The sequence below is a fragment of the Balaenoptera physalus genome, assembly GCF_965194825.1.
Source record: "Balaenoptera physalus genome assembly, contig: HAP1_SCAFFOLD_386, whole genome shotgun sequence".
NCBI classification, from domain to species: domain Eukaryota; kingdom Metazoa; phylum Chordata; class Mammalia; order Artiodactyla; family Balaenopteridae; genus Balaenoptera; species Balaenoptera physalus.
The window spans coordinates 487,659-559,747 of NW_028126299.1; the positions used below are offsets into that span (position 1 = coordinate 487,659).

Here is a 72,089-nt window from a genome sequence, read left to right on the forward strand (position 1 = left end):
AGCCATGGAGCATTGTGATGACAAGTGTCATGGGACATTTTGATGACATTGGCATGGAGCATTATGATGACAAGAGTTCTGGAGCACTTTGATGACAAGGGCATGGAGCATTGTGATCACAGGGCCCATGGGGCATTGTGATGAAAAGAGCCATGGAGCATTGAGATGACAGGCGTCTTGAGGTATGGTGATGACAGTGGTCATGGAGCATTGTGATGAAAGAGATCATGGAGCAATATGATAACAGGGGCCATGGAGCATTGTGATGACAGGTGTATTGGAGCATTGTGATGAAAATAGTCATGGATCATTGTGATGACATGTGTCCTGGAACACTGTGATGACACAGTTCATCGAGTATTGTGATGACAAGGGTCATAGCGAATTGTGATGACAGGTGTCATTGGGCATTGTGATGACATTGATCATCTAGGAATTGTGATGAAAGGTATCATGGAGCACTGTGATGACTGGGGGCATGAAGCATTGCTATGAAAATTGTCCTGGATTATTGTGATGACAGCAGTCATGGAGAATTGTGATGACAGGGATTATGCAGCATTGTGTTGACAAGGCTATGGACTATTGTGATGACAATGGTCATGGAGCAATTTGATGAAAGTTTTCATGGAACATCTTGATGAAAAGTGCCTGGGAGCATTGTGACGATAAAGGCCATGGAGCATTGTGATGACAAGTGTCACGGAGCATTGTAATGAAAGCTTTCATTATGCACTGTGATGAAAAGGGGGATGGAGTATTTTGATGAAACTGGTCCTGGCGCATTGTGATAACAAAAGCCATGGAGCATTGTGATGACAGGCATCATGGAGCATGGTGAAGAAAGGGGCCATGGGGAATTGTAATGACAATAGAGAAATGTGATGAAAATGGTCAGCAAGCATAGTGATTAAAGTGGTCATTGAGAATTGTGATGAATATTGACATAGAGCATTGTGATGACAAAGGTCATGGAGAACTGTGATGACCAGGGTCATGTAGCTTTGTGATGACACGTCCATGGAACATTGTGATGACAAGAATTCTGGAGCATTGTGATGACAAGGGCCGTGGAGCATTGTGATGCCACGGTCATGGAACATTGTGATGACAAAATTCTGGAACATTGTGAGGAAAAAGGCTTGGAGCATTGTCATTATAGGGGACATGGAGCATTGTGATGACATGGGCAGGGAACACTGTGATGACAGTTGTTATGGAGCAATGTGATGACAAGTGTCATGGAGCATTGTGATGAGAGGAGCCTTGGAGAATTGTGATGACAGGCGTCATGAGGCATTGAGATGGCAGTGGTCATGGAGCATTATGATGAAAGGTGTTATGGAGCACTGTGATTACAGGGGCCATGGAGCATTGTGAATACAAAGGCCATGGGGCATTGAGATGACAGTGGTCATGGAGCATTGTGATGAAAGTGGTAATGGATCATTGTGATGACAAGTGTCCTGGGACCCTGTGATGACATGGTTCATGGAGCATTGTGATGACAATAGTCATGGCGAATTGTGATGACAATGTCATGGGGCTTTGTGATGGCACTGGTCATCCAGAAATGTGATTCAAGTTATTATGGAGCACAGTAATGAGAGGGGCCATGGAGCATTGTGATGACAGGTGTCATGGAGCATCGTGATGACAAATGCCATGGAGAATTGTGATGAGAGGTGGCATTGGGCATTGTGATGAAAGGGGTCATGGAGTACTGGGATTAGAGGGGGCATGGAGCATTGTGAAAACTAGTGACATGGTGAATAGTGATGACAGGCTTCATATAGCATTGTGATGACAAGTGCCATTTAGGATTTTGATGTCAGGGTTCATCAGGCATTGTGTTGACGGGGGTCACGTGTCATTGTGATGACAAAGGCCATAGAGCATTGTGATCACAGGGGTCATGGAGCATTGTGATGACATGGGCCATGGAGCATTGTGAAGACAAGATTCATGGAGCATTGTGATGACACTGGCATGAAGCATGGTGATGACAACAGAACTGGAGCATTGTGATGACAAGGGCATGGAGAATTGTGATTACAGGAGACATGGAGCATTGTGATGACATTGGCAGGGATCATTGTGATGACAGGGATCATGGAGCATTGTGATGACAAAAACCAAGGAACATTTTGATGACAAGTGTCATTGAGCATTGTGATGACACGGGAATGGAGCATTATGATGACAAATGTTCTGGAGCATTGTGATGACAAGCGCATGGAGCATTGTGATTACAGGGGACATGGAGCATTGTGATGACAACGGCATGGAGCATTGTGATGACAGTGGTCATTGAGCATTGTGATTACAAAGACCATGAGGCATTGTGATGACAGTGACCGTGGAGCATTGTGATGACAAAGACCAAGGAACATTTTGATGACACGGGAATGGAGCATTATGATGACAAATGTTCTGGAGCATTGTGATGACAAGCGCATGGAGCATTGTGATTACAGGGGCCATGGAGCATTGTGATGACAACGGCATGGAGCATTGTGATGACAGTGGTCATTGAGCATTGTGATTACAAAGACCATGAGGCATTGTGATGACAGGGACCTTGGAGCATTGTGATGACAATGGTCATCAAGCATTGTGATGACAGGGGTCATAGAGCATTGTGATGAGAAAGACCATGGAGCATGGTGATGACAGAGGCCATGGAACATTGTGATGACAAGGCCATGTACCATTGTGATGACAAGGGCAGGGAACCTTGTGGTGACCGGGGTCATGGAGCATTTTGATGACAACTTTCATGGAACATTGTGATGACAGGGGTCATGGAGCATTGTGTTGAAAAGGAACATGGAGCAGTGTGATTACAGGGTCCATGGAACATTGTGAATACATAGGCCATGGAACAATGTGATGACAGGGGTCATGTAGCATTGTGATGACAGGGTCATGGAGCATTGGGATTACAGGGCTTATGGGGCACTGTGATGACAGGGGGCATGGAGCATTGTGATGAAAATTGTCCTGGAGCATTATGATGACAGCAGTCACAGAGGATTGGGATGAAAGGTATCATGCAGCATTGTGATGACAACGGTCATGGATCATTTTGATGACAGGGGTCATGGAACATTGTGATAAGAATGTTCATAAAGCATTTTGATGACAGGGGTCATGAAGCATTGTGTTGACACGGGCATGGAGCATTGTAATGATAGGATATCTGGAGCATTGTGATGAAAAGGGGATGGAGCATTTTGATGACAGGGTCCAAGGAGCATTGTGCTGACAATGGCATGGAGCATTGTGATGAAAAGGGTACTGGAGCACTGTGAGGAAAGGAATCATGGATCATTGTGATGACAGGGGTCATGGAGCTTTGTGATGACAAGGGTCATGGAGCATTGTGATGACACGGTCAAGGAACATTGCGATGACAAGAATTATGGAGCATTGTGATGAAAGGACATGGAGCATTGTGATGAAAGGTGACAAGGAGCATTGTGATGATATGGGCAGAGAACTTTGTGATGACAGGGGTCATGGAGCATTGTGATGAAAAGTGTCATCGAACATTGTACTGACAGGGATCATGGAGCTTTTTGGTAAGAGAGGCCTTGGAGATTTGTGGTGGCAGGCGTCATGGGGCATTGTAATGACAGCGGTCTTGGATCATTGTGATGAAAGGGGTCATGGAGCACTGTGATTACAGGGGCCATGGAGCATTGTGAATACAAAGGCTATGGAGCATTGAGGTGACAGGTTTCATGGAGCATTCTGATGAAAGTGATCATGGATCATTGTGATGACAAGAGTCCTGTAACATTGTGATGACAAGGTTCATGGAGCATTGTGATGACAAGGACCATGGCGAATTGTTATGACATCTGTCATGGGGCATGGTGATGACAGTGGTCATCTAGAATTCTGATGAAAGGTATAATGGAGCACTGTGATGACAGGGGCCATGGAACATTGTGATGACAAAGGCCATGGAGCCTTGTGATGACAAGTGTCATGGGGCATTTTGATGACATTGGCATGGAGCTTTATGATGACAAGAGTTCTGGAGCATTTTGATGAAAAGGGCATGGAGCATTGTGATGAAAGGGGCCATGGAAAATTGTGATGGCATAAGCCATGGAGCATTGTGATGACAAGTGTCTTGGGACATTTTGATGACATTGGCATGGAGCATTATGATGACAAGAGTTCTGGAGCACTTTGATGACAAGGGCATGGAGCATTGTTATCACAGGGCCCATGGGGCATTGTGATGAAAAGAGCCATGGAGCATTGAGATGACAGGCGTCTTGAGGTATGGTGATGACAGTGGTCATGGAGCATTGTGATGAAAGAGATCATGGAGCAATATGATAACAGGGGCCATGGAGCATTGTGATGACAGGTGTATTGGAGCATTGTGATGAAAATAGTCATGGATCATTGTGATGACATGTGTCCTGGAACACTGTGATGACACGGTTCATCGAGTATTGTGATGACAAGGGTCATAGCGAATTGTGATGACAGGTGTCATTGGGCATTGTGATGACATTGATCATCTAGGAATTGTGATGAAAGGTATCATGGAGCACTGTGATGACTGGGGGCATGAAGCATTGTTATGAAAATTGTCCTGGATTATTGTGATGACAGCAGTCATGGAGAATTGTGATGACAGGGATTATGCAGCATTGTGTTGACAAGTCTATGGACTATTGTGATGACAATGGTCATGGAGCAATGTGATGAAAGTTTTCATGGAACATCGTGATGAAAAGTGCCTGGGAGCATTGTGACGATAAAGGCCATGGAGCATTGTGATGACAAGTGTCACGGAGCATTGTAATGAAAGCTTTCATTATGCACTGTGATGACAAGGGGGATGGAGTATTGTGATGAAACTGGTCCTGGCGCATTGTGATAACAAAAGCCATGGAGCATTGTGATGACAGGCATCATGGAGCATGGTGAAGAAAGGGGCCATGGGGAATTGTAATGACAATAGAGAAATGTGATGAAAATGGTCAGCGTGCATAGTGATTAAAGTGGTCATTGAGAATTGTGATGAATAGTGACATAGAGCATTGTGATGACAAAGGTCATGGAGAACTGTGATGACCAGGGTCATGTAGCTTTGTGATGACACGTCCATGGAACACTGTGATGACAAGAATTCTGGAGCATTGTGATGACAAGGGCCGTGGAGCATTGTGATGCCACGGTCATGGAACATTGTGATGACAAAATTCTGGAACATTGTGAGGAAAAAGGCTTGGAGCATTGTGATTATAGGGGACATGGAGCATTGTGATGACATGGGCAGGGAACACTGTGGTGACAGTTGTTATGGAGCAATGTGATGACAAGTGTCATGGAGCATTGTGATGAGAGGAGCCTTGGAGAATTGTGATGACAGGCGTCATGAGGCATTGAGATGGCAGTGGTCATGGAGCATTATGATGAAAGGTGTTATGGAGCACTGTGATTACAGGGGCCATGGAGCATTGTGAATACAAAGGCCATGGGGCATTGAGATGACAGTGGTCATGGAGCATTGTGATGAAAGTGGTAATGGATCATTGTGATGACAAGTGTCCTGGGACCCTGTGATGACATGGTTCATGGAGCATTGTGATGACAATAGTCATGGCGAATTGTGATGACAATGTCATGGGGCATTGTGATGGCACTGGTCATCTAGAAATGTCATTCAAGTTATTATGGAGCACAGTAATGAGAGGGGCCATGCAGCATTGTGATGACAGGAGTCATGGAGCATCGTGATGAAAAATGCCATGGAGAATTGTGATGAGAGGTGGCATTGGGCATTGTGATGAAAGGGGTCATGGAGTACTGGGATTAGAGGGGGCATGGAGCATTGTGAAAACAAGTGACATGGTGAATACTGATGACAGGCTTCATATAGCATTGTGATGCCAAGTGCCTTTTAGCATTTTGATGTCAGGGTTCATCAGGCATTGTGTTGACGGGGGTCACGTGTCATTGTGATGACAAAGGCCATAGAGCATTGTGATCACAGGGGTCATGGAGCATTGTGATGACATGGGCCATGGAGCATTGTGAAGACAAGATTCATGGAGCATTGTGATGACACTGGCATGAAGCATGGTGATGACAACAGAACTGGAGCATTGTGATGACAAGGGCATGGAGCATTGTGATTACAGGAGACATGGAGCATTGTGATGACATTGGCAGGGATCATTGTGATGACAGGGATCATGGAGCATTGTGATGACAAAGACCAAGGAACATTTTGATGACAAGTGTCATTGAGCAATGTGATGACATGGGAATGGAGCATTATGATGACAAATGTTCTGGAGCATTGTGATGACAAGCGCATGGAGCATTGTGATTACAGGGGCCATGGAGCATTGTGATGACAACGGAATCGAGCATTGTGATGAAAGTGGTCATTGAGCATTGTGATTACAAAGACCATGAGGCCTTGTGATGACAGGGACCTTGGAGCATTGTGATGACAATGGTCATCAAGCATTGTGATGACAGGGGTCATAGAGCATTGTGATGAGAAAGACCATGGAGCATGGTGATGACAGAGGCCATGGAACATCGTGATGACAAGGCCATGTACCATTGTGATGACAAGGGCAGGGAACCTTGTGGTGACCGGGGTCATGGAGCATTTTGATGACAACTTTCATGGAACATTGTGATGACAGGGGTCATGGAGCATTGTGTTGAAAAGGAACATGGAGCAGTGTGATTACAGGGTCCATGGAACATTGTGAATACATAGGCCATGGAACAATGTGATGACAGGGGTCATGTAGCATTGTGATGACAGGGTCATGCAGCATTGTGATGACAACGGTCATGGATCATTTTGATGACAGGGGTCATGGAACATTGTGATAAGAATGTTCATAAAGCATTTTGATGACAGGGGTCATGTAGCATTGTGATGACAGGGTCATGGAGCATTGGGATTACAGGGCTTATGGGGCACTGTGATGACAGGGGTCATGGAACATTGTGATAAGAATGTTCATAAAGCATTTTGATGACAGGGGTCATGAAGCATTGTGTTGACACGGGCATGGAGCATTGTAATGATAGGATATCTGGAGCATTGTGATGAAAAGGGGATGGAGCATTTTGATGACAGGGTCCAAGGAGCATTGTGCTGACAATGGCATGGAGCATTGTGATGAAAAGGGTACTGGAGCACTGTGAGGAAAGGAATCATGCATCATTGTGATGACAGGGGTCATGGAGTTTTGTGATGACAAGGGTCATGGAGCATTGTGATGACACGGTCAAGGAACATTGCGATGACAAGAATTATGGAGCATTGTGATGAAAGGACATGGAGCATTGTGATGAAAGGTGACAAGGAGCATTGTGATGATATGGGCAGAGAACTTTGTGATGACAGGGGTCATGGAGCATTGTGATGAAAAGTGTCATCGAACATTGTACTGACAGGGATCATGGAGCTTTTTGGTAAGAGAGGCCTTGGAGATTTGTGGTGGCAGGCGTCATGGGGCATTGTAATGACAGCGGTCTTGGATCATTGTGATGAAAGGGGTCATGGAGCACTGTGATTACAGGGGCCATGGAGCATTGTGAATACAAAGGTTATGGAGCATTGAGGGGACAGGTTTCATGGAGCATTGTGATGAAAGTGATCATGGATCATTGTGATGACAAGAGTCCTGGAACCTTGTGATGACAAGGTTCATGGAGCATTGTGATGACAAGGACCATGGCGAATTGTTATGACATCTGTCATGGGGCATGGTGATGACAGTGGTCATCTAGAATTGTGATGAAAGGTATAATGGAGCACTGTGATGACAGGGGCCATGGAACATTGTGATGACAAAGGCCATGGAGCATTGTGATGACAAGTGTCATGGGGCATTTTGATGACATTGGCATGGAGCATTATGATGAAAAGAGTTCTGGAGCACTTTGATGACAAGGGCATGGAGCATTGTGATCACAGGGCCCATGGGGCATTGTGATGAAAAGAGCCATGGAGCATTGAGATGACAGGCATCTTGAGGTATGGTGATGACAGTGGTCATGGAGCATTGTGATGAAAGAGATCATGGAGCAATATGATAACAGGGGCCATGGAGCATTGTGATGACAGGTGTATTGGAGCATTGTGATGAAAATAGTAATGGATCATTGTGATGACATGTGTCCTGGAACACTGTGATGACACGGTTCATCGAGTATTGTGATGACAAGGGTCATAGCGAATTGTGATGACAGGTGTCATTGGGCATTGTGATGACATTGATCATCTAGGAATTGTGATGAAAGGTATCATGGAGCACTGTGATGACTGGGAACATGAAGCATTGTTATGAAAATTGTCCTGGATTCTTGTGATGACAGCAGTCATGGAGAATTGTGATGACAGGGAATATGCAGCATTGTGTTGACAAGGCTATAAACTATTGTGATGACAATGGTCATGGAGCAATGTGTTGAAAGTTTTCATGGAACATCGTGATGAAAAGTGCCTGGGAGCATTGTGACGATAAAGGCCATGGAGCATTGTGATGACAAGTGTCACGGAGCATTGTAATGAAAGCTTTCATTATGCACTGTGATGACAAGGGGGATGGAGTATTGTGATGAAACTGGTCCTGGCGCATTGTGATAACAAAAGCCATGGAGCATTGTGATCACAGGCATCATGGAGCATGGTGAAGAAAGGGGCCATGGGGAATTGTAATGACAATAGAGAAATGTGATGAAAATGGTCAGCGAGCATAGTGATTAAAGTGGTCATTGAGAATTGTGATGAATAGTGACATAGAGCATTGTGATGACAAAGGTCATGGAGAACTGTGATGACCAGGGTCATGTAGCTTTGTGATGACACGTCCATGGAACATTGTGATGACAAGAATTCTGGAGCATTGTGATGACAAGGGCCGTGGAGCATTGTGATGCCACGGTCATGGAACATTGGGATGACAAAATTCTGGAGCATTGTGAGGAAAAAGGCTTGGAGCATTGTGATTATAGGGGACATGGAGCATTGTGATGACATGGGCAGGGAACACTGTGATGACAGTTGTTATGGAGCAATGTGATGACAAGTGTCATGGAGCATTGTGATGAGAGGGTCCTTGGAGAATTGTGATGACAGGCGTCATGAGGCACGGAGATGGCAGTGGTCATTTAGCATTATGATGAAAGGTGTTATGGAGCACTGTGATTACAGGGGCCATGGAGCATTGTGAATACAAAGGCCATGGGGCATTGAGATGACAGTGGTCATGGAGCATTGTGATGAAAGTGGTAATGGATCATTGTGATGACAAGTGTGCTGGGACCCTGTGATGACATGGTTCATGGAGCATTGTGATGACAATGGTCATGGCGAATTGTGATGACAATGTCATGGGGCATTGTGATGGCACTGGTCATCTAGAAATGTGATTCAAGTTATTATGGAGCACAGTAATGAGAGGGTCCATGGAGCATTGTGATGACAGGTGTCATGGAGCATCGTGATGACAAATGCCATGGAGAATTGTGATGAGAGGTGGTATTGGGCATTGTGATGAAAGGGGTCCTGGAGTACTGGGATTACAGGGGCCATGGAGCATTGTGATAACAAGTGACATGCAGAATAGTGATGACAGGGATCATAGAGCATTGTGATGACAAGTGCCATTTAGCATTTTGATGACAGGGGTCATGGAGCATTGTGATGACATGGGCCATGTAGCTTTGTGAACACAAGATTCATGGAGCATTGTGATGACACGGGCATGAAGCATGGTGATGACAACGGAATTGGTGCGTTGTGATGACAAGGGCATGGAGCATTGTGATTACAGGAGACATGGAGCATTTTGATGACATTGGCAGGGATCATTGTGATGACAGGGGTCATAGATCTTTGTGATGACAAGTGTCATGCAATATTGTGCTGACACAGATCATGGAACATTTTGATGAGAGTGGCCTTGGAGCACAGTGATGAGAGATATCATGGGGCATTATGGTCACAGTGGTCAAGGAGCATTGTGATGAAAGTGTTCATGGAGCAACGCGATTATCGGGACAATGGAGCATTGTGAATACAAAGGCCATGGAACATTGAGATAACAGAGTTCATGGAGCATTGTGATGACAAGGGTCTTGGAACCTACTGATGACACCTTTCATACAGCATTGAAATGACAAGGGCCAAGACGAATTGTGATGACACGTGTCATGGGGCATTGGGATGACATGGGTCATCTTGCATTGTGATGACAGTGGTCATGTAGAATTTTGATTAAAGGTATCATGGAGCATTGTGATGACAACGGCATGGAGCATTATGATGACAGTGGTCATTGAGCATTGTGATTAGAAAGACCATGAGGCATTGTGATGACAGGGGCCTTGGAACATTGTGATGACAATGGTCATCAAGCATTGTGATGACAGGGATCATAGAGCATTGTGATGAGAAAGACCATGAGGCATTGTGATGACAGAGGCCATGGAACATTGTGATGACAAGGCCATGTACCTTTGTGATGACAAGGGCAGGGAACCTTGTGGTGACCAGGGTAATGGAGGATTTTGATGACAACTTTCATGGAACATTGTGATGACAGGGGTCATGGAGCATTGTGTTGAAAAGGAACATGGAGCAGTGTGATTACAGGGTCCATGGAGCATTGTGAATACATAGGCCATGGAACAATGTGATGACAGGGGTCATGTAGCATTGTGATGACAGGGTCATGGAGCATTGTGATTACAGGGCTTATGGGGCACTGTGATGACAGGGGGCATGGAGCATTGTGATAAAAATTGTCCTGGAGCATTGTGATGACAGCAGTCACAGAGGATTGGGATGAAAGGTATCAGGCAGCATTGTGTTGACAATGGTCATGGATCATTTTGATGACAGGGGTCATGGAACATTGTGATATGAATGTTCATAAAGCATTTTGATGACAGGGGTCATGGAGCATTGTGTTGACACGGGCATGGAGCATTGTAATGATAGGATATCTGGAGCATTGTGATGAAAATTGGATGGAGCATTTTGATGACAGGGTCCAAGGAGCATTGTGCTGACAATGGCATGGAGCATTTTGATGAAAAGGGTACTGGAGCACTGTGAGGAAAGGAATCATGGATCATTGTGATGACAGGGGTCATGGAGCTTTGTGATGACAAGGGTCATGGAGCATTGTGATGACACGGTCAAGGAACATTGCGATGACAAGAATTCTGGAGCATTGTGATGAAAGGGCATGGAGCATTGTGATTAAAGGTGACAAGGAGCATTGTGATGACATGGGCAGAGAACTTTGTGATGACAGAGGTCATGGAGCATTGTGATGAAAAGGGTCATGGAACATTGTACTGACAGGGATCATGGAACTTTTTGGTAAGAGAGGCCTTGGAGATTTGTGGTGGCAGGCGTCATGGGGCATTGTGATGACAGCGGTCTTGGAGCATTGTGATGAAAGGGGTCATGGAGCACAGTGATTAAAGGGGCCATGGAGCATTGTGAATACAAAGGCTATGGAGCACTGAGATGATAGGTTTCATGGAGCATTGTGATGAACGTGATCATGGATCATTGTGATGACAAGTATCCTGGAACCTTGTGATGACACGGTTCATGGAGCATTGTGATGACAAGGACCATGGCGAATTGTGATGACATCTGTTATGGGGCATTGTGATGTCAGTGGTCATCTAGAATTTTGATGAAAGGTATCATGGAGCACTGTGATGACAAAGGCCATGGAGCATTGTGATGACAAGTGTCATGGGGCATTTTGATGACATTGGCATGGAGCATTATGATGACAATAGCTCTGGAGCATTTTGATAACAAGGGCAAGGAGCATTGTGATTACAGGGGCCATGGAACATTGTGATGGCAAAGGCCATGGAGCATTGAGATGACAACTGTCATGGGACATTTTGATGACATTGGCATGGAGCATTATGATGACAAGAGTTCTGGAGCATTTTGATGACTAGGGCATGGAGCATTGTGATGACAGTGCTCATGGATCATTGTGATGAAAAGGGCAGGGAACATTGTGATGACTGGGTTCATGGAGCATTGTGATGAAAGGGGCCATGGAGCATTGAGAAGACAGGCATCTTGAGGTATGGTGATGACAGTGGTCATGGGGCATTGTGATGAAAGAGATCATGGAGCAACATGATAACAGGGGCCATGGAGCGTTGTGATGAGAGGGGTATTGGATCATTGTGATGAAAATATTCATGGATCATTGTGATGACATGTGTCCTGGAACACTGTGATGACACGGTTCATCGAGTATTGTGATGACAAGGCTCATAGCGAATTGTGATGACAGGTGTCATTGGGCATTGTGATGATATTGATCATCTAAGAATTGTGATGAAAGGTATCATGGAGCACTCTGATGACTGGGGGCCTGAAGCATTGTTATGAAAATTCTCCTGGATTTTTGTGATGACAGCAGTCATGGAGAATTGTGATGACAGGGATTATGCAGCATTGTGTTGACAAGGGTATGGACTATTGTGATGACAATGGTCATGGAGCAATGTGATGAAAGTTTTCATGGAACATCGTGATGAAAAGTGCCTGGGAGCATTGTGAAGATAAAGGCCATGGAGCATTGTGATGACAAGTGTCATGGAGCATTGTAATGAAAGCTTTCATTATGCACTGTGATGACAAGGGGGATGGAGTATTGTGATGAAACTGGTCCTGGAGCATTGTGATAACAAAAGCCATGGAGCATTGTGATGACAGGCATCATGGAGCATTGTGAAGAAAGGGTCCATGGGGAATTGTAATGACAACAGAGAAATGTGATGAAACTGGTCAGCGAGCATAGTGATTAAAGTGGTCATTGAGAATTGTGATGAATAGTGACATAGAGCATTGTGATGACAAAGGTCATGGAGAACTGTGATGACCAGGGTCATGTAGCTTTGTGATGACACGTCCATGGAACATTGTGATGACAAGAATTCTGGAGCATTGTGATGACAAGGGCCATGGAGCATTGTGATGCCAGGGTCAGGGAACATTGTGATGACAAGATTCTGGAGCATTGTGAGGAAAATGGCTTGGAGCATTGTGATTATAGGGGACATGGGGCACTGTGATGACATGGGCAGGGAACACTGTGATGACAGGTCTTATGGAGCAATGTGATGACAAGTGTCATGGAGCATTGTGATGAGAGGGGCCTTGGAGAATTTTGTTGACAGGCGTCATGAGGCATTGAGATGGCAGTGGTCATGGAGCATTATAGTGAAAGGTGTTTTGGAGCACTGTGATTACAGGGGCCATGGAGCATTGTGAATACAAAGGCCATGGAGCATTGAGATGACAGTGGTCATGGAGCATTGTGATGAAAGTTGTAATGGATCATTGTGATGACAAGAGTCCTGGGACCCTGTGATGACATGATTCATGGAGCATTGTGATGACAATGGTCATGGTGAATTGTGATGACAATGTCATGGGGCATTGTGATGGCACTGGTCATCTAGAAATGTGATTCAAGTTATTATGGAGCACAGTAATGAGAGGGCCCATGGAGCATTGTGATGACAAGTGTCATGGAGCATTGTGATGACAGGTGTCATGGAGCATCGTGATGACAAATGCCATGGAGAATTGTGATGAGAGGTGGCATTGGGCATTGTGATGAAAGGGGTCATGGAGTACTGGGATTACAGGGGCCATGGAGCATTGTGATAACAAGTGACATGGAGAGTAGTGATGACAGGAATCATAGAGCATTGTGATGACAAGTGCCATTTAGCATTTTGATGTCAGGGTTCATCAGGCATTGTGTTGATGGGGGTCATGGAGCATTGTGATGACAAAGGCCATAGAGCAGTGTGTTGATAGGGCTCATGGAGCATTGTGATGACATGGGCCATGGAGCATTGTGAAGACAAGATTCATGGAGTATTGTGATGACACGGGCATGAAGCATGGTGATGACAACAGACCTGGAGCATTGTGATGACAAGGGCATGGAGCATTGTGATTACAGGAGACATGGAGCATTGTGATGACATTGGCAAGGATTATTGTGATGACAGGGATCATGGAGCATTGTGATGACAAGCGTCATGCAATATTGTGCTGATACAGATCATGGAGCATTTTGATGCGAGTGGCCTTGGAGCACAGTGATGAGAGACGTCATGAGGCATTATGGTGACAGTGGTCAAGGAGCATTGTGATGAAAGTGTTCATGGAGCAATGCGATTATCGGGACAATGGAGCATTGTGAATACAAAGGCCATGGAACACTGAGATAACAGAGTTCATGGAGCATTGTGATGACAAGGGTCTTGGAACCTACGGATGACACGTTTCATACAGCATTGAGATGACAAGGGCCAAGGCGAATTGTGATGACACGTGTCATGGGGCATTGGGATGACATGGTCATCTTGCATTGTGGTGACAGTGGTCATGTAGAATTTTGATTAAAGGTATCATGGAGCACTGTGATGACAAAGGCCAAGGAACATTTTGATGACAAGTGTCATTGAGCAATGTGAGGACACGGGTATGGAGCATTATGATGTAAAGTGTTCTGGAGTATTGTGATGCAAGGGCATGGAGCATTGTGATTACAGGGGCCATGGAGCATTGTGATGACAACGGCATGGAGCATTGTGATGACAGTGGTCATTGAGCATTGTAATTACAAAGACCATGAGGCATTATGATGACAGGGGCCTTGGAACATTGTGATGACAATGGTCATCAAGCATTGTGATGACAGGGGTCATAGAGCATTGTGATGAGAAAGACCATGGAGCATGGTGATGACAGAGGCCCTGGAACATTGTGATGACAAGGCCATGTACCATTGTGATGACAAGAGCAGGGAACCTTGTGGTGACCGGGGTCATGGAGCATTTTGATGACAACTTTCATGGAACTTTGTGATGGCAGGGGTCATGGAGCATTATGTTAAAAAGGAACATGGAGCAGTGTGATTACAGGGTCCATGGAACATTGTGAATACATAGGCCATGGAAAAATGTGATGGCAGGGGCCATGTAGCATTGTGATGACAGGGTCATGGAGCATTGTGATTACAGGGCTTATGGGGCACTGTGATGACAGGGGGCATGGAGCATTGTGACGAAAATTGTCCTGGAGCATTGTGATGACAGCAGTCACAGAGGATTGGGATGAAAGGTATCAGGCAGCATTGTGATGACAATGGTCATGGATCATTTTGATGACAGGTGTCATGGAACATTGTGATAAGAATGTTCATAAAGCATTTTGATGACAGTGGTCATGGAGCTTTGTGTTGACACGGGCATGGAGCATTGTAATGATAGGATATCTGGAGCATTGTGATGAAAAGTGGATGGAGCATTTTGATGACAGGGTCCAAGGAGCATTGTGCTGACAATGGCATGGAGCATTTTGATGAAAAGGGTACTGGAGCACTGTGAGGAAAGGAATCATGGATCATTGTGATGACAGAGGTCATGGAGCTTTGTGATGACAAGGGTTATGGAGCATTGTGATGACACGGTCAAGGAACATTGCGATGACAAGAATTCTGGAGCATTGTGATGAAAGTGCATGGAACATTGTGATTAAAGGTGACAAGGAGCATTGTGATGACATGGGCAGAGAACTTTGTGATGACAGAGGTCATGGAGCATTGTGATGAAAAGTGTCATGGAACATTGTACTGACAGGGATCATGGAGCTTTTTGGTAAGAGAGGCCTTGGAGATTTGTGGTGGCAGGAGTCATGGGGCATTGTGATGACAGCGGTCTTGGAGCATTGTGATGAAAGGGGTCATGGAGCACTGTGATTACAGGGGCCATGGAGCTTTGTGAATACAAAGGCTATGGAGCATTGAGATGAAGGGGTTCATGGAGCATTGTGATGAAAGTGATCATGGATCATTGTGATGACAAGTGTCCTGGAACCTTGTGATGACACGGTTCATGGAGCATTGTGATGACAAGGACCATGGTGAATTGTGATGACATCTGTTATGGGGCATTGTGATGACAGTGGTCATCTAGAATTGTGATGAAAGGTATCATGGAGCACTGTGATGACAGGGGCCATGGAACATTGTGATGACAAAGGCCATGGAGCATTGTGATGACAAGTGTCATGGGGCATTTTGATGACATTGGCATGGAGCATTATGATGACAAGAGCTCTGGAGCATTTTGATAACAAGGGCAAGGAGCATTGTTATGACAGGGGCCATGGAACATTGTGATGGCAAGGGCCATGGAGCATTGTGATGACAAGTGTCATGGGACATTTTGATGACATTGGCATGGAACATTATGATGACAAGTGTTCTGGAGCATTTTGATAACTAGGGCATAGAGCATTGTGATGACAGTGCCCATGGAGCATTGTGATGAAAAGCGCAGGGAACATTGTGATGACTGGGTTCATGGAGCATTATGATGAAAGGGGCCATGGAGCATTGAGATGACAGGTGTCTTGAGGTATGGTGACGACAGTGGTCATGGGGCATTGTGATGAAAGAGATCATGGAGCAACATGATAACAGGGGCCATGGAGCATTGTGATGAGAGGTGCTTTGGATCATTGTGATGAAAATATTAATGGATCATTGTGATGACATGTGTCCTGGAACACTGTGATGACACGGTTCATCGAGTTTTGTGAAGACAAGGGTCATAGCGAATTGTGATGACAGGTGTCATGGGGCATTGTGATGGCATTGATCATCTAAGAATTGTGATGAAAGGTATCATGGAGCACTCTGATGACTGGGGGCATGAAGCATTGTTATGAAAATTGTCCTGGATAATTGTGATGACAGCAATCATGGAGGATTGTAATGACAGGGATTATGCAGCATTGTGTTGTGAAGGGTATGGACTATTGTGATGACAATGGTCATGGAGCAATGTGATGAAAGTTTTCATGGAACATCGTGATGAAAAGTGCCTGGGAGCATTGTGACGATAAAGGCCATGGAGCATTGTGATGACAAATGTCATGGAGCATTGTAATGAAAGCTTTCATTATGCACTGTGATGACAAGGGGGATGGATTATTGTGATGAAACTGGTCCTGGAGCATTGTGATAACAAAAGCCATGGAGCATTGTGATGACAGGCATCATGGAGCATTGTGAAGAAAGGGGCCATGGTGAATTGTAATGACAATAGAGAAATGTGATGAAACTGGTCAGCGAGCATAGTGATAAAAGTGGTCATTGAGAATTGTGATGAATAGTGACATAGAGCATTGTGATGACAAAGGTCATGGAGAACAGTGATGACCAGGGTCATGTAACATTGTGATGACACCTCCATGGAACATTGTGATGACAAGAATTCTGGAGCATTGTGATGACAAGGGCCATGGAGCATTGTGATGCCAGGGTCATGGAACATTGTGATGACAAGATTCCGAAGCATTGTGAGGAAAATGGCTTGGAGCATTGTGATTATAGGGGACATGGAGCATTGTGATGACATGGGCAGGGAACACTGTGATGATAGGTCTTATGGAGCAATGTGATGACAAGTGTCATGGAGCATTGTGATGAGAGGGACCTTGGAGAATTGTGATGACCGGCGTCATGAGGCATTGAGATGGCAGTGGTCATGGAGCATTATGATGAAAGGTGTTTTGGAGCACTGTGATTACAGGGGCCATGGAGCATTGTGAATACAAAGGCCATGGGGCATTGAGATGACAGTGGTCATGGAGCATTGTGATGAAAGTGGTAATGGATCATTGTGATGACAAATGTCCTGGGACCCTGTGATGACATGGTTCATAGAGCATTGTAATGACAATGGTCATGGCGAATTGTGATGACAATGTCATGGGGCATTGTGATGGCAGTGGTCATCTAGAAATGTGATTAACGTTATTATGGAGCACAGTAATGAGAGGGGCCATGGAGCATTGTGATGACAAGTGTCATGGAGCATTGTGATGACAGGTGTCATGGAGAATCGTGATGACAAATGCCATGGAGAATTGTGATGAAAGGTGGCAGTGGGCATTGTGATGAAAGGGGTGAAGGAGTACTGGGATTACAGGGGCCATGCAGCATTGTGATAACAAGTGACATGGAGAATAGTGATGACAGGCATCATAGAGCATGGTGATGACAAGTGCCATTTAGCATTTTGATGACAGGGGTCATCAGGCATTGTGTTGACGGGGGTCACGGAGCATTGTGATGACAAAGGCCATAGAGCATTGTGATGTCAGGGGTCATGGAGCATTGTGATGACAGGTGTCATGGAGCATCGAGATGACAAATGCCATGGAGAATTGTGATGAAAGGTGGCATTGGGCATTGTGATGAAAGGGGTCATGGAGTACTGGGATTACAGGGGCCATGGAGCATTGTGATAACAAGTGACATGGAGAATAGTGATGACAGGCATCATACAGCATTGTGATCACAAGTGCCATTTAGCATTTTGATGACAGGGGTCATCAGGCATTGTGTTGACAGGGGTCACGGAGCATTGTGATGACAAAGGCCATAGAGCAGTGTGATGACAGGGGTCATGGAGCATTGTGATGACAATATTCATGGAGCATTGTGATGACACGGGCATGAAGTATGGTGATGACAACAGACCTGGAGCATTGTGATGACAAGGGCATGGAGCATTGTGATTACAGGAGACATGGAGCATTGTGATGACATTGGCAGGGATCATTGTGATGACAGGGATCATGGAGCATTGTGATGAGAAATGTCATGCAATATTGTGCTGACACAGATCATGGAGCATTTCGATGAGAGTGACCTTGGAGCACAGTGATGAGAGACGTCATGAGGCATTATTGTGAGAGAGGTCAAGGAGCATTGTGATGAAAGTGTTCATGGAGCAACGCGATTATCGGGACAATGGAGCATTGTGAATACAAAGGCCATGGAACATTGAGATAACAGAGTTCATGGAGGATTGTGATGAAAAGGGTCCTGGAACCTACTGATGACACGTTTCATACAGCATTGAGATGACAAGGGCCAAGGCGAATTGTGATGACATGTGTCATGGGGCCTTGTGATGACATTGGTCATCTTGCATTTTGATGACAGTGGTCATGTAGAGTTTTGATGTATAGTATCATGGAGCATTGTGATGACCAAGGCCAAGGAACATTTTGATGACAAGTGTCATTGAGCAATGTGATGACACGGGAATGAAGCATTACGATGACAAGTCTTCTGGAGCATTGTGATGACAAGGGCTTGGAGCATTGTGATTACAGGGGCCATGGAGCATTGTGATGACAATGGCATGGAGCATTGTGATGACAGTGGTCATTGAGCATTGTGATTACAAAGACCATGAGGCATTGTGATGACAGGGGCCTTGGAGAATTGTGATGACTATTGTCATCAAGAATTGTGATGACAGGGGTCATAGAGCATTGTGATGAGAAAGACAATGGAGCATGGTGATGACAGAGGCCATGGAACATTGTGATGACAAGGCCATGTAACATTGTGATGACAAGGGCAGAGAACCTTGTGGTGACCGGGGTCATGGAGCATTTTGATGACAACTTTCATGGAACATTGTGATGACAGGGGTCATGGAGCATTGTGTTGAAAGGGAACATGGAGCAGTGTGATTACAGGGTCCATGGAGCATTGTGAATACATAGGCCATGGAAAAATGTGATGACAGGGTTCATATAGCATTGTGATGACAGGGTCATGGAGCATTTTGATTACAGGGGTTATGGAGCACTGTCATGAGAGGGGGCATTGAGCATTGTGATGAAAATTGTCCTGGAGCATTATGATGACAGCAGTCACACAGAATTGGGATGAAAGGTATCATGCAGCATTGTGATGTCAACGGTCATGGATCATTTTGATGACAGGGGTCATGGAACATTGTGATAACAAGGTTCATAAAGCATTTTGATGACAGGGGTCATGGAGCATTGCGTTGACAAGGGCTTGGAGCATTGTAATGATAGGATATCTGGAGCATTGTGATGAAAAGGGGATGGAGCATTTTGATGACAGGGTCCAAGGAGCATTGTGCTGACAATGGCATGGAGCATTGTGACAAAAAGGGTACTGGAGCACTGTGAGGAAATGAGTCATGGATCATTGTGATGAGAGAGGTCTTGGAGCTTTGTGATGACAAGTGTCATGGAGCATTGTGATGACACGGTCAAGGAACATTTCCATGACAAGTATTCTGGAGCATTGTGATGAAAGGGCATGGAGCATTGTGATTAAAGGTGACAAGGAGCATTGTGATCATATGGGCAGAGAATTTTGTGATGACAGTGGTCATGGAGCATTGTGATGAAAAGTGTCATGGAACATTGTGCTGACAGGGATCATGCAGCTTTTTGGTAAGAGAGGCCTTGGAGATTCGTGATGGCAGGCGTCATGGGGCATTTTGATGACAGCGATCTTGGAGCATTGTGATGAAAGGGGTCATGGCGCTCTGTAATTACAGGGGTCATGGAGCATTGTGAATACAAAGGCTATGGAGCATTGAGATGACAGGTGTCATGGAGCATTTTGATGAAAGTGATCATGGATCTTTGTGATGACAAGTGTCCTGTAAACTTGTGATGACACAGTTCATGGAGCATTGTGAGGACAGGGACCATGGCGAATTGTGATGACGTCCGTCATGGGGCATTGTGATGACAGTGGTCATCTAGAATTGTGATAAAAGCTATCATGGAGCACTGTGATGACAGGGCACATGGAACATTGTGATGACAAAGGCCATGGAGCATTGTGATGAAAAGTGTCATGGGGCATTTTGATGACGTTCGCATGGAGCATTATGATGACAAGAGTTCTGGAGCAATTTGTTGACAAGGGCATGGAGCATTGTGATGACAGGGCCCATGTAGCATTGTGATGAAAAGGGCAGGGAACATGTTGATGACTGGGTTCATGGAGCATTGTGATGAAAGGGGCCATGGAGCATTGAGATGACAGGCGTCATGAGGCATGGTGATGACAGTGGTCATAGAGCATTGTGAAGAAAGGGATCATGGAGCAGTATGATAACAGGGGCCATGGAGCATTGTGATGACAGGTATATTGGAGAATTGTGATGAAAGTAGTCATGGATCATTGTGATGACATGTGTCCTGGAACACTGTTATGACACGGTTCATCGAGTATTGTGTTGACAAGGGTCATAGCGAATTGTGATGACAGGTGTCATGGGGCATTGTGATGACATTGATCATCTAGGAATTGTGATGGAAGGTATCATGGAGCACTGTGATGACTGGGGGCATGAAGCATTTTTATGAAAATTGTCCCAGATTATTGTGATGACAGCAGTCATGGAGAATTTTGATGACAGGGATTATGCAGCATTGTGTTGACAAGGCTATGGACTATTGTGATGACAATGGTCATGGAGCAATGTGATGAAAGTTTTCATGGAACATCGTGATGAAAAGTGCCTGGGAGCATTGTGACAATAAAGGCCATGGAGCATTGTGATGACAAGTGTCATGGAGCATTGTAATGAAAGCTTTCCTTGTGCACTGTGATGACAAGGGGAATGGAGTATTGTGATGAAACTGGTCCTGGAGCATTGTGATAAAAAAAGCCATGGAGCATTGTGATGACAGGCATCATGGAGCATTGTGAAGAAAGGGGCCATGGTGAATTGTAATGACAATAGAGAAATGTGATGAAACTGGTCAGCGAGCATAGTGATTAAAGTGGTCATTGAGAATTGTGATGAATAGTGACATAGAGCATTGTGATGACAAAGGTCATGGAGAACAGTGATGACCAGGGTCATGTAACTTTGTGATGACACCTCCATGGAACATTGTGATGACAAGAATTCTGGAGCATTGTGATGACAAGGGCCATGGAGCATTGTGATGCCAGGGTCATGGAACATTGTGATGACAAGATTCCGAAGCATTGTGAGGAAAATGGCTTGGAGCATTGTGATTATAGGGGACATGGAGCATTGTGATGACATGGGCAGGGAACACTGTGATGATAGGTCTTATGGAGCAATGTGATGACAAGTGTCATGGAGCATTGTGATGAGAGGGACCTTGGAGAATTGTGATGACCGGCGTCATGAGGCATTGAGATGGCAGTGGTCATGGAGCATTATGATGAAAGGTGTTTTGGAGCACTGTGATTACAGGGGCCATGGAGCATTGTGAATACAAAGGCCATGGGGCATTGAGATGACAGTGGTCATGGAGCATTGTGATGAAAGTGGTAAAGGATCATTGTGATGACAAGTGTCCTGGGACCCTGTGATGACATGGCTCATGGAGCATTGTAATGACAATGGTCATGGCGAATTGTGATGACAATGTCATGGGGCATTGTGATGGCAGTGGTCATCTAGAAATGTGATTAACGTTATTATGGAGCACAGTAATGAGAGGGGCCATGGAGCATTGTGATGACAAGTGTCATGGAGCATTGTGATGACAGGTGTCATGGAGAATCGTGATGACAAATGCCATGGAGAATTGTGATGAAAGGTGGCAGTGGGCATTGTGATGAAAGGGGTCAAGGAGTACTGGGATTACAGGGGCCATGTAGCATTGTGATAACAAGTGACATGGAGAATAGTGATGACAGGCATCATAGAGCATGGTGATGACAAGTGCCATTTAGCATTTTGATGACAGGGGTCATCAGGCATTGTGTTGACGGGGGTCACGGAGCATTGTGATGACAAAGGCCATAGAGCATTGTGATGTCAGGGGTCATGGAGCATTGTGATGACAGGTGTCATGGAGCATCGAGATGACAAATGCCATGGAGAATTGTGATGAGAGGTGGCATTGGGCATTGTGATGAAAGGGGTCATGGAGTACTGGGATTACAGGGGCCATGGAGCATTGTGATAACAAGTGACATGGAGAATAGTGATGACAGGCATCATACAGCATTGTGATCACAAGTGCCATTTAGCATTTTGATGACAGGGGTCATCAGGCATTGTGTTGACAGGGGTCACGGAGCATTGTGATGACAAAGGCCATAGAGCAGTGTGATGACAGGGGTCATGGAGCATTGTGATGACAATATTCATGGAGCATTGTGATGACACGGGCATGAAGTATGGTGATGACAACAGACCTGGAGCATTGTGATGACAAGGGCATGGAGCATTGTGATTACAGGAGACATGGAGCATTGTGATGACATTGGCAGGGATCATTGTGATGACAGGGATCATGGAGCATTGTGATGAGAAATGTCATGCAATATTTTGCTGACACAGATCATGGAGCATTTCGATGAGAGTGGCCTTGGAGCACAGAGATGAGAGACGTCATGAGGCATTATTGTGAGAGAGGTCAAGGAGCATTGTGATGAAAGTGTTCATGGAGCAACGCGATTATCGGGACAATGGAGCATTGTGAATACAAAGGCCATGGAACATTGAGATAACAGAGTTCATGGAGGATTGTGATGAAAAGGGTCCTGGAACCTACTGATGACACGTTTCATACAGCATTGAGATGACAAGGGCCAAGGCGAATTGTGATGACATGTGTCATGGGGCCTTGTGATGACATTGGTCATCTTGCATTTTGATGACAGTGGTCATGTAGAGTTTTGATGTATAGTATCATGGAGCATTGTGATGACCAAGGCCAAGGAACATTTTGATGACAAGTGTCATTGAGCAATGTGATGACACGGGAATGAAGCATTACGATGACAAGTCTTCTGGAGCATTGTGATGACAAGGGCTTGGAGCATTGTGATTACAGGGGCCATGGAGCATTGTGATGACAATGGCATGGAGCATTGTGATGACAGTGGTCATTGAGCATTGTGATTACAAAGACCATGAGGCATTGTGATGACAGGGGCCTTGGAGAATTGTGATGACTATTGTCATCAAGAATTGTGATGACAGGGGTCATAGAGCATTGTGATGAGAAAGACAATGGAGCATGGTGATGACAGAGGCCATGGAACATTGTGATGACAAGGCCATGTACCATTGTGATGACAAGGGCAGAGAACCTTGTGGTGACCGGGGTCATGGAGCATTTTGATGACAACTTTCATGGAACATTGTGATGACAGGGGTCATGGAGCATTGTGTTGAAAGGGAACATGGAGCAGTGTGATTACAGGGTCCATGGAGCATTGTGAATACATAGGCCATGGAAAAATGTGATGACAGGGGTCATATAGCATTGTGATGACAGGGTCATGGAGCATTTTGATTACAGGGGTTATGGAGCACTGTCATGAGAGGGGGCGTTGAGCATTGTGATGAAAAGGGTACTGGAGCACTGTGAGGAAAGGAATCATGGATCATTGTGATGACAGGGGTCATGGAGCTTTGTGATGACAAGGGTCATGGAGCATTGTGATGACACGGTCCAGGAACATTGCGATGACAAGAATTCTGGAGCATTGTGATGAGAGGGCATGGAGCATTGTGATTAAAGGTGACAAGGAGCATTGTGATGATATTGGCAGAGAACTTTGTGATGACAGGGGTCATGGAGCATTGTGATGAAAAGTGTCATGGAACATTGTACTGATAGGGATCATGGAGCTTTTTGGTAAGAGAGGCCTTGGAGATTTGTGGTGGCAGGCGTCATGGGACATTGTGATGACAGCGGTCTTGGAGCATTGTGATGACACGGGTCATGGAGAACTCTGATTACAGGGGCCATGGAACATTGTGAATACAAAGGCTATGGAGGATTGAGATGAAAGGGTTCATGGAGCATTGTGATGAAAGGGATCATGGAGCAATATGATAACAGGGGCCATGGAGCATTGTGATGACAGGTGTATTGGAGCATTGTGATGAAAATAGTCATGGATCATTGTGATGACATGTGTCCTGGAACACTGTGATGACACGGTTCATCGAGTATTGTGATGACAAGGGTCATAGCGAATTGTGATGACAGGTGTTATGGGGCATTGTGATGACATTGATCATCTAGGAATTGTGATGACAGGTATCATGGAGCACTGTGATGACAAAGGCCAAGGAACATTTTGATGACAAGTGTCATTCAGCAATGTGATGACAGGGGAATGGAGCATTGTGATTACAGGGGCCATGGAACATTGTGTTGACAACGGCATGGAGCATTGTGATGACAGTGGTCATTGAGCATTGTGATTACAAAGACCATGAGGCATTGTGATGACAGGGGCCTTGGAGCATTGTGATGAGAATGGTCATCAAGCATTGTGATGACAGGAGTCATAGAGCATTGTGATGAGAAAGACCATGGAGCATGGTGATGACAGAGGCCATATACCATTCTGATGACAAGGCCATGTACCATTGTGATGACAAGGGCAGGGAACCTTGTAGTGACCATGGTCATGGAGCATTTTGATGACAACTTCCATGGAACGTTATGATGACAGGAGTCATGGAGCATTGTGTTGCTAGGGAACATGGAGCAGTGTGATTACAGGGTCCATGGAGCATTGTGAATACATAGGCCATGGAACAATGTGATGACAGGGTCATGGAGCATTGTGATTACAGGTGTTATGGGGCACTGTGATGACAGGGGGCATGGAGCATTGTGATGAAAATTGTCCTGGAGCATTGTGATGACAGCGGTCACAGAGAATTGGGATGAAAGGTATCATGCAGCATTGTGATGAGAATGGTCATGGATCATTTTGATGACAGGGGTCATGGAACATTGTGATAACAAGGTTCATAAAGCATTTTGATGACTGGGGTCATGGAGCATTGTGTTGACACGGGCATGTAGCATTGTAATGATAGGATATCTGGAGCATTGTGATGAAAAGGGGATGGAGCATTTTGATGACAGGGTCCAAGGAGCATTGTGCTGACAATGGCATGGAGCATTGTGATAAAAAGGGTACTGGAGCACTGTGAGGAAATGAGTCATGGATCATTGTGATGAGAGAGGTCTTGGAGCTTTGTGATGACAAGTGTCATGGAGCATTGTGATGACACGGTCAAGGAACATTTCCATGACAAGTATTCTGGAGCATTGTGATGAAAGGGCATGGAGCATTGTGATTAAAGGTGACAAGGAGCATTGTGATCATATGGGCAGAGAATTTTGTGATGACAGGGGTCATGGAGCATTGTGATGAAAAGTGTCATGGAACATTGTGCTGACAGGGATCATGCAGCTTTTTGGTAAGAGAGGCCTTGGAGATTCGTGATGGCAGTCGTCATGGGGCATTTTGATGACAGCGATCTTGGAGCATTGTGATGAAAGGGGTCATGGCGCACTGTAATTACAGGGGTCATGGAGCATTGTGAATACAAAGGCTATGGAGCATTGAGATGACAGTTGTCATGGAGCATTTTGATGAAAGTGATCATGGATCTTTGTGATGACAAGTGTCCTGTAAACTTGTGATGACACGGTTCATGGAGCATTGTGATGACAAGGACCATGGCGAATTGTGATGACGTCCGTCATGGGGCATTGTGATGACAGTTGTCATCTAGAATTGTGATAAAAGCTATCATGGAGCACTGTGATGACAGGGCCCATGGAACATTGTGATGACAAAGGCCATGGAGCATTGTGATGAAAAGTGTCATGGGGCATTTTAATGACGTTCGCATGGAGCATTATGATGACAAGAGTTCTGGAGCAATTTGTTGACAAGGGCATGGAGCTTTGTGATGACAGGGCCCATGTAGCATTGTGATGAAAAGGGCAGGGAACATGTTGATGACTGGGTTCATGGAGCATTGTGATGAAAGGGGCATGGAGCATTGAGATGACAGGCGTCATGAGGCATGGTGATGACAGTGGTCATAGAGCATTGTGAAGAAAGGGATCATGGAGCAGTATGATAACAGGGGCCATGGAGCATTGTGATGACAGGTATATTGGAGAATTGTGATGAAAGTAGTCATGAATCATTGTGATGACATGTGTCCTGGAACACTGTTATGACACGGTTCATCGAGTATTGTGTTGACAAGGGTCATAGCGAATTGTGATGACAGGTGTCATGGGGCATTGTGATGACATTGATCATCTAGGAATTGTGATGGAAGGTATCATGGAGCACTGTGATGACTGGGGGCATGAAGCATTTTTATGAAAATTGTCCCAGATTATTGTGATGACAGCAGTCATGGAGAATTTTGATGACAGGGATTATGCAGCATTGTGTTGACAAGGCTATGGACTATTGTGATGACAATGGTCATGGAACAATGTGATGAAAGTATTCATGGAACATCGTGATGAAAAGTGCCTGGGAGCATTGTGACAATAAAGGCCATGGAGCATTGTGATGACAAGTGTCATGGAGCATTGTAATGAAAGCTTTCCTTGTGCACTGTGATGACAAGGGGGATGGAGTATTGTGATGAAACTGGTCCTGGAGCATTGTGATAAAAAAAGCCATGGAGCATTGTGATGACAGGCATCGTGGAGCATTGTGAAGAAAGGGGCCATGGGAAATTGTAATCACAATAGAGAAATGTGGTGAAAATGGTCAGCGAGCATAGTGATTAAAGTGGTCATTGACAATTGTGATGAAATGCGACATAGAGCATTGTGATGACAAAGGTCATGGAGAACTGTGATGACCAGGGTCATGTAGCATTGTGATGACACAGTCATGGTACATTGTGATGACAAGAATTCTGGAGCATTGTGAGAAAAAAGGCATGGAGCATTGTGATTATAGTGGACATGCAGCATTGTGATGACATGGGCAGGGAACACTCTGATGACAGGTGTTATGGAGCAATGTGATGACAAGTTTCATGGAGCATTGTGATGAGAGGGGCCTTGGAGAATTGTGATGACAGGCGTCATGAGGCATTGAGATGGCAGTTGTCATGGAGCATTATGATGAATGGTGTTATGGAGCACTGTTATTACTGCGGCCATGGAGCATTGTGAATAAAAAGGCCATTGAGCTTTGAGATGACAGTGGTCATGGAGCATTGTGATGAAAGTGGTAATGGATCATTGTGATGACAAGTGTCCTGGGACCCTGTGATGACATGGTTCATGGAGCATTGTGATGACAATGGTCATGGCGAATTGTGATGACAGTGTAATGGGGCATTGTGATGGCAGTGGTCATCTAGAAATGTGATTAAAGTTATTGTGGAGCACAATAATGAGGGGGCCATGGAGCATTGTGATGACAATTGTCATGGGGCATGGTGATGAAACGGACATGGAGCACTATAATGACAGGAGTTCTGGAGCCTTTTCATGAAAAGGGCATGGGGCATTGTGATTACACGGGCCATGGAGCAGTGTGAAGAAAAAGGCTTGCAACACTGTGGTGAGAAGCGTCATCAAGCATTGTGATTACAGGGGTCATAGAGCATTGTGATGAGAAAGACCATGTAGCATGGTGATGACAGAGGCCATGGACCATTGTGATGACAAGGCCATTTACCATTGTGATTACAAGGGTCAGGGAGCATTGTGATGACAAGGGCAGGGAACCTTGTAGTGACCGGGGTTATGGACTATTTTGATGACAACTTTCATGGAACGTTGTGATGACAGGGATCATGGAGCATTGTGTTGAAAGGGAACATGGAGCAGTGTGATTACAGGGTCCACGGAGCATTGTGAATACATAGGCCATGGAAAAATGTGATGACAGGTGTCATGTAGCATTGTGATGACAGGATCATGGAGCATTGTAATGAAAGGTTTCATTTTGCACTGTGATGACAAGGGGGATGGAGTATTGTGATGAAACTGGTCCTGGAGCATAGTGATAACAAAAGCCATGGAGCATTGTGATGACAGGCATCATGGAGCATTGTGAAGAAACGGGACATGGGGAATTGTAATGACAATAGAGAAATGTGATGAAAATGGTCAGCGAGCATAGTGATTAAAGTGGTCATTGAGAATTGTGATGAAAAACGACATAGAGCATTGTGATGACAAAGGTCATGGAGAACTGTGATGACCAGGGTCATGTAGCATTGTGATGCCATGATCGTGGAACATCGTGATGACAAAAATTCTGGAGCTTTGTGAGGAAAAGGGCATAGAGCATTGTGATTATAGGGGACATGGAGCATTGTGATGACACGGGCAGGGAACACTGTGATGACAGGTGTTATGGAGCAATGTGATGACAAGTGTCGTGCAGCATTGTGATGAGAGGGGTCTTGGAGAATTGTGATGTCAGGCGTCATGGGGCATTGAGATGGCAGTTGTCATGGAGCATTATAATGAAAGGTGTTATGGAGCACTGTGATGACAGGGGCCATGGAACATTGTGATGACAAAGGCCATGGAGCATTGTGATGACAAGTGTCATCATGTATTTTGATGACATTGGCATGGAGCATTATGATGACAAGAGTTCTGGAGCATTTTGATGAAAGGGCATGAAGCATTGTGATGAGAGGGGCCATGGAACATTGTGATGACAAAGGTCATGGAGAATTGTGATAACAAGTGTCATTGGGCATTTTGATGACATTGGCGTGGAGCATTATGATGACAAGAGTTCTGTAGAATTTTGATGACAAGGGCATGGAGCATTGTGATGACAGGGCCCATGGAGCATTTTGATGAAAAGGGCAGGGAAAATTGTGATGACTGGGTTCATGGAGCATTGTGATGAACAGGTCCATGGAGCATTGAGGTGACAGGCGTCATGGAGCATTGTGATGAAAGAGATCATGGAGCAATATGATAACAGGGGCCATGGAGCATTGTGATGACAGGTGTATTGGAGCATTGTGATGAATGTATTCATGGATCATCGTGATGGCATGTGTCCTGGAACACTGTGATGACACGGTTCATCGAGTATTGTGATAACAAGGGTCATAACGAATTGTGATGACAGGTGTCATGGGGCATTGTGATGACATTGATCATCTAGGAATTGTGATGAAAGGTATCATGGAGCACTGTGATGACTGTGGGCATGAAACATTGTTATGAAAATTGTCCTGGATTATTGTGATTACAACAGTCATGGAGAATTGTGATGACAGGGTTTATACAGCATTGTGTTGACAAGGGTATGGACTATTGTGATGACAATGGTCATGGAGCAATGTGATGAAAGTTTTCATGGAACATCGTGATGAAAAGTGCCTGGTAGCATTGTGACGATAAAGGCCATGGAGCATTGTGATGACAAGTGTCATGGAGCATTGTAATGAAAGCTTTCATTGTGCACTGTGATGACAAGGGGGAGGGAGTATTGTGATGAAACTGGTCCTGGAGCATTGTGATAACAAAAGCCATGGAGCATTGTGATGACAGGCATCATGGAGCATTGTGAAGAAAGAGGCCAAGGTGAATTGTAATGACTATAGAGAAATGTGATGAAACTGGTCAGCGAGCATAGTGATTAAAGTGGTCATTGAGAATTGTGATGAAAAGCGACATATAGCATTATGATGACAAATGTCATGGAGAACTGTGATGACCAGGGTCATGTAGCATTGTGATGACACGGTCATGGAACATTGTGATGACAAGAATTCTGGAGCATTGTTAGGAAAAAAGCATGGAGCATTGTGATTATAGGGGACATGGAGCATTGTGATGACATGGGGAGGGAACACTGTGATGACAGGTGTTATGGAGCAATGTGATGACAAGTGTCATGGAGCATTGTGATGAGGGGGGCCTTGGAGAATTGTGATGACAAGTGTCATGGGGCATTGAGATGGCAGTGGTCATGGAGCATTATGATGAAAGGTGTTATGGAGCACTGTGATAACAGGGGCCATGGAGAATTGTGAATAGAAACTTCATGGAGCTCTGAGATGACAGTGTTCATGGAGCATTGTAATGAAAGGTTTAATTGTGCACTGTGATGACAAGTGGGATGGTGTTTGTGATGAAACTGGTCGTGGAGCATTGTGATAACAAAAGCCATGGAGCATTGTGATGACAGGCATCATGGAGCATTTTGAAGTAAGCAGCCATGGGGAAATGTAATGACAATAGAGAAATGTGATGAAAATGATCAGCGAGCATAGTGATTAAAGTGGTCATTAAGAATTGGGATGAAAAGCGACATAGAGCATTGTAATGAGAAAGGTCATGGAGAACTGTGATGACCCGGGTCATGTATCATTGTGATGATACGCTCATGGAACATTGTGATGACAAGAATTCTGGAGCATTGTGAGGAAAAAGGCATGGAGCATTGTGATTATAGGGGACATGGAGCATTGTGATGACATGGGCAGGGAACACTGTGATGAAAGGTATTATGGAGCAATGTGATGACAACGGTCATGGATCATTTTGATGACAGGGGTCATGGAGCATTGTGCTGACAATGGCATGGAGCATTGTGAGGAAAAGGGTACTGGAGCACTGTGAGGAAAGTAATCATGGATCATTGTGATGACAGGGGTCATGGAGCTTTGTGATGACAAGGGTTATGGAGCATTGTGATGACACGGTCAAGGAACATTGTGATGACAAGAATTCTGGAGCATTGTGATGAAAGGGCATGGAGCATTGTGATTAAAGGTTACAAGGAGCATTGTGATGACATGGGCAGAGAACTTTGTGATGACAGTGGTCATGGAGCATTGTGATGAAAAGGGTCATGGAACATTGTACTGACAGGGATCATGGAGCTTTTTGGTAAGAGAGTCCTTGGAGATTTGTGGTGGCAGGCGTCATGGGGCATTTTGATGACAGTGGTCATGGAACATTGTGTTGACACGGGCATGGAGCATTGTAATGATAGGATATCTGGAGCATTGTGATGAAAAGGGGATGGAGCATTTTGATGACAGGGTCCAAGGAGCATTGTGCTGACAATGGCATGGAGCATTGTGAGGAAAAGGGTACTGGAGCACTGTGAGGAAAGGAATCATGGATCATTGTGATGACAGGGCTCATGGAGCTTTGTGATGACAAGGGTCAAGGACCATTGTGATGATATGAGCAAAGAACTTTGTGATGACAGTGGTCATGGAGCATTGTGATGAAAAGTGTCATGGAACATTGTGCTGACAGGGATCATGGAGCTTTTTGGTAAGAGAAGCCTTGGAGATTTTTGATGGCAGGCGTCATGGGGCATTGTGATGACAGCGGTCTTGGAGCGTTGTGATGAAAGGTGTCCTGGAGCACTGTGATTACAGGGGCCATGGAGCATTGTGAATACAAAGGCTATGGAGCATTGAAATGACAGGATTCATGGAGCATTGTGATGAAATTAATCATTGATCATTATGATGACAAGTGTCCTGGAACCTTGTGATGACACGGTTCATGGAGCATTGTGATGACAAGGACCATGGCGAATTGTGATGACTTCTGTCATGGGGCATTGTGATGACAGTGGTCATCTAGTATTGTGATGAATGGTATCATGGAGCACTGTGATGACAGGAGCCATGGAACATTGTGATGACAAAGGCCATGGAGCATTGTGATGACAAGTGTCATGGGGCATTTTGATGACATTGGCATGGAGCATTATGATGACAAGAGTTCTGGAGCATTTTGATGACAAGGGCATGGAGCATTGTGATGAAAAGGGCAGGGAACATTGTGATGACTGGGTTCATGGAGCATTGTGATGAAAGGGTCCATGGAGCATTGAGATGACAGGCGTCATGAGGCATGGTGATGACAGTGGTCATGGAGCATTGAGATCAAACGGGTCAGGACCATTACGATGACAGGAGTCATGGAGAATTGTGATGACAGTGGCCATGGGGAATTTGGATGAAAGGCATACTGGAGCATTGTGAAGAAATGTTTCATGGAGCATTGTGATCACAAAGGCCATGGAGCATCGTGATGACAGGGGTCATGGGGCATTGTGCTGAAAGCGGTCATGGAGCATTGCAATGAAAAGCGCTATGGAGCATTGTGATGACAAGGGCCATGGAGCATTGTGAATACAAGGGACATGGAGGCTTGGGATGACAAGGGTCATGGGCCATTGTAAAAACAGGTATCATTGGGCATTGTGATGACAGGGGCATGGAGTATTTTTATGTAATTGGCCATGGAGAATTGTGATGAAAATGATCATGTGGATTTGTAATGACAAGGGCCATGGAGCATTGTGATGAAACAAATCTTGGAGTATTTTGCTGAAACTTGTCATGGAGCATTGCGATGAAAAGCACCAAGAAACATTGTGATGACAAGGGCCATCGAGCATTGTGATAAGTGTCTTTGAGCATTGTGATGACAGGTGTCATGTAGCATCGTGATGACAAATGCCATGGAGAACTGTGATGAGAGGTGACATTGGGCATTGTGATGAAAGGGGTCATGGAGTACTGGGATTACAGGGGCCATGGAGCATTGTGATAACAATTGACATCGAGAATAGTGATGACAGGCGTCATAGAGCATTGTAATGACAAGTGCCATTTAGCATTTTGATGAAAGGGGTCATCAGGCATTGTGTTCACACGGGGTCACGTGTCATTGTGATGACAAAGGCCATAGAGCATTGTGATGACATGGGTCATGGAGCATTGTGATGACATGGGCCACGGAGCATTGTGAAGACAAGTTTCATGGAGCATTGTGATGACACGGGCATGAAGCATGGTGATGACAACAGACCTGGAGCATTGTGATGACAAGGGCATGGAGCATTGTGATTACAGGAGACATGGAGCATTGTGATGACATTGGCATGGTTCATTTTGATGACAGGGATCATGGAGCATTGTGATGACAAGTGTCATGCAATATTGTGTTGACACAGATCATGGAGCATTTTGATGAGAATGGCCTTGGAGCACAGTGATGAGAGATGTCATGGGGCATTACGGTGACAGTGGTCAAGGAGCATTGTGATGAAAGTGTTCATGGAGCAACGCGATTATCGGGACAATGGGGCATTGTGAATACAAAGGCCATGGAACATTGTGATAACAGAGTTCATGGAGCATTGTGATGAAAGTGGACATGGATCACTGTGATGACAAGTGTCCTGATACCTAGTGATGACACGGTTCATGGAGCATTGTGATGAGAAAGACCATGTAGCATGGTGATGACAGAGGCCATGGAACATTGTGATGACAATGCCACGTACCATCGTGATAACAAGGGTCATGGAGCATTGTGATGACAAGGGCAGGGAACCTTGTGGTGATGGGGTTCATGGAGCATTTTGATGGCAACTTTCATGGAACGTCGTGATGACAGGGGTCATGGAGCATTGTGTTGAAAGGCAACATGGAGCAGTGTGATTACAGGGTCCATGGAGCATTGTGAATACATAGGCCATGGAACAATGTGATGACAGGGTTCATGTAGCATTGTGATGACAGGGTCATGGAGCATTGTGATTACAGGGTTATGGGGCACTGTGATGACAAGGGGCATGGAGCATTGTGATGAAAATTGTCCTGGAGCATTGTGATGACAGCGGTCACAGAGAATTGGGATGAAAGGTATCATGCAGCATTGTGATGACAACGGTCATGGATCATTTTGATGACAGGGGTCATGGAGCATTGTGCTGACAATGGCATGGAGCATTGTGAGGAAAAGGGTACTGGAGCACTGTGAGGAAAGGAATCATGGATCATTGTGATGACAGGGGTCATGGAGCTTTGTGATGACAAGGGTTATGGAGCATTGTGATGACACGGTCAAGGAACATTGTGATGACAAGAATTCTGGAGCATTGTGATGAAAGGGCATGGAGCATTGTGATTAAAGGTTACAAGGAGCATTGTGATGACATGGGCAGAGAACTTTGTGATGACAGAGGTCATGGAGCATTGTGATGAAAAGGGTCATGGAACATTGTACTGACAGGGATCATGGAGCTTTTTGGTAAGAGAGTCCTTGGAGATTTGTGGTGGCAGGCCTCATGGGGCATTGTGATGACAGCGTTCTTGGAGCATTGTGATGAAAGGGGTCATGGAGCACTGTGATTACAGGGGCCATGGAGCTTTGTGAATACAAAGGCTATGGAGCATTGAGATGACGGGGTTCATGGAGCATTGTGATGAAAGTGATCATGGATCATTGTGATGACATGTGTCCTGGAACCTTGTGATGACACGGTTCATGGAGCATTGTGATGACAAAGACCATGGCGAATTGTGACGACATCTGTTATGGGGCATTGTGATGACAGTGGTCATCTAGAATTGTGATGAAAGGTATCATGGAGCATTGTGATGACAGGGGCCATGGAACATTGTGATGGCAAAGGCCATGGAGCATTGTGATGACAAGTGTCATGGGGCATTTTGATGACATTGGCATGGAGCATTATGATGACAATAGCTCTGGAGCATTTTGATAACAAGGGCAAGGAGCATTGTGATGACAGGGGCCATGGAACATTGTGATGGCAAAGGCCATGGAGCATTGTGATGACAAGTGTCATGGGACATTTTGATGACATTGGCATGGAGCATTATAATGACAAGAGTTCTGGAGCATTTTGATGACTAGGGCATGGAGCATTGTGATGACAGTGCCCATGGATCATTGTTATGAAAAAGGCAGGGAACATTGTGATGACTGGGTTCATGGAGCATTGTGATGAAAGGGGCCATGGAGCATTGAGATGACAGGCATCTTGAGGTATGGTGACGACAGTGGTCATGGGGCATTGTGATGAAAGAGATCATGGAGCAACATGATAACAGGGGCCATGGAGCATTGTGATGAGAGGGGTATTGGATCATTGTGATGAAAATATTAATGGATCATTGTGATGACATGTGTCCTGGAACACTGTGATGACACGGTTCATCGAGTATTGTGATGACAAGGGTCATAGCGAATTGTGATGACAGGTTTCATGGGGCATTGTGATGGCATTGATCATCTAATAATTGTGATGAAAGGTATCATGGAGCACTCTGATGACTGGGGGCATGAAGCATTGTTATGCAAATTCTCCTGGATTATTGTGATGACAGCAGTCATGGAAAATTGTGATGACAGGGATTATGCAGCATTGTGTTGACAAGGCTATGGACTATTGTGATGACAATGGTCATGGAGCAATGTGATGAAAGTTTTCATGGAACATCGTGATGAAAAGTGCCTGGGAGCATTGTGACGATAAAGGCCATGGAGCATTGTGATGACAAGTATCATGGAGCATTGTAATGAAAGCTTTCATTATGCACTGTGATGACAAGGGGGATGGAGTATTTTGATGAAACTGGTCCTGGAGCATTGTGATAACAAAAGCCATGGAGCATTGTGATGACAGGCATCATGGAGCATTGTGAAGAAAGGGGCCATGGGGAATTCTAATGACAACAGAGAAATGTGATGAAACTGGTCAGCGAGCATAGTTATTAAAGTGGTCATTGAGAATTGTGATGAATAGTGACATAGAGCATTGTGATGACAAAGGTCATGGAGAACTGTGATGACCAGGGTCATGTAGCATTGTGATGACACGTCCATGGAACATTGTGATGACAAGAATTCTGGAGCATTGTGATGACAAGGGCCATGGAGCATTGTGATGCCAGGGTCATGGAACATTGTGATGACAAGATTCTGGAGCATTGTGAGGAAAAAGGCTTGGAGCATTGTGATTATAGGGGACATGGAGCATTGTGATGACATGGGCAGGGAACACTGTGATGACAGGTATTATGGAGCAATGTGATGACAAGTGTCATGGAGCATTGTGATGAGAGGGGCCATGGAACATTGTGATGACAAAGGCCATGGAGCATTGTGATGACAAGTGTCATCATGTATTTTGATGACATTGGCATGGAGCATTATGATGACAAGAGTTCTGGAGCATTTTGATGAAAGGGCATGAAGCATTGTGATGAGAGGGGCCATGGAACATTGTGATGACAAAGGTCATGGAGAATTGTGATAACAAGTGTCATTGGGCATTTTGATGACATTGGCGTGGAGCATTATGATGACAAGAGTTCTGTAGAATTTTGATGACAAGGGCATGGAGCATTGTGATGACAGGGCCCATGGAGCATTTTGATGAAAAGGGCAGGGAAAATTGTGATGACTGGGTTCATGGAGCATTGTGATGAACAGGTCCATGGAGCATTGAGGTGACAGGCGTCATGGAGCATTGTGATGAAAGAGATCATGGAGCAATATGATAACAGGGGCCATGGAGCATTGTGATGACAGGTGTATTGGAGCATTGTGATGAATGTATTCATGGATCATCGTGATGGCATGTGTCCTGGAACACTGTGATGACACGGTTCATCGAGTATTGTGATAACAAGGGTCATAACGAATTGTGATGACAGGTGTCATGGGGCATTGTGATGACATTGATCATCTAGGAATTGTGATGAAAGGTATCATGGAGCACTGTGATGACTGTGGGCATGAAACATTGTTATGAAAATTGTCCTGGATTATTGTGATTACAACAGTCATGGAGAATTGTGATGACAGGGTTTATACAGCATTGTGTTGACAAGGGTATGGACTATTGTGATGACAATGGTCATGGAGCAATGTGATGAAAGTTTTCATGGAACATCGTGATGAAAAGTGCCTGGTAGCATTGTGACGATAAAGGCCATGGAGCATTGTGATGACAAGTGTCATGGAGCATTGTAATGAAAGCTTTCATTGTGCACTGTGATGACAAGGGGGAGGGAGTATTGTGATGAAACTGGTCCTGGAGCATTGTGATAACAAAAGCCATGGAGCATTGTGATGACAGGCATCATGGAGCATTGTGAAGAAAGGGGCCATGGGGAATTCTAATGACAACAGAGAAATGTGATGAAACTGGTCAGCGAGCATAGTTATTAAAGTGGTCATTGAGAATTGTGATGAATAGTGACATAGAGCATTGTGATGACAAAGGTCATGGAGAACTGTGATGACCAGGGTCATGTAGCATTGTGATGACACGTCCATGGAACATTGTGATGACAAGAATTCTGGAGCATTGTGATGACAAGGGCCATGGAGCATTGTGATGCCAGGGTCATGGAACATTGTGATGACAAGATTCTGGAGCATTGTGAGGAAAAAGGCTTGGAGCATTGTGATTATAGGGGACATGGAGCATTGTGATGACATGGGCAGGGAACACTGTGATGACAGGTATTATGGAGCAATGTGATGACAAGTGTCATGGAGCATTGTGATGAGAGGGGCCTTGGAGAATTGTGATGACAGGCGTCATGAGGCATTGAGATGGCAGTGGTCATGGAGCATTATGATGAAAGGTGTTATGGAGCACTGTGATTACAGGGGCCATGAAGCATTGTGAATACAAAGGCCATGGGGCATTGAGATGACAGTGGTCATGGAGCATTGTGATGAAAGTGGTAATGGATCATTGTGATGACAAGTGTCCTGGGACCCTGTGATGACATGGTTCATGGAGCATTGTGATGACAGTGGTCATGGCGAATTGTGATGACAATGTCATGGGGCATTGTGATGGCAGTGGTCATCTAGAAATGTGATTAAAGTTATTATGGAGCACAGTAATGAGAGGGGCCATGGAGCATTGTGATGACAAGTGTCATGGAGCATGGTGATGAAACGGACATGGAGCATTATAATGCCAAGAGTTCTGGAGCCTTGTGATGACAAGGGCATGGAGCATTGTGATTACAGGGGCCATGGAGCAGTTTGATGAAAAAGGCTTGGAGCACTGTGATGAAAAGGGCCATGGAGCATAGTGATTACAGGGTTCATGGGTCATTGTGATGAGTGAGGTCATGTTGCATTGAGATGAAACTGGTCATTGAGCACTGTGATTATAGGGTCCATGGAGCATTGTGAAGACAAAGGCCATGGAGCATTGTGATGACAGGTGTAATGGAGCATTTTGATGAAACGGGTCAGGACCTTTACGATGACAGGGGTCATGGAGAATTGTGATGACAGTGGCCATGGGGAATTTGGATGAAAGGCGTACTGGAGCATTGTGAGGGAATGTTTCATGGAGCATTGTGATGACAAGGGACATGGAGCATCGTGATGACAGGGGTCATGGGGCATTGTGCTGAAAGCGGTCAGGGAGCATTGCGATGAAAAGCGCGATGGAGCATTGTGATGACAAGGGCCATGGAGCATTGTGAATACAAGGGACATGGAGCCTTGTGATGACAAGGGTCATGGATCATTGTAAAAACAGGTATCATTGGGCATTGTGATGACAGGGGTAAGGAGCATTTTTATGTAAGTTGCCATGGAGAATTGTGATGAAAGGGATCATGTGGATTTCTAATGACAAGGGACATGGAGCATTGTGATGAAACAAATCTTGGAGTATTTTGATGAAAGTTGTCATGGAGCATTGAGATGAAAAGCACCAAGGAACATTGTGATGACAAGGGCCATCTAGCTTTGTGTTGACAAGTGTCATGGAGCATTGTGATGACAGGTGTCATGGAGCATCGTGATGAAAAATGCCATGGAGAATTGTGATTAGAGTTGACATTGGTCATTGTGATGAAAGGGGTCATGGAGTACTGTGATTACAGGGGCCATGTAGCATTGTGATAACAAGTGACATGGAGAATAACGATTACAGGCGTCATAGAGCATTGTGAGGACAAGTGCCATTTAGCATTTTGATGACAGGGGTCATCAGGCATTCTGTTGACAGGGGTCATGGAGCATTGTGATGACAAAGGCCATAGAGCATAGTGATGATAGGGTTTATGGAGCATTGTGATGACATGGGCCATGGAGCAGTGTGAAGACAAGATTCATGGAGCTTTGTGATGTCACAGGCATGAAGCATTGTGATGACAAAAGACCTGGAGAATTCTGATGACAAGGGCATGGAGCATTGTGATTAAAGGAGACATGGAGCATTGTGATGACATTGGCGGGAATCTTTGTGATTCCAGGGATCATGGAGCATTGTGATGACAAGTATCATGCAATATTGCGCTGACACAGATCATGGAGCATTTTGATGAGAGTGGCCTTGGAGCACAGTGATGAGAGACGTCATGGGACATTATGGTGACAGTGGTCAAGGAGCATTGTGTGGAAAGTGTTCATGGAGCAACTCGATTATCGGCACAATGGAGCATTGTGAATACAAAGGCCATGGAGCATTGAGATAACAGAGTTCATGGAGCATTGTGATGAAAGTGGTCATGGATCACTGTGATGACAAGTGTCCTGGAACCTAGTGATGACACGGTTCATATAGCATTGAGATGACAAGGGCCAAGGAGAATTGTGATGACACGTGTCATGGGGCATTGTGATGACATTGGTCATCTTGCATTGTGATGACAGTAGTGATGTAGAATTTTGATTAAAGGTATCATGGAGCACTCTGATGACATAGGCCAAGGAACATTTTGAAGACAAGTGTCATTGAGCAATGGGATGACACGGGAATGGAGTATTATGATGACAAGTGTTCTGGAGCATTGTGATGACAAGGGCATGGAGCCTTGTGATTACAGGGGTCATTGAGCATTGTGATTACAAAGACCATGAGGCACTGTGATGACAGGGGCCTTGGAGCATTGTCATGACAAAGGTCATCAAGCATTGTGATGACAGGGGTCATAGAGCATTGTAATGAGAAAGACCATGGAGCATGGTGATGACAGAGGCCATGGACCATTGTGATGACAAGACCATTTACCATTTTGATTACAAGGGTCACGGAGCATTGTGATGACAAGGGCAGGGAACCTTGTGGTGACCGGGGTTATGGACCATTTTGATAACAACTTACATGGAACGTCGTGATGACAGGAGTCATGGAGCATTGTGTTGAAAGGGAACATGGAGCAGTGTGATTACAGGGTCCATAGAGCATTGTGAATACATAGGCCATGGAACAATGTGATGACAGGGGTCATGTAGCATTGTGATGACAGGGTCATGGAGCATTGTGATTAGAGGGGTTATGGGGCACTGTGATGACAGGGGGCATGGAGCATTGTGATGAATATTGTCCTGGAGCATTTTGATGGCAGCGGTCACAGAGAATTGCGATGAAAGGTATCATGTAGCATTTTGATGACAACCGTTATGGATCATTTTGATGACAGGGGTCATGGAACATTCTGATAACAAGGTTCATAAAGCATTTTGATGACAGGGGTCATGGAGCATTGTGTTGACACGGGCATGGAGCATTGTAGTGATAGGATATCTGGGGCATCGTGATGAAAAGGGGATGGAGCATTTTGATGACAGTGTCCAAGGAGCATTGTGCTGACAAAAGCCATAGAGCATTGTGATGACACGGATCATAGAGCATTGTGATGAGAAAGACCATGGAGCATGGTGATGACAGGGGCCATGGAACATTGTGATGAAAAGGCCATGTATCATTGTGATTACAAGGGTCATGGAGCATTGTGATGACAAGGGCAGGGAACCTTGTGGTGACAGGGGTCATGGAGCATTTTGATGACAACTTTCATGGAACGTCGTGATGACAGGGGTCATGGAGCATTGTGTTGAAAGGGAACATGGAGAAGTGTGATTACAGGGTCCATGGAGCATTGTGAATACATAGGCCATGGAAAAATGTGATGACAGGGGTCATGTAGCATTGTGATGACAGGGTCATGGAGCATTGTGATTACAGTGATTATGGGGCACTGTGATGACAGGGGGCATGGAGCATTGTGATGAAAATTGTCCTGGAGCATTGTGATGACAGCGGTCACAGAGAATTGGGATGAAAGGTATCATGCAGCATTGTGATGACAACGGTCATGGATCATTTTGATGACAGGGGTCATGGAACATTGTGATAACAAGCTTCATAAAGCATTTTGATGACAGTGGTCATGGAACATTGTGTTGACACGGGCATGGAGCATTGTAATGATAGGATATCTGGAGCATTGTGATGAAAAGGGGATGGAGCATTTTGATGACAGGGTCCAAGGAGCATTGTGCTGACAATGGCATGGAGCATTGTGAGGAAAAGGGTACTGGAGCACTGTGAGGAAAGGAATCATAGAATTGTGATGACAGGGCTCATGGAGCTTTGTGATGACAAGGGTCAAGGACCATTGTGATGATATGAGCAAAGAACTTTGTGATGACAGTGGTCATGGAGCATTGTGATGAAAAGTGTCATGGAACATTGTGCTGACAGGGATCATGGAGCTTTTTGGTAAGAGAGGCCTTGGAGATTTTTGATGGCAGGCGTCATGGGGCATTGTGATGACAGCGGTCTTGGAGCGTTGTGATGAAAGGTGTCCTGGAGCACTGTGATTACAGGGGCCATGGAGCATTGTGAATACAAAGGCTATGGAGCATTGAAATGACAGAATTCATGGAGCATTGTGATGAAATTAATCATTGATCATTATGATGACAAGTGTCCTGGAACCTTGTGATGACACGGTTCATGGAGCATTGTGATGACAAGGACCATGGCGAATTGTGATGACGTCTGTCATGGGGCATTGTGATGACAGTGGTCATCTAGTATTGTGATGAAAGGTATCATGGAGCACTGTGATGACAGGAGCCATGGAACATTGTGATGACAAAGGCCATGGAGCATTGTGATGACAAGTGTCATGGGGCATTTTGATGACATTGGCATGGAGCATTATGATGACAAGAGTTCTGGAGCATTTTGATGACAAGGGCATGGAGCATTGTGATGAAAAGGGCAGGGAACATTGTGATGACTGGGTTCATGGAGCATTGTGATGAAAGGGTCCATGGAGCATTGAGATGACAGGCGTCATGAGGCATGGTGATGACAGTGGTCATGGAGCATTGAGATGAAACGGGTCAGGACCATTATGATGACAGGAGTCATGGAGAATTGTGATGACAGTGGCCATGGGGAATTTGGATGAAAGGCATACTGGAGCATTGTGAAGAAATGTTTCATGGAGCATTGTGATGACAAAGGCCATGGAGCATCGTGATGACAGGGGTCATGGGGCATTGTGCTGAAAGCGGTCATGGAGCATTGCAATGAAAAGCGCTATGGAGCATTGTGATGACAAGGGCCATGGAGCATTGTGAATACAAGGGACATGGAGGCTTGGGATGACAAGGGTCATGGGTCATTGTAAAAACAGGTATCATTGGGCATTGTGATGACAGGGGCACGGAGTATTTTTATGTAATTGGCCACGGAGAATTGTGATGAAAATGATCATGTGGATTTGTAATGACAAGGGCCATGGAGCATTGTGATGAAACAAATCTTGGAGTATTTTGCTGAAACTTGTCATGGGGCATTGCGATGAAAAGCACCAAGAAACATTGTGATGACAAGGGCCATCGAGCATTGTGATAAGTGTCTTTGAGCATTGTGATGACAGGTGTCATGGAGCATCGTGATGACAAATGCCATGGAGAATTGTGATGAGAGGTGACATTGGGCATTGTGATGAAAGGGGTCATGGAGTACTGGGATTACAGGGGCCATGGAGCATTGTGATAACAAGTGACATGGAGAATAGTGATGACAGGCGTCATAGAGCATTGTAATGACAAGTGCCATTTAGCATTTTGATGAAAGGGGTCATCAGGCATTGTGTTGACATGGGGTCACGGAGCATTGTGATGACAAAGGCCATAGAGCATTGTGATGACATGGGTCATGGAGCATTGTGATGACATGGGCCACGGAGCATTGTGAAGACAAGTTTCATGGAGCATTGTGATGACACGGGCATGAAGCATGGTGATGACAACAGACCTGGAGCATTGTGATGACAAGGGCATGGAGCATTGTGATTACAGGAGACATGGAGCATTGTGATGACATTGGCACGGTTCATTTTGATGACAGGGATCATGGAGCATTGTGATGACAAGTGTCATGCAATATTGTGTTGACACAGATCATGGAGCATTTTGATGAGAGTGGCCTTGGAGCACAGTGATGAGAGATGTCATGGGGCATTACGGTGACAGTGGTCAAGGAGCATTGTGATGAAAGTGTTCATGGAGCAACGCGATTATCGGGACAATGGGGCATTGTGAATACAAAGGCCATGGAACATTGGGATAACAGAGTTCATGGAGCATTGTGATGAAAGTGGACATGGATCACTGTGATGACAAGTGTCCTGATACCTAGTGATGACACGGTTCATGGAGCATTGTGATGAGAAAGACCATGTAGCATGGTGATGACAGAGGCCATGGAACATTGTGATGACAAGGCCACGTACCATTGTGATAACAAGGGTCATGGAGCATTGTGATGACAAGGGCAGGGAACCTTGTGGTGATGGGGGTCATGGAGCATTTTGATGGCAACTTTCATGGAACGTCGTGATGACAGGGGTCATGGAGCATTGTGTTGAAAGGCAACATGGAGCAGTGTGATTACAGGGTCCATGGAGCATTGTGAATACATAGGCCATGGAACAATGTGATGACAGGGGTCATGTAGCATTGTGATGACAGGGTCATGGAGCATTGTGATTACAGGGTTATGGGGCACTGTGATGACAAGGGGCATGGAGCATTGTGATGAAAATTGTCCTGGAGCATTGTGATGACAGCGGTCTCAGAGAATTGGGATGAAAGGTATCATGCAGCATTGTGATGACAACGGTCATGGATCATTTTGATGACAGGGGTCATGGAACATTTTGATAACAAGGTTCATAAAGCATTTTGATGACAGGGGTCATGGAACATTGTGTTGACATGGGCATGGAGCATTGTAATGATAGGATATCTGGAGCATTGTGATGAAAAGCGGATGGAGCATTTTGATGACAGGGTCCAAGGAGCATTGTGCTGACAATGGCATGGAGCATTGTGATGAAAAGGGTACTGGAGCACTGTGAGGAAAGGAATCATGGATCATTGTGATGACAGGGCTCATGGAGCTTTGTGATGACAAGGGTCAAGGACCATTGTGATGATATGAGCAAAGAACTTTGTGATGACAGTGGTCATGGAGCATTGTGATGAAAAGTGTCATGGAACATTGTGCTGACAGGGATCATGGAGCTTTTTGGTAAGAGAGGCCTTGGAGATTTGTAGTGGCAGGCGTCATGGGGCATTGTGATGACAGCGGTCTTGGATCATTGTGATGAAAGGGGTCATGGAGCACTGTGATTACAGGGGCCATGGAGCATTGTGAATACAAAGGCTATGGAGCATTGAGGTGACAGGTTTCATGGAGCATTGTGATGAAAGTGATCATGGATCATTGTGATGACAAGAGTCCTGGAACCTTGTGATGACAAGGTTCATGGAGCATGGTGATGACAAGGACCATGGCGAATTGTGATGACATCTGTCATGGGGCATGGTGATGACAGTGGTCATCTAGAATTGTGATGAAAGGTATCATGGAGCACTGTGATGACAGGGACCATGGACCATTGTGACGACAGTGTTCATGGAACATTGTGACGATAAGGACATCGATCCGAGTTAGGGAGAGTCTAGCGGCCTTGGGACTAAATTCAGTGCCTGAATTAGGCACAGCATAAGGTCTTTAGTTAGCATAAGACGTAGGACATTAGCTCGGGACAGGGTTAGGTTAAAGGATTGGAATCGTGTCAGGATATGACCTAAGGACAGTGTGAAGACCTTTTTTACTGAGACTCTCAGGGACTTATTCAGAAGCAGCGTTAGGGCTTCAGGTAGGCACAGCATCAGGGCCTGACTTAGGGAGAGCGACAGGGCCTGAGTGAGGCCTAATGTCAGGCCCGTAGCTGGGGACACTGTCAGGGAATGACTTAGGAGCAGCATCAGTGCCTTTGTTGGATCAGCTTTAGGCTCTTAGTTAAAGACATGACCGGAGCCCAAGTTAGTCACAGCATCAAGGCCTCAGTTAGGGAAAGCTTCAGGGTCTGAGTTAAAGACAGCCTCAAGTCTTCTCTTAAAGACAGCGACAGGGCTTTCTTAGGGACAGTGTCAGGACCTTGGTTAGAAATTAGTCAGGATATTAGCTCAGGAGAGTGTCAGGATTTTAGTTCTTGCTGGCAGCAGGGCCTCTATTAAGGACAGATTCCGGGCCTTTGTTAGATTCAGTGTCATGGCCTTAGTTAGGAGTAGTCAGGGCCTTAGTTAGGGAGAGCATTAGGGTTTCAGTTAGCATAAGATGCAGGAGATTATCTCGGGACAGAGTCAGGTCCCAGGCCAGAGATAGTGAAAGGAAATGACCAAGGGATAACGAGAAGACCTTAGTTATTGAGAGCATCAGGGCCTTAGTTAGCAGGAGCATGAGCGCCTTAATCAGGACCAGCGCCAGGGCTTGATGTACGGACAGCGTCAGAGCCTAACTAAGGTACAGCAACAGGGCCTAAGTGAGGCCTATCTTTAGTGCCTGAGTAAGGGACAGTATCAGGGCATGACTAAGGAGCAGCATAAAGGCCTCTGTAGGATCAGCATTAGGGTCTTCGTTAAAGCTATTATCAGGGTCTCCGTTAGGGATAGCCTCAAGGCCTCACTTAGGGACAGCGTCAGGGCTTACTTTGGGAAAGTTTCAGGACCTTGGTAAGACATGGGTCAGGCTATTAGCTCAGGATAATATCAGGTGTTCAGATATTGACGGCAGCAGGGCCTTAGTTAGAGGCAGTGTCAGGGCCTAAGTTAGGACTAGCATCAGAGCCTTTGTTAGGTACAGTGTCAGTGACTGAGTTAGGTGTAGTGTCACAGCCTTAGTTAGGGACAGTGTCAGGGCCTGCATTAGGACGAGCTTCCAGGCCTCAGTTAGGGACACGTTCACGGCCTCGGACCTAAATTCAGGGCCTCATTTAGGGACAGAATCAGGGAATTAGCTAGCATAAGGGGATCTACAGCTGAAAGCAACCTGAACACCACCACAAGCAGATGCAGAAGTGAACCATGCACGCTCCTATGAAGGAATATTCCACAGCAGTTGAGTACATTTTGTTTAAAGTTAGTAGCACTATAAAAATTATGTTTGGAAGAAAACTATATTCAGAAGATGAAAGAATCTCGTTCTAAAGAATCTCTTTAGCTAATCTCGACATTAGCTAAAGAGAAGGTTAGGTTAAGGTCTAGGGAGAGTGTCAGGAAATGACCTAGGGATAGTGTCAAGACCTTAGTTATTTAGCACATCAGGACCTAATTTAGGAGCAGTGAGTGTCAGGGCTTCGGATAGGAACAACGTCAGAGCCTGACTTAGGGAGTGGGACAGGGCCTGAGTGAGGCCTAGCGTCAGGGCCTTAGCTAGAGACAGTGTCAGGGCATGACTTAGGAGCAGCATAAGAGCTACGGTAGGATCAGCCTCAGGGGCTATGTTAAAGATATTATCAGGGCCTCTTTTAGGGACAGCCTCAAGGCCTCACTTAGAGACAGCATCAGGGCTTTCTTAGGGACAGTTTCAGGACCTTGGTAAGAGATGGGTCAAGAAATTAGCTCAGGGGCTTCCCAGGTGGCGCAGTGCTTGAGAATCTGCCTGCCAATGCAGGGGACACGGGTTCGACCCCTGGTCTGGGAAGATCCCACATGCCGCGGAGCGACTAAGCCCGTGAGCCACAATTGCTGAGCCTGCGCGTCTGGAGCCTGTGCTCCGCAACGGGAGAGGCCACGATAGTGAGAGGCCCGCGAACCGCGATGAAGAGTGGTCCCCACTTGCCGCAACTAGAGAAAGCCCTCACACAGAAACCAAGACCCAACAGAGCCATAAATAAATAAATAAATAAATAAATAAATAAATAAATAAAAATTAAAAAAAAAAAAAGAAATTAGCTCAGGATAGTGTCAGGACTTTAGATATTGTCGACAGCAGGGCCTTAGTTAGGGACAGTGTCAGGCCCTGAATTAGGACGAACATCGAGGCCTTAGGTACGGACAGGGTCACAGCCTCGAGAGTAATTTTAGGCCCTTAGTTAAGGACAGCAGCAGGGCTGTAGTTAGCATAAGCGGCACGACATTTGCTAGGGACAGGGTCAGGTTATGGTCTAGGGATAGTGTCAGGAAAGGACCTAAGCATAGTGTCAAAACCTTAGTTACTGAGACTATCAGATCCTTATTTAGAGCCAGTGTCAGGGCTTCGGGTAGGGACAGCATCAGAGCCTGACTTAGGGAGAGCGACAGGGCCTGAGTGAGGCCTAGCGTCAGGCCCTTAGCTGAGGACACTGTCAAGGCATGACTTAAGAACAGAATCAGCGCCTCTGTTGGATCAACCTTAGCGTCTTTGTTACAGATATGATCAGGGCCTGACTTAGTCACAGCGTCAAGGCCTCAGTTAGGGAAAGCTTCAGGGCCTGAGTTAGGGGCAGCCTCAGTTCTTAACATAGGGACAGCGACAGGGCTTTCTTAGGGACAGTGTCAGGACCTTGCTTAGAAATAGGTCAGGATATTAACTCAGGCTAGTGTCCAGTTTTTAGTTATTGCTGACAGCAGGGCCTATATTAGGGGCAAATTCTGAGCCTTACTTAGAGACAGTGTCAGGGCCTGAGTTAGGACTAGCATCAGAGCCCTTGTAAAGTACAGTGTCAGGACTTTAGTTAGGGACAGTGTCAGCGCCGCAGTTAGGATGAGCCTCCAACCTCAGTTAGGGACAGGTTGACGGCCTCGGGACTAATTTCAGGCACATAGTTAGAGACAGCATCAGAGATTTAGTTAGCATAAGAGGCTCGACAATAGCTAAAGACAAGTTTAGGTTAAGATCTAGGGATAGTGTCAGGAAATGACCTAGGGATAGTGTCAAGACCATAGCTAATTAGAGCCTCAGTGCCTAATTTAGGCCCAGTGTCAGGGCTTCAGGTAGGGACAGAGTCTTAGCCTGACTTAGGGAGAGCGACAGGGCCTGAGTGATGCCTAGAGTCAGGGCCTTCGTTTTGGACAGCGTCAGGGCATGACATAGGATCAACATAATGGTCTCTGTAAGATCAGCATTAGAGTTTAGTTAAAGACATTATCAGGACCTTTGTGAGGGACAGCATCAGGGCCTCACTTAGGGACAGTGTCAGGGCTAACGTTGGGAGAGTTTCAGGACCTTGGTAAGACATGGGTCAGGATATTAGCTCAGGATAATGTCAGGACTTTAGATATTGATGGTAGCAGCGCCTACGTTAGGGAAAGTTCCAAGGCGTTAGTTAGGAGTAGCGGGCCTCTGATAAGTCCAGTGTCAGATCCTCAGTTAGCAATAGTGTTAGGGCCTTAGTTAGGGACAGTGTCAGGGCCGGATGTAGGGCGAGCATCTAGGCCTTAGTTTGGGACAGTTTCATGGTCTTGGGACTAAATTCAGTGCCTGAGGTAGGCACAGCATAAGGACTTCAGTTAGCATAAGAGGCAGAACATTATCTAGTGGCCGTGTCAGTTTAACATCTAGGATAGTGTCAGGAAATGACCTAAGGATAGTGTGAAGACCTTTGTTACGGAGACTCTCAGGGCCTTATTCAGAACCAGTGTTAGGGCTTCAGGTAGGGACAGCATCAGAGCCTGACTTAGGGAGAGCGTTAGGGTCTGAGTGAGGCCTAGCATCAGACACTTAGTGGGGGACACTATCGGGGCATGACTTAGGAGCAGCATCAGGGCCTCTGTTGGATCAGCCTTAGGGTCTTAGTTAAAGACATGATCAGGGTCTGAGTTAGTCACAGCATCAAGGCCTGAGTTAGTTAGGGAAAGCTTCAGGGCCTCACTTAGGGACAGCGTCAGGGCTTACTTTGGGACAGTTTCAGGAACTTGGTAAGACATGGGTCAGGGTATTAGCTCCAGATAATGTCAGGACTTTAGAGGTTGATGGCAGCAGCCCTTAGTTAGAGACAGTGTCAGGCCCTGAGTTACAACTAGCATCAGAGTCTTTGTTAGATACAATGTACGGGACTGAATTAGGAGTAGAGTCAGGGCCTTAGTTAGTGACAGTGTCAGGGCCTGACTTAGGGAGAGCGACAGGGCCTGAGTGAGGCTTAGCATCAGGCCCTTAGCTGGGCACACTGTCAGGGCATGACTTTGGAGCAGCATCAGCCTCTTTGCTGGATCAGCATTAAGGTCTTCGTTAGGTACATGATCAGGGCCTGAATTAGTCACAGCTTCAAGGCTTCAGTTCAGGAAAGCTTCAGGGCCTGAGTTAGGGACAGCCTCAGGTCTTCACTTAGGGACAGCGTCAGGGCTTACTTTGGGACAGTTTCAGGACCTTGGAAAGACATAGGTCAGGATATTAGCTCAGAATTATGTCAGGACTTTTGATAGTGATGGCAGCAGGGCCTTCGTTACAGACGGTTTCAGGGCCTGAGTTAGGCCTAGCATCAGAGACTTTGTTAGGTACAGTGTAAGGGACTGAGTTAGGAGTAGTGTCAGGGCCTTGCTTAGGGACAGTGTCAGGGTCTGATTTAAGTGTACTGTCTGAGACCTAGTTAGGGACAGTGCTAGGGCCTGAGTTAGGATTAGTGTCAAGGCCTTATTTAGGACCAATTTCAGGGCCTTAGTTTGGACTAGCATCAGAGCCATTGTTAGGAATCGTATGAGGGCCTGAGTTAGGCATACTATCAGGGCCTTAGTTAGGGACAGTTTTAGGGCCTGAGTTAGGATTAGTGTCAAGGCCTTATTTAGGACCAATTTTAGGGCTTTAGTTTGGACTAGCAACAAAGTCTTTGTGAGGTATCATGTCGGGGCCTCAGTTAGGTGTAGTGTCAGGGCCATTGTTAGGGACAGTATCAGTGCCTGACGTAGGAGAAGTTCAGGGCCTTAGCCAAGGAAAGTGTCAGGGGATTAGTTAGGGACATTATCAGGGCCTGAATTAGCAGTCGTGTCCAAAGTCCTTAGTGAGGAGAGTAAGGAGTAAGTCAGGACTCAGGCCCTGACACTGTTCTTAAATAAGGTCCTGACATTACCTGTAACACAGGTCCTGATCTGATTCCTATCATAGGCGCTGATGTTGGACTGACTTAACTAAGGCCCTGACACTGGTCCTAACTAAAGCTGTGACACTACTCTTAACTCAGGCCCTGACACTGTCCCTAACAAAGCCTCTGACACTACTCCTAAATCAGGCACTGACGCTGTCCCTAACTAAGGCCCTGACATACACCTAACTCAGGCCCTGACACTGTCTCTAACTAAGGCCCTGATACTACTCCAAACTCAGCACTGACACTGTCACTAACTAAGGCCCTGACACTATTCATAGCTCACGCCCTAACACAACTCCTAAATCATGCCATGACAATGTCCGTAACTAAGGCCCTGACACTACTCCTATCTCAAGCAATGACACTGTCCCTAACTTACGCCCTGACTCTACTCCTGACTCAGGCACTGACACTGGCCCTAACTTAGGCCGTGACGCTACTCCTAACTAAGCAACTGACACTGTCCCTAACTAAGGCCCGGACACTACTCCCTACTCAGGCACTGATAATGTCACTAAGGCCGTGACACTACTCCCAAAATCAGCATTGAGACTGTCCCTAAATACACCCTGACAGTACTCCCAACTCAGGCACTGACACTGTCCCTAACTAAGGCCCTGACACTACTCCCAAACTAGGCACTGACATTGTCCCTAACTAAGGCCCTGACATTACTCTCAACTCAGGCACTAACACTGTCCCTAACTAAGGACTTGACACTACTCTTAACTCAGGCCCTGGCACAGTCCCTAATAAAGGCCTGCCACTACCCCAACTCTGGCACTGAGAGTGTCCCTAACTACGGCCATCACACTACTCCTAACTCAGGCACTGACGCTGTCCCTAAGTAAGGCCCTGACACTACTCCCAACGCAGGCACTGACGCTGTCCCTTACTAAGTCTCTGACACAACTCCCAACACAGGCATTGACACTGTCCCTAACTAAGGCCCTCACCCTACTACTTACTTAGGCACTGACACGCTACCTAACTAAGGCCCTGAGACTACTTCTACCTCAGACCCTGACACTGTCCCTAACGAAGGGCTTGATATTACTCCCAACACAGGCACTGACACTCTCCCTAACTAAGGCCTTGACACTACTTTTAACTCATGCCCTGATGCTGTCCCCAAAAAAGACCCTGAGACTATTCCCAACTCAGGCACTGACACTCTCCCTAACTAAGACCCTGACACTAGTCCCATCTCAGCCACTGACACTGTCCCTAATGCCCTGACACTACTTCCAACTCAGGCACTGACACTGTCCCTAACTAGGCCCTGACACTACTCCCAACTCAGGCACTCACCCTGTCCCTAACTAAGGCCCTGACATAACTCCCAACTCCGGCACTGACACTTTCTCTAATTAAGGCCCTGAAACTACTCCCAACTCAGGCACTGACCCTGTCCCTAACTAGGCCCTGACACTACTCCCAACTCAGGCACTGACACTGTCCCTAACTAAGGCCCTGACATAACTCCCAAACCCAGCACTGACACTTTCTCTAACTAAGGCCCTGAAACTATTCACAACTCAGGCCCTGACACTGTTCCTAACTACCGGTCTCAGACTACTCCTAACTTAGGCCCTGACACTATTCCTAACACAGTCACTGACACTGTCCCTAACTAAGGTCCTGAGACTATTCCTAACTCAGACACTGACAATGTCCATAACTTAGGCCATGTCACTACTCCCAACTCAGGCACTGACGCTGTTTCTAACTAAGGGTCTGACACTACTCCAAACTGAGACACTGACACTCTTCCAAATGAAGGCTTTGACACTACTCTTAACTCAGGCCCTGACACTGTCCACAATAAAGACCCTGACAAAAATCCCAACTTAGGCACTGACAATGTCCGTAACTAAGGCCCTGACACTATTCCCATCTCAGCCACTGACACTGTCCCTAACTATGGCCCTGACACTCCTCCCAACGCAAGCACTGGTGCTGTCCCTAACTAAGGCACTGGCACTACTCCCAACTCGCCCTGGCGCTGTCCCTAACTAAGGCTCTGACACTACTCCCAATTCAGGCAATGACAGTGTCCCTAACTGAGGCAATGACGCTACTCCCAACTCAAGGACTAAGGCTCTAGATCATTGTGATGACAATCGCCATGGAGCATTGTGATGACAGGGGCCATGGAGAATTGGGATGACGGGTCCTGGTGCATTGTGGTGACAAGGGCCATGGAGCATTTTGATTACAGGGGTCATGGGGCATTGTGAAGAAAGTGGTCATGGAGCACTGTGATTAAAGTGGTCATGGAATATTTTGGTAAAAGTGGTCATGTAGCATTGTGATGAAAAGTGCTATGGAGCATTGGGATGACAGGGGTCATGGAGCATGGTGATGACAAATGCGTGGAGATTTGTGGTGATGGGGACCATGGAGCATTGAGAATATAAGGATCCTGCAGCATTGTGATGACAGGGGCCATGGAGCATTTTAATGACAAGGAACATGGAGCATTGTGATGACAGAAGTCATGGAGCATTGTGGTGACCAGCGGCATGGAGCATTGTGAAGAAAGGAGTACTGTAACATTGTGAAGAAAGGGTCAAGGAGCATTTTGATTACAAGGATCATGGAGCATTGTGATGACAAGGGTCATGGAGCATTGTGATGACAAGAGTCATGGAGACTTGTGAGGACAGGGGGCATGGAGCTTTGTGATTTCACAGACATGTAGCATTTTAGACAAGGGTCATGGAGCATTGTGATGAAACGGGTCATGGAGCATTGTGATGGTAAGGTCATGGAGCATTGTGATGACAGTGGCATGTAGCATTGCGATGACAAAGGTCATGGAGCATTGTGATGACAGGGGTTATGGAGCATTGTGATGACAAGGGCGTGGAGCATTGTGATGACAGTGGTCATGGAACATTGTGACGATAAGGGCATCGAGCCGAGTTAGGGACAGTCTAGCGGCCTTGGGACTAAATTCAGTGCCTGAATTAGGCACAGCATAAGGTCTTTAGTTAGCATAAGAGATAGGACATTAGCTCGGGACAGGGTTAGGGTAAAGGCTTGGAATCGTGTCAGGAAATAACCTAAGGATAGTGTGAAGACCTTTGTTACTGAGACTCTCAGGGACTTATTCAGAAGCAGCGTTAGGGCTTCAGGTAGGCACAGCATCAGGGCCTGACTTAGGGAGAGCGACAGGGCCTGAGTGAGGCCTAATGTCAGGCCCATAGCTGGGGACACTGTCAGGGAATGACTTAGGAGCAGCATCAGTGCCTTTGTTGGATCAGCTTTAGGCTCTTAGTTAAAGACATGACCCGAGCCCTAGTTAGTCACAGCGTCAAGGCCTCAGTTAGGGAAAGCTTCAGGGTCTGAGTTACAGACAGCCTCAAGTTTTCACTTAAAGACAGTGACAGGGCTTTCTTAGGGACAGTGTCAGGACCTTGGTTAGAAATGAGTCAGGATATTAGCTCAGGAGAGTGTCAGGATTTTAGTTCTTGCTGGCAGCAGGGCCTATATTAAGGACAGATTCCGGGCCTTTGTTAGATTCAGTGTCATGGCCTTAGTTAGGAGTAGTCAGGGCCTTTGTTAGGGAGAGCATTAGGGTTTCAGTTAGGATAAGATGCAGGAGATTATCTCGGGACAGAGTCAGGTCCCAGGCCAGAGATAGTGAAAGGAAATGACCAAGGGATAACGAGAAGACCTTAGTTATTGAGAGCATCAGGGCCTTAGTTAGCAGCAGCATGAGCGCCTTAATCAGGACCAGCGCCAGGGCTTGATGTACGGACAGCGTCAGAGCCTAACTAAGGTACAGCAACAGGGTCTAAGTGGGGCCTATCTTTAGGGCCTGAGTAAGGGACAGTATCAGGTCATGACTTAGGAGCAGCATAAAGGCCTCTGTAGGATCAGCATTAGGGTCTTCGTTAAAGCTATTATCAGGGCTTCCGTTAGGGATAGCCTCAGGACCTCACTAAGGGACAGCGTCAGGGCTTACTTTGGGAAAGTTTGAGGACCTTGGTAAGACATGGATCAGGCTATTAGCTCAGGATAATATCAGGTGTTCAGATATTGACGGCAGCAGGGCGTTAGTTAGAGGCAGTGTCAGGGCCTAAGTTAGGACTAGCATCAGAGCCTTTGTTAGGTACAGTGTCAGTGACTGAGTTAGGTGTAGTGTCAGAGCCTTAGTTAGGGACAGTGTCAGGGCCTGCATTAGGACGAGCTTGCAGGCCTCAGTTAGGGACACGTTCACGGCCTCGGACCTAAATTCAGGGCCTCATTTAGGGACAGAATCAGGGAATTAGCTAGCATAAGGGGATCTACAGCTGAAAGCAACCTGAACACCACCACAAGCAGATGCAGAAGTGAACCATGCACGCTCCTATGAAGGAATATTCCACAGCAGTTGAGTACATTTTGTTTAAAGTTAGTAGCACTATAAAAATTATGTTTTGAAGAAAACTATATTCAGAAGATGAAAGAATCTCGTTCTAAAGAATCTCTTAAGCTAATCTCGACATTAGCTAAAGAGAAGGTTAGGTTAAGGTCTAGGGAGAGTGTCAGGAAATGACCTAGGGATAGTGTCAAGACCTTAGTTATTTAGCACATCAGGACCTAATTTAGGAGCAGTGAGTGTCAGGGCTTCGGATAGGAACAACGTCAGAGCCTGACTTAGGGAGTGGGACAGGGCCTGAGTGAGGCCTAGCGTCAGGGCCTTAGCTAGAGACAGTGTCAGGGCATGACTTAGGAGCAGCATAAGAGCTACGGTAGGATCAGCCTCAGGGGCTATGTTAAAGATATTATCAGGGCCTCTTTTAGGGACAGCCTCAAGGCCTCACTTAGAGACAGCATCAGGGCTTTCTTAGGGACAGTTTCAGGACCTTGGTAAGAGATGGGTCAAGAAATTAGCTCAGGGGCTTCCCAGGTGGCGCAGTGCTTGAGAATCTGCCTGCCAATGCAGGGGACACGGGTTCGACCCCTGGTCTGGGAAGATCCCACATGCCGCGGAGCGACTAAGCCCGTGAGCCACAATTGCTGAGCCTGCGCGTCTGGAGCCTGTGCTCCGCAACGGGAGAGGCCACGATAGTGAGAGGCCCGCGAACCGCGATGAAGAGTGGTCCCCACTTGCCGCAACTAGAGAAAGCCCTCACACAGAAACCAAGACCCAACAGAGCCATAAATAAATAAATAAATAAATAAATAAATAAATAAATAAAAATTAAAAAAAAAAAAAGAAATTAGCTCAGGATAGTGTCAGGACTTTAGATATTGTCGACAGCAGGGCCTTAGTTAGGGACAGTGTCAGGCCCTGAATTAGGACGAACATCGAGGCCTTAGGTACGGACAGGGTCACAGCCTCGAGAGTAATTTTAGGCCCTTAGTTAAGGACAGCAGCAGGGCTGTAGTTAGCATAAGCGGCACGACATTTGCTAGGGACAGGGTCAGGTTATGGTCTAGGGATAGTGTCAGGAAAGGACCTAAGCATAGTGTCAAAACCTTAGTTACTGAGACTATCAGATCCTTATTTAGAGCCAGTGTCAGGGCTTCGGGTAGGGACAGCATCAGAGCCTGACTTAGGGAGAGCGACAGGGCCTGAGTGAGGCCTAGCGTCAGGCCCTTAGCTGAGGACACTGTCAAGGCATGACTTAAGAACAGAATCAGCGCCTCTGTTGGATCAACCTTAGCGTCTTTGTTACAGATATGATCAGGGCCTGACTTAGTCACAGCGTCAAGGCCTCAGTTAGGGAAAGCTTCAGGGCCTGAGTTAGGGGCAGCCTCAGTTCTTAACATAGGGACAGCGACAGGGCTTTCTTAGGGACAGTGTCAGGACCTTGCTTAGAAATAGGTCAGGATATTAACTCAGGCTAGTGTCCAGTTTTTAGTTATTGCTGACAGCAGGGCCTATATTAGGGGCAAATTCTGAGCCTTACTTAGAGACAGTGTCAGGGCCTGAGTTAGGACTAGCATCAGAGCCCTTGTAAAGTACAGTGTCAGGACTTTAGTTAGGGACAGTGTCAGCGCCGCAGTTAGGATGAGCCTCCAACCTCAGTTAGGGACAGGTTGACGGCCTCGGGACTAATTTCAGGCACATAGTTAGAGACAGCATCAGAGATTTAGTTAGCATAAGAGGCTCGACAATAGCTAAAGACAAGTTTAGGTTAAGATCTAGGGATAGTGTCAGGAAATGACCTAGGGATAGTGTCAAGACCATAGCTAATTAGAGCCTCAGTGCCTAATTTAGGCCCAGTGTCAGGGCTTCAGGTAGGGACAGAGTCTTAGCCTGACTTAGGGAGAGCGACAGGGCCTGAGTGATGCCTAGAGTCAGGGCCTTCGTTTTGGACAGCGTCAGGGCATGACATAGGATCAACATAATGGTCTCTGTAAGATCAGCATTAGAGTTTAGTTAAAGACATTATCAGGACCTTTGTGAGGGACAGCATCAGGGCCTCACTTAGGGACAGTGTCAGGGCTAACGTTGGGAGAGTTTCAGGACCTTGGTAAGACATGGGTCAGGATATTAGCTCAGGATAATGTCAGGACTTTAGATATTGATGGTAGCAGCGCCTACGTTAGGGAAAGTTCCAAGGCGTTAGTTAGGAGTAGCGGGCCTCTGATAAGTCCAGTGTCAGATCCTCAGTTAGCAATAGTGTTAGGGCCTTAGTTAGGGACAGTGTCAGGGCCGGATGTAGGGCGAGCATCTAGGCCTTAGTTTGGGACAGTTTCATGGTCTTGGGACTAAATTCAGTGCCTGAGGTAGGCACAGCATAAGGACTTCAGTTAGCATAAGAGGCAGAACATTATCTAGTGGCCGTGTCAGTTTAACATCTAGGATAGTGTCAGGAAATGACCTAAGGATAGTGTGAAGACCTTTGTTACGGAGACTCTCAGGGCCTTATTCAGAACCAGTGTTAGGGCTTCAGGTAGGGACAGCATCAGAGCCTGACTTAGGGAGAGCGTTAGGGTCTGAGTGAGGCCTAGCATCAGACACTTAGTGGGGGACACTATCGGGGCATGACTTAGGAGCAGCATCAGGGCCTCTGTTGGATCAGCCTTAGGGTCTTAGTTAAAGACATGATCAGGGTCTGAGTTAGTCACAGCATCAAGGCCTGAGTTAGTTAGGGAAAGCTTCAGGGCCTCACTTAGGGACAGCGTCAGGGCTTACTTTGGGACAGTTTCAGGAACTTGGTAAGACATGGGTCAGGGTATTAGCTCCAGATAATGTCAGGACTTTAGAGGTTGATGGCAGCAGCCCTTAGTTAGAGACAGTGTCAGGCCCTGAGTTACAACTAGCATCAGAGTCTTTGTTAGATACAATGTACGGGACTGAATTAGGAGTAGAGTCAGGGCCTTAGTTAGTGACAGTGTCAGGGCCTGACTTAGGGAGAGCGACAGGGCCTGAGTGAGGCTTAGCATCAGGCCCTTAGCTGGGCACACTGTCAGGGCATGACTTTGGAGCAGCATCAGCCTCTTTGCTGGATCAGCATTAAGGTCTTCGTTAGGTACATGATCAGGGCCTGAATTAGTCACAGCTTCAAGGCTTCAGTTCAGGAAAGCTTCAGGGCCTGAGTTAGGGACAGCCTCAGGTCTTCACTTAGGGACAGCGTCAGGGCTTACTTTGGGACAGTTTCAGGACCTTGGAAAGACATAGGTCAGGATATTAGCTCAGAATTATGTCAGGACTTTTGATAGTGATGGCAGCAGGGCCTTCGTTACAGACGGTTTCAGGGCCTGAGTTAGGCCTAGCATCAGAGACTTTGTTAGGTACAGTGTAAGGGACTGAGTTAGGAGTAGTGTCAGGGCCTTGCTTAGGGACAGTGTCAGGGTCTGATTTAAGTGTACTGTCTGAGACCTAGTTAGGGACAGTGCTAGGGCCTGAGTTAGGATTAGTGTCAAGGCCTTATTTAGGACCAATTTCAGGGCCTTAGTTTGGACTAGCATCAGAGCCATTGTTAGGAATCGTATGAGGGCCTGAGTTAGGCATACTATCAGGGCCTTAGTTAGGGACAGTTTTAGGGCCTGAGTTAGGATTAGTGTCAAGGCCTTATTTAGGACCAATTTTAGGGCTTTAGTTTGGACTAGCAACAAAGTCTTTGTGAGGTATCATGTCGGGGCCTCAGTTAGGTGTAGTGTCAGGGCCATTGTTAGGGACAGTATCAGTGCCTGACGTAGGAGAAGTTCAGGGCCTTAGCCAAGGAAAGTGTCAGGGAATTAGTTAGGGACATTATCAGGGCCTGAATTAGCAGTCGTGTCCAAAGTCCTTAGTGAGGAGAGTAAGGAGTAAGTCAGGACTCAGGCCCTGACACTGTTCTTAAATAAGGTCCTGACATTACCTGTAACACAGGTCCTGATCTGATTCCTATCATAGGCGCTGATGTTGGACTGACTTAACTAAGGCCCTGACACTGGTCCTAACTAAAGCTGTGACACTACTCTTAACTCAGGCCCTGACACTGTCCCTAACAAAGCCTCTGACACTACTCCTAAATCAGGCACTGACGCTGTCCCTAACTAAGGCCCTGACATACACCTAACTCAGGCCCTGACACTGTCTCTAACTAAGGCCCTGATACTACTCCAAACTCAGCACTGACACTGTCACTAACTAAGGCCCTGACACTATTCATAGCTCACGCCCTAACACAACTCCTAAATCATGCCATGACAATGTCCGTAACTAAGGCCCTGACACTACTCCTATCTCAAGCAATGACACTGTCCCTAACTTAGGCCCTGACTCTACTCCTGACTCAGGCACTGACACTGGCCCTAACTTAGGCCGTGACGCTACTCCTAACTAAGCAACTGACACTGTCCCTAACTAAGGCCCGGACACTACTCCCTACTCAGGCACTGATAATGTCACTAAGGCCGTGACACTACTCCCAAAATCAGCATTGAGACTGTCCCTAAATACACCCTGACAGTACTCCCAACTCAGGCACTGACACTGTCCCTAACTAAGGCCCTGACACTACTCCCAAACTAGGCACTGACATTGTCCCTAACTAAGGCCCTGACATTACTCTCAACTCAGGCACTAACACTGTCCCTAACTAAGGACTTGACACTACTCTTAACTCAGGCCCTGGCACAGTCCCTAATAAAGGCCTGCCACTACCCCAACTCTGGCACTGAGAGTGTCCCTAACTACGGCCATCACACTACTCCTAACTCAGGCACTGACGCTGTCCCTAAGTAAGGCCCTGACACTACTCCCAACGCAGGCACTGACGCTGTCCCTTACTAAGTCTCTGACACAACTCCCAACACAGGCATTGACACTGTCCCTAACTAAGGCCCTCACCCTACTACTTACTTAGGCACTGACACGCTACCTAACTAAGGCCCTGAGACTACTTCTACCTCAGACCCTGACACTGTCCCTAACGAAGGGCTTGATATTACTCCCAACACAGGCACTGACACTCTCCCTAACTAAGGCCTTGACACTACTTTTAACTCATGCCCTGATGCTGTCCCCAAAAAAGACCCTGAGACTATTCCCAACTCAGGCACTGACACTCTCCCTAACTAAGACCCTGACACTAGTCCCATCTCAGCCACTGACACTGTCCCTAATGCCCTGACACTACTTCCAACTCAGGCACTGACACTGTCCCTAACTAGGCCCTGACACTACTCCCAACTCAGGCACTCACCCTGTCCCTAACTAAGGCCCTGACATAACTCCCAACTCCGGCACTGACACTTTCTCTAATTAAGGCCCTGAAACTACTCCCAACTCAGGCACTGACCCTGTCCCTAACTAGGCCCTGACACTACTCCCAACTCAGGCACTGACACTGTCCCTAACTAAGGCCCTGACATAACTCCCAAACCCAGCACTGACACTTTCTCTAACTAAGGCCCTGAAACTATTCACAACTCAGGCCCTGACACTGTTCCTAACTACCGGTCTCAGACTACTCTTAACTTAGGCCCTGACACTATTCCTAACACAGTCACTGACACTGTCCCTAACTAAGGTCCTGAGACTATTCCTAACTCAGACACTGACAATGTCCATAACTTAGGCCATGTCACTACTCCCAACTCAGGCACTGACGCTGTTTCTAACTAAGGGTCTGACACTACTCCAAACTGAGACACTGACACTCTTCCAAATGAAGGCCTTGACACTACTCTTAACTCAGGCCCTGACACTGTCCACAATAAAGACCCTGACAAAAATCCCAACTTAGGCACTGACAATGTCCGTAACTAAGGCCCTGACACTATTCCCATCTCAGCCACTGACACTGTCCCTAACTATGGCCCTGACACTCCTCCCAACGCAAGCACTGGTGCTGTCCCTAACTAAGGCACTGGCACTACTCCCAACTCGCCCTGGCGCTGTCCCTAACTAAGGCTCTGACACTACTCCCAATTCAGGCAATGACAGTGTCCCTAACTGAGGCAATGACGCTACTCCCAACTCAAGGACTAAGGCTCTAGATCATTGTGATGACAATCGCCATGGAGCATTGTGATGACAGGGGCCATGGAGAATTGGGATGACGGGTCCTGGTGCATTGTGGTGACAAGGGCCATGGAGCATTTTGATTACAGGGGTCATGGGGCATTGTGAAGAAAGTGGTCATGGAGCACTGTGATTAAAGTGGTCATGGAATATTTTGGTAAAAGTGGTCATGTAGCATTGTGATGAAAAGTGCTATGGAGCATTGGGATGACAGGGGTCATGGAGCATGGTGATGACAAATGCGTGGAGATTTGTGGTGATGGGGACCATGGAGCATTGAGAATATAAGGATCCTGCAGCATTGTGATGACAGGGGCCATGGAGCATTTTAATGACAAGGAACATGGAGCATTGTGATGACAGAAGTCATGGAGCATTGTGGTGACCAGCGGCATGGAGCATTGTGAAGAAAGGAGTACTGTAACATTGTGAAGAAAGGGTCAAGGAGCATTTTGATTACAAGGATCATGGAGCATTGTGATGACAAGGGTCATGGAGCATTGTGATGACAAGAGTCATGGAGACTTGTGAGGACAGGGGGCATGGAGCTTTGTGATTTCACAGACATGTAGCATTTTAGACAAGGGTCATGGAGCATTGTGATGACAGGGGTTATGGAGCATTGTGATGACAAGGGCGTGGAGCATTGTGATGACAGTGGTCATGGAACATTGTGACGATAAGGGCATCGAGCCGAGTTAGGGACAGTCTAGCGGCCTTGGGACTAAATTCAGTGCCTGAATTAGGCACAGCATAAGGTCTTTAGTTAGCATAAGAGATAGGACATTAGCTCGGGACAGGGTTAGGGTAAAGGCTTGGAATCGTGTCAGGAAATAACCTAAGGATAGTGTGAAGACCTTTGTTACTGAGACTCTCAGGGACTTATTCAGAAGCAGCGTTAGGGCTTCAGGTAGGCACAGCATCAGGGCCTGACTTAGGGAGAGCGACAGGGCCTGAGTGAGGCCTAATGTCAGGCCCATAGCTGGGGACACTGTCAGGGAATGATTTAGGAGCAGCATCAGTGCCTTTGTTGGATCAGCTTTAGGCTCTTAGTTAAAGACATGACCCGAGCCCTAGTTAGTCACAGCGTCAAGGCCTCAGTTAGGGAAAGCTTCAGGGTCTGAGTTACAGACAGCCTCAAGTTTTCACTTAAAGACAGTGACAGGGCTTTCTTAGGGACAGTGTCAGGACCTTGGTTAGAAATGAGTCAGGATATTAGCTCAGGAGAGTGTCAGGATTTTAGTTCTTGCTGGCAGCAGGGCCTATATTAAGGACAGATTCCGGGCCTTTGTTAGATTCAGTGTCATGGCCTTAGTTAGGAGTAGTCAGGGCCTTTGTTAGGGAGAGCATTAGGGTTTCAGTTAGGATAAGATGCAGGAGATTATCTCGGGACAGAGTCAGGTCCCAGGCCAGAGATAGTGAAAGGAAATGACCAAGGGATAACGAGAAGACCTTAGTTATTGAGAGCATCAGGGCCTTAGTTAGCAGCAGCATGAGCGCCTTAATCAGGACCAGCGCCAGGGCTTGATGTACGGACAGCGTCAGAGCCTAACTAAGGTACAGCAACAGGGTCTAAGTGGGGCCTATCTTTAGGGCCTGAGTAAGGGACAGTATCAGGTCATGACTTAGGAGCAGCATAAAGGCCTCTGTAGGATCAGCATTAGGGTCTTCGTTAAAGCTATTATCAGGGCTTCCGTTAGGGATAGCCTCAGGACCTCACTAAGGGACAGCGTCAGGGCTTACTTTGGGAAAGTTTGAGGACCTTGGAAAGACATAGGTCAGGATATTAGCTCAGAATAATGGCAGAAATTTTGATAGTGATGGCAGCAGGGCCTTAGTTACAGACGGTTTCAGGGCATGAGTTAGGCCTAGCATCAGAGACTTTGTTACGTACACTGTAAGGGACTGAGTTAGGAGTAATGTCAGGGCCTTGCTTAGGGACAGTGTCAGGGTCTGATTTAGGTGTACTGTCTGAGACCTATTTAGGGACAGTGCTAGGGCTTGAGTTAGGATTAGTGTCAAGGGCTTATTTAGGACCAATTTTAGGGCTTTAGTTTGGACTAGCACCAAAGCCTTTGTTAGGTATCATGTCGGGGCCTCAGTTAGGTGTAGTGTCAGGGCCATCGTAGGGACAGTATCAGGGCCTGACTTAGGAGAAGTTCAGGGCCTTATCCAAAGAAAGTGTCAGGGAATTAGTTAGGGACATTATCAGGGCCTGAATTAGCAGTAGTGACCAAAGTCCTTAGTGAGGAGAGTAAGGAGTAAGTCAGGACTCAGGCCCTGACACTGTTCTTAAATAAGGCCCTGACATTACCTGTAACACAGGTCCTGATCTGATTCCTATCATAGGCGCTGATGTTGGACTTAACTAAGGCCCTGACACTGGTCCTAACTAAAGCTGTGACACTGTTCTTAACTCAGGCCCTGACACTATCCCTAACAAAGCCTCTGACACTACTCCTAAATCAGGCACTGACACTGTCCCTAACTAAGGCCCTGACATACACCTAACTCAGGCCCTGACACTGTCTCTAACTAAGGGCCTGATACTACTCCAAACTCAGCACTGACACTGTCACTACCTAAGGCCCTGACACTATTCATAGCTCACGCCCTAACAAAACTCCTAAATCATGCCCTGACAATGTCCCTAACTAAGGCCCTGACACTACTCCTATCTCAAGCAATGACACTGTCCCTAACTTAGGCCCTGACTCTACTCCTGACTCAGTCACTGACACTGTCCCTAACTTAGGCCGTGACGCTACTCCTAACTAAGCAACTGACACTGTCCCTAACTAAGGCCCGGACACTACTCCTTACTCAGGCACTGATAATGTCACTAACTAAGGCTGTGACACTACTCCCAAAACAGGCTTTGAGACGGTCCCGAAATACGCCCTGACAGTACTCCCAACTCAGGCACTGACACTGTCCCTAACTAAGGCCCTGACACTACTCCCAAACTAGGCACTGACATTGTCCCTAACTAAGGCCTTGACATTACTCTCAACTCAGGCACTAACACTGTCCCTAACTAAGGACTTGACACTACTCTTAACTCAGTCCCTGGCACAGTCCCTAACAAAGGCATGCCACTATCCCCAACTCTGGCACTGAGAGTGTCCCTAACTACGGCCATCACACGACTCCTAACTCAGGCACTGACGGTGTCTCTAAGTAAGGACCTGACACTACTCCCAACGCAGGCACTGACGTTGTCCCTAACTAAGGCTCTGACACTACTCCCAAATCAGGCAATGACGCTGTCCCTTACTAAGTCTCTGACACTACTCCCAACACAGGCATTGACATTGTCCCTAACTAAGGCCCTCACACTACTACTTACTTAGGCACTGACACACTACCTAACTAATGCCCTGAGACTACTTCTACCTCAGACCCTGACACTGTCCCTAACGAAGGGCCTGATACTACTCCCAACACAGGCACTGACACTCTCCCTAACTAAGGCCTTGACACTACTTTTAACTCATGCCCTGATGCTGTCCCCAAAAAAGACCCTGAGACTATTCCCAACTCAGGCACTGACACTCTCCCTAACTAAGACCCTGACACTACTCCCATCTCAGCCACTGACACTGTCCCTAATGCCCTGACACTACTTCCAACTCAGGCACTGACACTCTCCCTAACTAGGCCCTGACACTACTCCCAACTCAGGCACTGACACTGTCCCTAACTAAGGCCCTGACATAACTCCCAACTCCGGCACTGACACTTTCTCTAACTAAGGCCCTGAAACTACTCACAACTCAGGCCCTGACACTGTTCCTAACTACCGGTCTCAGACCACTCCTAACTTAGGCCCTGACACTATTCCTAACACAGTCACTGACACTGTCCCTAACTAAGGTCCTGAGACTATTCCTAACTCAGACACTGACACTGTCCATAACTTAGGCCATGTCACTACTCCCAACTCAGGCACTGACGCTGTTCCTAACTAAGGGTCTGACACTACTCCAAACTGAGACACTGACACTCTTCCAAATTATGGCCTTGACACTACTCTTAACTCAGGCCCTGACACTGTCCATAATAAAGACCCTGACAAAAATCCCAACTTAGGCACTGACAATGTCCGTAACTAAGGCCCTGACACTATTCCCATCTCAGCCACTGACACTGTCCCTAACTATGGCCCTGATACTACTCCCAACGCAAGCACTGGCGCTGTCCTTAAATAAGGCACTGGCACTACTCCCAACTAGCCTTGGCGCTGTCCCTAACTAAGGCTCTGACACTACTCCCAATTCAGGCAATGACAGTGTCCCTAACTGAGGCAATGACACTACTCTCAACTCAAGCACTAAGGCTCTGGATTATTTTGATGACAAGCGCCATGGAGCATTGTGATGACCAGGGCCATGGAGAATTGTGATGACGGGTCCTGGAGCATTGTGGCGACAAGGGCCATGGAGCATTTTGATTACAGGGGTCATGGGGCAGTGTGATGAAATTGGTCAGGGAGAACTGTGATTAAATTGGTCATGGAACATTTCGATAAAAGTGGCCATGTAGCATTGTGATGAAAAGTGCTATGGAGCATTGGGATGACAGGGGTCATGGAGCATTGTGATGACAAATGCGTGGAGATTTGTGATGACGAGGACCATGGAGCATTGAGATTATAAGGATCCTGCAGCATTGTGATGACAGGGGCCATGGAGCATTTTAATGACAAGGAACATGGAGCATTGTGATGACAGAAGTCATGGAGCATTGTGGTGACCAGCGGCATGGATCATTGTGAAGAAAGGGGTACTGTAACATTATGAAGATAGGGTCAAGGAACATTTTGATTACAAGGATCATGGAGCATTGTGATGACAAGGGTCATGGAGCATTGTGATGACAAGAGCCATGGAGACTTGTGATGACAGGGGTCATGGAGCTTTGTGATTTCACAGACATGTAGCATTTTAGACAAGTGTCATGGAGCATTGTGATGAAAGGGGTCATGGAGCATTGTGATGATAAGGGCATGGAGCATTGTGATTACAATGGCATGTAGCATTGCGATGACTAAGGTCATGGAGCATTGTGATGGCAGGGGTTATGGAGCATTGTGATGACAAGGGCGTGGAGCATTGTGATGAGAGTGGTCATGGAACATTGTGAAGATAAGGGCATCGAGCCGAGTTAGGGACAGTCTAGCGGCCTTGGGACTAAATTCAGTGCCTGAATTAGGCACAGCATAAGGTCTTTAGTTAGCATAAGAGGTAGGACATTAGCTCGGGACAGGGTTAGGATAAAGGCTTGGAATCGTGTCAGCAAATGACCTAAGGATAGTGTGAAGACCTTTGTTACTGAGACTCTCAAGGAATTATTCAGAAGCAGCGTTAGGGCTTCAGGTAGGCACAGCATCTGGGCCTGACTTAGGGAGAGCGACAGGGCCTGAGTGAGGCCTAATGTCAGGCCCGTAACTGGGGACACTGTCAGGGAATGACTTAGGAGCAGCATCAGTGCCTTTGTTGGATCAGCTTTAGGCTCTTAGTTAAAGACATGACCGGAGCCCTAGTTAGTCACAGCGTCAAGGCCTCAGTTAGGGAAAGCTTCAGGGTCTGAGTTACAGACAGCCTCAGGTCTTCACTTAAAGACAGCGACAGGGCTTTCTTAGGGACAGTGTCAGGACCTTGGTTAGAAATGAGTCAGGATATTAGCTCAGGAGAGTGTCAGGATTTTAGTTCTTGCTGGCAGCAGGGCCTATATTAAGGACAGATTCTGGGCCTTTGTTAGATTCAGTGTCATGGCCTTAGTTAGGAGTAGTCAGGGCCTTAGTTAGGGAGAGCATTAGGGTTTCAGTTAGCATAAGATGCAGGAGATTATCTCGGGACAGAGTCAGGTCCCAGGCCAGAGATAGTGAAAGGAAATGACCAAGGGATAACGAGAAGACCTTAGTTATTGAGAGCATCAGGGCCTTAGTTAGCAGCAGCATGAGCGCCTTAATCAGGACCAGTGCCAGGGCTTGATGTACGGACAGCGTCAGAGCCTAACTAAGGTACAGCAACAGGGCCTAAGTGAGGCCTATCTTTAGGGCCTGAGTAAGGGACAGTATCAGGGCATGACTTAGGAGCAGCATAAAGGCCTCTGTAGGATCAGCATTAGGGTCTTCGTTAAAGCTATTATCAGGGCCTCCGTTAGGGATAGCCTCAAGGCCTCACTTAGGGACAGCGTCAGGGCTTACTTTGGGAAAGTTTCAGGACCTTGGTAAGAAATGGGTCAGGCTATTAGCTCAGGATAATATCAAGTGTTCAGATATTGACGGCAGCAGGGCCTTAGTTAGAGGCAGTGTCAGGGCCTAAGTTAGGACTAGCATCAGAGCCTTTGTTAGGTACAGTGTCAGTGACTGAGTTAGGTGTAGTGTCAGAGCCTTAGTTAGGGACAGTGTCAGGGCCTGCATTAGGACGAGCTTCCAGACCTCAGTTAGGGACAGGTTCACGGCCTCGGACCTAAATTCAGGGCCTCATTTAGGGACAGAATCAGGGATTTAGCTAGCATAAGGGGACCTCCAGCTTAAAGCAACCTGAACACCACCACAAGCAGATGCAGAAGTGAACCCTGCACGCTCCTATGAAGGAATATTCCACAGCAGTTGAGTACATTTTGTTTAAAGTTAGTAACACTATAAAAATTATGTTTTGAAGAAAACTGTATTCAGAAGATGAAAGAATCTCGTTGTAAAGAATCTCTTTAGCTAATCTCGACATTAGCTAAAGAGAAGGTTAGGTTAAGGTCTAGGGAGAGTGTCAGGAAATGACCTAGGGATAGTGTCAAGACCTTTGTTACTTAGCACATCAGGACCTAATTTAGGAGCAGTGAGTGTCAGGGCTTCGGGTAGGAACAGCGTCAGAGCCTGACTTAGGGAGTGAGACAGGGCCTGAGTGAGGCCTAGCGTCAGGGCCTTAGCTAGAGACAGTGTCAGGGCATGACTTAGGAGCAGCATAAGAGCCACGGTAGGATCAGCCTCAGGGGCTATGTTAAAGATATTATCAGGGCCTCTGTTAGGGACAGCCTCAAGGCCTCACTTAGAGACAGCATCAGGGCTTCCTTAGGGACAGTTTCAGGACCTTGGTAAGAGATGGGTCAAGAAATTAGCTCAGGATAGTGTCAGGACTTTAGATATTGACGACAGCAGGGCCTTAGTTAGGGACAGTGTCAGGCCCTGAATTAGGACGAACTTCGAGGCCTTAGGTACGGACAGGGTCACAGCCTCGAGAGTAATTTTAGGCCCTTAGTTAAGGACAGCAGCAGGGCTGTAGTTAGCATAAGAGGCACGACATTTGCTAGGGACAGGGTCAGGTTATGGTCTAGGGATAGTGTCAGGAAAGGACCTAAGCATAGTGTCAAAACCTTAGTTACTGAGAGTATCAGATCCTTATTTAGAACCAGTGTCAGGGCTTCAGGTAGGGACAGCATCAGGGCCTGAGTGAGGCGTAGCGTCAGGCCCTTAGCTGAGGACACTGTCAGGGCATGACTTAGGAACAGAATCAGCGCCTCTGTTGGAGCAGCCTTAGCGTCTTTGTTACAGATATGATCAGGGCCTGACTTAGTCACAGCTTCAAGGCCTCAGTTAGGGAAAGCTTCAGGGCCTGAGTTAGGGGCAGCCTCAGTTCTTAACACAGGGACAGCGACAGGGCTTTCTTAGGGACAGTGTCAGGACCTTGGGTAGAAATATATCAGGATATTAACTCAGGCTAGTGTCCAGTTTTTAGTTATTGCTGACAGCAGGGCCTATATTAGGGGCAAATTCTGAGCCTTACTTAGAGACAGTGTCAGGGCCTGAGTTAGGACTAGCATCAAAGCCCTGGTAAAGTACAGTGTCAGGGCTTTAGTTAGGGACAGTGTCAGTGCCTCAGTTAGGATGAGCCTCCAACCTCAGTTAGGGACAAGTTGACGGCTCGGGACTAATTTCAGGCTCTTAGTTAGTGACAGCATCAGGGATTTAGTTAGCATAAGAGGCTCGACAATAGCTAAAGACAAGTTTAGGTTAAGATCTAGGGATAGTGTCAGGAAATGACCTAGGGATAGTGTCAAGACCATAGCTAATTAGAGCATCAGTGCCTAATTTAGGCCCAGTGTCAGGGCTTCAGGTAGGGACAGAGTCTTAGCCTGACATAGGGAGAGCGACAGGGCCTGAGTGATGCCTAGAGTCAGGGCCTTAGCTACGGACAGCGTCAGGGCATGACATAGGATCAACATAAGGGTCTCTGTAAGATCAGCATTAGAGTTTAGTTAAAGATATTATCAGGACCTCTGAGAGGGACAGCCTCAGGGCCTCACTTAGGGACAGTGTCAGGGTTAACGATGGGAGAGTTTCAGGACCTTGGTAAGACATGGGTCAGGATATTAGCTCAGGATAATGTCAGGACTTCAGATATTGATGGTAGCAGCGCCTACGTTAGGGAAAGTTTCAAGGAGTTAGTTAGGAGTAGCGGGCCTCTGATAGGTCCAGTTTCAGATCCTCAGTTAGCAATAGTGTTAGGGCCTTAGTTAGGGACAGTGTCAGGGCCGGATGTAGGGCGAGCATCTAGGCCTTAGTTCGGGACAGTTTCATGGTCTTGGGACTAAATTCAGTGCCTGAGGTAGGCACAGCCTAAGGACTTCAGTTAGCATAAGAGGCAGGACATTGGCTAGTGGCCGTGTCAGTTTAACATCTAGGCATAGTGTCAGGAAATGACCTAAGGATAGTGTGAAGACCTTTGTTACGGAGACTCTCAGGGCCTTATTCAGAACCAGTGTTAGGGTTTCAGGTAGGGACAGCATCAGAGCCTGACTTAGGGAGAGCGTTAGGGACTGAGTGAGGCCTAGCATCAGACACTTAGTGGGGGACACTATCGGGGCATGACTTAGGAGCAGCATCAGGGCCTCTGTTGGATCAGCCTTAGGGTCTTAGTTAAAGACATGATCAGGGTCTGAGTTAGGCACAGCATCAAGGCCTGAGTTAGTTAGGGAAAGCTTCAGGGCCTCACTTAGTCACAGCGTCAGGGCTTACTTTGGGACAGTTTCAGGACCTTGGTAAGACATGGGTCAGGTTATTAGCTCCGGTTAATGTCAGGACTTTAGATGTTGATGGCAGCAGCCCTTAGTTAGAGACAGTGTCAGGCCCTGAGTTACGACTAGCATCAGAGTCTTTGTTAGATACAATGTACGGGACTGAATTAGGAGTAGAGTCAGGGCCTTAGTTAGTGACAGTGTCAGGGCCTGACTTAGGGAGAGCGACAGGGCCTGAGTGAGGCTTAGCATCAGGCCCTTAGCTGGGCACACTGTCAGGGCATGACTTTGGAGCAGCATCAGCCTCTTTGCTGGATCAGCATTAAGGTCTTCGTTAGGTACATGATCAGGGCCTGAATTAGTCACAGCTTCAAGGCTTCAGTTCAGGAAAGCTTCAGGGCCTGAGTTAGGGACAGCCTCAGGTCTTCACTTAGGGACAGCGTCAGGGCTTACTTTGGGACAGTTTCAGGACCTTGGAAAGACATAGGTCAGGATATTAGCTCAGAATAATGGCAGGACTTTTGATAGTGATGGCAGCAGGGCCTTCGTTACAGACGGTTTCAGGGCCTGAGTTAGGCCTAGCATCAGAGAATTTGTTAGGTACAGTGTAAGGGACTGAGTTAGGAGTAGTGTCAGGGCCTTGCTTAGGGACAGTGTCAGGGTCTGATTTAGGTGTACTGTCTGAGACCTAGTTAGGGACAGTGCTAGGGCCTGAGTTACAATTAGTGGCAAGGCCTTATTTAGGACCAATTTTAGGGCCTTAGTTTGGACTAGCATCAGAGCCATTGTTAGGAATCGTATGAGGGCCTGAGTTAGGCATACTATCAGGGCCTTAGTTAGGGACAGTTTTAGGGCCTGAGTTAAGATTAGTGTCAAGGCCTTATTTAGGACCAATTTTAGGGCTTTAGTTTGGACTAGCACCAAAGCCTTTGTTAGGTATCATGTCGGGGCCTCAGTTAGGTGTAGTGTCAGGGCCATTGTAGGGACAGTATCAGGGCCTGACTTAGGAGAAGTTCAGGGCCTTAGCCAAGGAAAGTGTCAGGGCCTTAGTTAGGGACATTATCAGGGCCTGAATTAGCAGTAGTGTCCAAAGTCCTTAGTGAGGAGAGTAAGGAGTAAGTCAGGACTCAGGCCCTGACACTGTTCTTAAATAAGGCCCTGACATTATCTGTAACACAGGTCCTGATCTGATTCCTATCATAGGCGCTGATGTTGGACTTAACTAAGGCCCTGACACTGGTCCTAACTAAAGCTGTGACACTACTCTTAACTCATGCCCTGACACTGTCCCTAACAAAGCCTCTGACACTACTCCTAAATCAGGCACTGACACTGTCCCTAACTAAGGCCCTGACATGCACCTATCTCAGGCCCTGACACTGTCTCTAACTAAGGCCCTGATACTACCCCAAACTCAGCACTGACACTGTCACTAACTAAGGCCCTGACACTATTCATAGCTCACGCCCTAACACAACTCCTAAATCATGCCCTGACAATGTCCCTAACTAAGGCCCTGACACTACTCCTATCTCTAGCAATGACACTGTCCCTAACTTAGGCCCTGATTCTACTCCTGCCTCAGGCACTGACGCTGGCCCTAACTTAGGCCGTGACGCTACTCCTAACTAAGCAACTGACACTGTCCCTAACTAAGGCCCGGACACTACTCCTTACTCAGGCACTGATAATGTCACTAACTAAGGCCGTGACACTACTCCCAAAATAGGCATTGAGACTGTCCCGAAATACGCCGTGACAGTACTCCCAACTCTGGCACTGACACTGTCCCTAACTAAGGCCCTGACACTACTCCCAAACTAGGCACTGACATTGTCCCTAACTAAGGCCTTGACATTACTCTCAACTCAGGCACTAACACTGTCCCTAACTAAGGACATGACACTACTCTTAA

General features: G+C 46.4%; 1 long non-coding RNA gene across 1 annotated transcript; it reads left to right on the forward strand.

Annotated features, from left to right (window-relative positions):
* The first annotated feature begins 16,777 nt into the window (after positions 1 to 16,777).
* On the forward strand, positions 16,778 to 27,672 carry LOC309653496. Its single transcript, XR_014259224.1, has 2 exons — positions 16,778 to 17,233; positions 27,514 to 27,672. It is a non-coding gene; the product is annotated as an uncharacterized lncRNA (long non-coding RNA).
* The last annotated feature ends 44,417 nt before the right edge of the window (positions 27,673 to 72,089 follow it).